Source organism: Elephas maximus, chromosome 11 (assembly GCF_024166365.1).
Source record: "Elephas maximus indicus isolate mEleMax1 chromosome 11, mEleMax1 primary haplotype, whole genome shotgun sequence".
In the NCBI taxonomy this organism is placed as follows: domain Eukaryota; kingdom Metazoa; phylum Chordata; class Mammalia; order Proboscidea; family Elephantidae; genus Elephas; species Elephas maximus.
In genome coordinates, this window is record NC_064829.1 from 88,062,798 (window position 1) to 88,134,886 (window position 72,089).

The window sequence follows — 72,089 nt, forward strand, 5'->3', positions numbered from 1 at the left end:
CCCCTACACCCTGCAGAAGAAGGGCCTGGCAATCTACTTCCTGTAGAGATTACAGCATGAAAATCCTATAGAGCTCAGCTGTACTCTGTAACACACAGAGTGCTATGAGCTGGAATCGACTTGACAGCAATATGTTTTTGGGCCAAAAGCTGTGGTAATACAGAAAAGACAAAATTTATCTAAATGGTATAGTTTTGGAAAAAATCTGACAAAAAGTTAAATATAGAGTTACTGCATAACCCAGTGATTCCCCTCATAGTTATACACCCAAGATAATTGAAACATGTACACGCAAGAACTTGGACATGAATATTCATAGCAGCATGTTCACAATAGTCAAAAAGTGGCAACAGTCCAAATGTCCATCAAACAAAATATGGTCTATCCGTAAAATACGATGTAATATTATTCAACAATAAAAAGGGATGAGATATTGATACACACTACTACATGGATGACTATTGAAAACATTATGTTAAATGAAAAAGCTAGACATGAAAGGTCAAATAGTATATGATTCCATCTATATTAGATGCCCAGAATAGGCAAATCCAGAGAGATAGAAAGTAGATTTGTGGTTCCAGGGACTCGGGAGAGGAGAGAAATGGAAGTGACTGCTAATGGGTAGGGGGCTTCTTTTTGGGGTAATAGTGTTGATAGTTGCACCCTCAGTGAATAGACTAAAAACCACTCTACTGTATACTTTAAAAGAGTGAATTTTGTAGTATGTGAATTATATCTCAATGAAGCTGTTAAAAAAAATAGTCTAAGTTGAAGATGAACTGCAGCCAGAACCCAGTTCTCCTGACCCTTGTTTTCAGTTTCCATCTTTCCTAAATTTAAAAATTAAGACAGACGGTGTAACAAGGGGAGAATGGGACTGTATGTTAGAAACTGGAACAGTCAAAGAAACTTCTAGCCAACAAAATAATCCTTCCCAGGTCGTGCAGTCAGGATGGAGTTACATGTGTGTTGGGGTCCCTGTGGCAATGCGGCAAAGTAGCAGCCAGGGAGCTGCAATGGCTCCAAGCTGCCAGAGACTAGCTGGTACTTTGGAGGCCTTCACTACAGTTCCATCCCCTCAGGCAAGAGCCATGCCCAGCCCCTCTGAGACAAAATCCTAATTCAGGGAGACACTGAAATGTAAGAGTACTTTGTTATGTCGATAGGTCATATCAGTGTAGAGTGTGTCTTAAATCAATCACTATTCATATGCCAGCATATGGTAGGCAGCATGGCAAAGCAAGTTTGAATATTTCTCGACAAGTGTTATGACTTCTGGATTACCTAGAATGGGCATAATGTGTTTGAGGAAGGTAGGTACCAACTCTAAGAAAATCTCCCTGCCTGTGCCATCTGATTGTGCCCCACAATGTAAAATTTTCCTGGGAACTGGGGGTACCATAAGAAGCAGGGGAAAATCTATTCCACCATTGATAATTCTCACAGTGATTATATCCCAGGGTTAGAAATCAGGTGAAGGCTTAGTATCTTAGTTTCTTAGAGCTGCTGTAACAGAAAGGAGCCCCGGTGGTACAGTGGTTAAGCCCTTGGCTGCTAACCCAAAGGTCAGCGGTTTGAACCCACCAGCCGCTCCACAGGAAAAAGATGTGGCATAAACATTATAGCCTTGGAAACCCTATAGGGCAGGTCATTATGAGTCAGAATCAGCTTGACAGCACACAACAGCAACAGTTGTAACAGAAATACAAGTGGGCTTTAGTGAACAGAAATTTATTTCAGGGCACTGATTCTAGGAGAAGGCTGTTTCTGTCTGCTCTGAGGGAAGGTCCTTGTCTCTTTTAGCTTCTCAATCTCCATTCCTTGGTGATGTCTATGTAGCATCAGCCTTTTTCCATTTGTGCTTTCTTGCTTCTGTGCCTAATTGGCTTCCTTTACATCTCCAAAGTGATTGATTTAAGACACACCCTACACTGATATTATCTATTAACATAACAGAAAACCCTGTTCTCAAATGGAATTATACCCACAGGTATAGGGGTTAGTTTTTTTTTTTATAATTTATTTTATGTTGTTGAGAATATATACAGCAGAATATACACTAATTCAATGTTTCTGCATGTATAATTCAGTGACACTGATTACATACTTTGAGTTGTGCAGCCATTCTTACTCTCCTTTTCTGAGTTGTTCCTCTCCCACTAACATAAACTCACTGCCCCCTAAGTTTCCTATATAATCCTTTGAGTTGCTGTTGTCAATTTGATCCCATATAGATAGTTCTTAAAAGAACACAATGCTCAAGGCAGACATTCTTCATGAGTTAAGCTAAACTATTGTTTGGTTTTAAGACTTCAAGAGACACTTTTCGTTTAAGATATAAGGTTTAAAGATTATCTCAAGGCATAGTTTTGGGGGGTTAGTATTTACAAACATATTTTTTGGGGTAACACAATTCAATTCATAACACCTAGAGAGTGGGGGAGTGAGGTTCCAGCACTCCTCCGTGCCTCTGGAATCCATTGAGGACTCTAGCGAGGCCCTCAGGTCGTTAGTAGCATGGTTCATACTCCAGTATTTGTTGATAATACACTACATACTGTATATGGATGCCCACGTGGAGAGGCTGGGCTGCTTCATATGGTGTATTAAGGGAAGGGAAGGGAATAGCATGGATCTTCAAGGGAAGATGTTTCTTAGCAAAACTAGTTACCCACTGTGGTAAGCAGAATTCCAAGATGGCCCCTAAGAGTCTCACCCCTGCTGGTGTACACACCCTGTATATAATTCCCTTTCCTTGAGTGTGGGCCTGCGAATATGATTGCGGTGAAGTGAGTACCTTTATGTCTTTTGCCTTGGTTCTTTGGAAAAATAGTTAGATTTTTCCCCTAAACCCTGAGGTGTTACCTTTGCCCTAGTTTCTACCCCAGAGGGTTTGTTACTTTTGTCCATGTTGATTGCCATTTCCTGGGTAAACTGTAAAAAAGTAGGTATTGATACTTTTTATATGGTCCTGGGCTGCAGCTTGCCCTGTGACTTGTATGCACTTTGTAGGGATTGGCCAATAAACTATGCAAATGAAGTGACTATGGACCATGCAAATGAAGTATCTGTGGCCTACCAATAGGGGATTGGTCAGTTCATGGCCTTGGTGGGAGGGCCATGCCTTGAAATTGATGAAGAGTTTGTAAATACAAGCAGCCAGGCCCACAGAGGTTTATCAGACAGAAAGAAGCAGGAAAAGAAGCAGAAAGAAGATAGAAGGGAAAAGAAGCAGAGAGGAGGCGAGTAACCTCCTAAAAGAGCTGTAACACTGAAAACAATGAGAGGCCCAGAAGGGGCCCAGTGGAAGAGTTGGTAGTGACAGATGGCAGGGCCAAGAGGAGCCTATCCTCAGAGGGCTGAGAGGAAGCCTGCATGGTCGAGAGAAGCTTAGAGTGCTGTCCTGCACTGAAGAAAGGAGACTGTGCCTACATGCTTCCTGATTCTGATTCTGAGTTGTAGTCTGTTGATCCTGAGCCTGAGTGGCACCCTGGTACTTCCTTAAGAAACCACTGAATTGTAAGTATGGTCTGTAACTTCTGTGTGGCCATTACAATGGAATATTGAAACCAGAAGAGGAGTAGAGAGCGCCATGGGAGGGACGGCTGGTGTCAGAATTGGTAAAAACTTTGGAGGGTGGAGGTATGTCTGACCTCCACCTCATGCAAATCAGCTTTGGGCTGATCTTGATTCATGTTATCCACCTTGAAGTTAGGTTCTGACACTGCTACTGCTACTAGTCCCATTTTACAATGATAGATGTCACTCTTGTGATTAAGCTACATTGTATGGTAAGGATGATAGTATACTTGCTCCCACAATTATGTTACATTGTATAAGACTCTGCCTCAGGCGACTAGAGAGGGATTCTCCTGCTGGCTTTGAAGAAGCTCAATGATTTGTTAAACATTCTAATTAATATTCTAGTTATTACTGACCTACACTCACTTTCAGAGTCTTATAAATAAGTAGCATAAATAGTATTTATAAATAAGTAGTATAAATAGTACTTATTATAAATGTCAGTATATAAGTAGTATTATAAATGCCAGTTGCCTTCTTAAAATCAGTCTGTCTGCATTTTCAGTCCAATCCACTCCCTGCTTCTATGACATATTCCCTCCATCTTTTAAAAATAAATGTTTTAAGAACATTTTTTATTACCTGTTTCCTTTTCCTTAATGTGTCTCAACTCATTAAAATCTTGAATTTGTGCTCAAAATTCCATAACTGTGTACTAACTCTTTAATCCTGTGGTGAATTACAAGGCTCTGCTTAATATTCCTCTCAGCAGCATTTGACATCTTTGGTGACTGTTCTTATTTTTAACTTTACTTTAAAGACCCCACTCTTCTCTCAAGAAGCCCTGGTGGTGCAATGGCTAAGTGCTCTGCTGCTAACTGAAAGGTCTGCAGTTTGAACCCACCAGCCACTCTGTGGGAGAAAAGAGCTGGCGATCTGCTCCCATAAAGATTTATAGCCTAGGAAACCCTATGGGACAGTTCTACTCTGTCCTATAGGGTTGCTATGAGTTGGAATCCTCCTCTCAACTTCTGGGTATTGGCAAGGCCAAGGACTCAATCCTTGGTCCCTTGCCTCTTCTCTGTCTACACACACACAGTTGGTGATGTCATCTACATCCCAGCTTTAAGTGGAACAGATAACCCCCACCTTGCATTCTGCATCTGTCTTCTAAACATTAGCCTCGTATATCTAACTGTCTGCTCAAGGCTCTCACTTGGATGCCTAATAGACATCTCAGCTGAACATTTTCAAAACTCTTGATTTTTCCCCAAATCTGCTTGGCCCATAGCCTTCCTTGTCGTGGTTTATGGAAACCCCATCCTTCTGGTACTCAAGCCAAGAAGAGGTGCCAATCTTGACTCCTCTCAATTTCCCAACCCCCATAACCAATCCAGAGTCCCTGGGTGGTGCAAAAGGTTAAGCATTCAACTACTAGTCGAAAGGTTGGCAGTTCAAACCCACCCAGAGGCACCTCTGAAGAAAGTCTTGGCAACCTGCTTCCGAAAGTTCACAGCCTTGAAAACCCTTTGGAGTGGTTCTACTCTGCACATATGGGGTCACCACGAGTCAGAATCAACTCATTGGCAACTAACAACAATAACGTATCCAATCCAACAAGAAGTCTCATTGCTCTGTTTTCAAAATTTATCACAAGTCTGACCACTATTTACTACAATACCTGCCACCACCCTGATCAGTGCCTCCATCATATCTCACCTTAATTTCAGCAATGGGCCACTAGCTAGGCTCCCTATTCTATGCTTCCACTCGATCAGCTATGTTCAAGACACCAGGACCCTGGTAAAACATATGACCAATCATGTCCATCTTCAAACTCTAATATGGCTCTCCACGTTACACGATTTGGTCCCATTGCCACCTCTGACCTCTGGTTACCTGCATTGGCCTCCTACTTCTCCAGAAACACTTCATGTATTCTGGCCTCAGATATTTTACAATGGTTGTTCCCTCTGCTTAGAACATATTCTCCAAAGCACCCACAAAGCTCATCCCCTCACCTCCCTCAAATCTGGACTCAAATGTCTTCTTGTCAATGAGGCTTTTTCATATTAGCATACATGATTTTGCAGCCCATCCCAACCCTGTACTGCTTGTTGTCTTTCCGCAGAAACTTTCGTCTTAGCTATCATTTAGTTTATTAATTTCTCTTCATCATTTATTGCCTGTATTCCTCAATTATAATGTAAACTAAATGAGGGAAGGCTCTTGATTTTGTTTTCTCATGTATCTTAAACCCATTGCTGTTGAGTTGATTCTGACTCAAAGTGACCCAATAGGAAAGAGTAGAACTGCCCCATAGGGTTTCCAAGGCTATAATCTTCATGGGAGAATACTGCCACATCTTTCTCCCATGGAGCAGATTAGTGGGTTTGAATCACTGACCTTTGATTAGCAGCTGAGTGCTTAACCAGCACACCACCAGAGTGCCTTATGTGGCACACAGTAGGGATTTAATAGATATCTTTGAAAAGCAACAAATGAAATGTTCTACTGATGACTCCCTGTTCATTTTTCCCCCTTTGGCAATGGTTTCATGCTGGCTTCTCTTTTTCCCCCTTCCAGGCTGCTATTGGAGAAGGATCATAGGAATTCAAAACAATAATATTGGGAGACGAAACCTTTGGGGATGATCTGACCCAGCCCAGCCACATGCCCAGATCAGTTCTTCAGTTCTTAGCTCTCAGTGTCCTCTGATGCATTTTCAGTGACACCAAATAGTTTTCAGGGATCACAGACATATTTTTGCCTAGCTACTCCTGCTTCTGTGTCTGCATAAATTAGTGAATCATTATCAATAACTACAGTAATTTGAACATAGCAGGCTTTCCTAGAAATCGTATCAGCTCCTTGTACAGGCCTGTCACTGTAATTGAGGGTGAAATGATAACCACTTCCCTTCAAGCAGATGATCTCACGGCTTCCCTAGTCTTTATCTCAGGCATAAGAGATCCCTTCATGCATGGGCTCAGACTGTAACCATGGCAGCCAGGTCCTGGCAGCAAATGACATTTGGTAAGTGAAATTTCCTTTTAGGTTAAGAGATTCTTAGAGAAATCTATGTTTTTAGAAAACTGAGTAAGAAATATGGTGTAAAATATAACTTATTATCCTGGGATTGGAACATGGACACAAATACATGCAGGAAATATATTTTCTGTGAGTTCTGGAGAAGTAGAGACTCATACAAGGAGCCCTCGTGATGCAGTGGTTAACCACTCAGCTGCTAACTGAAATGTCAGTAGTTTGAACCTACCAGATGCTACATGGGAGAAAGATGTGACAGTTTGCTTCCGTAAAGATTACAGCCTTGGAAATCCTTTGGGGCAGTTCTACTTTGTCCTATAGGGTCGCTATGAATCGGAATTGACTCCATGGCATTTTTTTTTTTTTTTTAAAGACTCCGTCATTCCTATTTCATGGCTGCCTGACATCTGTTTTCTGCCTTCTCCACAATGTTGTTGTTAATTGTTATGGAGGTGATTCTGACACATGGCGATCCCATGTGTGCAGAGAAGAACTGCTTCATGGGGTTTTCAAGGCTGTGACCTTCTGGAAGCAGATCACCAGGCCTGACTTCCGAGGTGCCTCTGGGTGGGTTTGAATTGCCAACTTTTCAGATAATCAAGCACTTAACCATTTGTACCACCAGGGGCTTCTTTCACTGCCATCCCACTGCCGTCAAGTCTATTCCGACTCATAGCGACCCTACAGGACAGAGTAGAACTGCCCCATAGGGTTTCTAAGGCTGTAATCTTTTTATTTCTTTTTTTTTATTGTGCTTTAAGTGAAAACTTACAGTTCAAGTTCCTCATACAAAAACTTATACACATTGTTATGTGACCCTAGTTGCTCTCCCTATAATGTGACAGCACACTCCTTTCCACCCCGATTTCCCATGTCCATTCAACCAGCTCCTATTCCTTTCTGCCTTCTTATCTTGCCTCTGGACAGCAGCTGCTAAGGCTGTAATCTTTATGGAGGCAGACCGTCACATCTTTCTCCCTTGGAGTGGCTCGTGGGTTTGAACCGCCAACCTTTCAGTTAGCAGCCCAGTGCTTAACCACTGAGCCACCAGGGCCTCTTTCTCCACTATAGCCCATGTGAAATCCTCTCCCAGAGTAAACCGCTTGTTTGGCTCTCAGCTACTGAGTGTGTCTATTGGCAACTGCTGGGAAATGATTTTTATTAGTCTCTTGGTAGGCATAAGGCCCTTGGGTGGCACAAAAGGTTTGCACTCATCTACTAAACTAAATGTTGGTGGTTCAAACCCACCCAATGGCACCAGGAAAGAAGGGACTGGCGATCTGCTTTCATAAAGATTACAGCCAAGAAAATTCTATGGATCAGTTCTACTCTGTAACACATGGGGCCAGAATTGACTGGAGGGCAATGGGTTTGTTTTAAAAAAAAATTTTTTTTTTTTTTTTTGGTAAGCACATTGTGCTTTGAGTGTTCATTCAAGCCTGTCTCTGAATACCTCCTGAGGTCAGTGCAAGACTGTAAGCATCAATCTCCTTTCTTATTGGCTCTAGGGAATAGTGTGTACTTTATTGCATTAGCAATTTTTTTAATCTATAGCAAATTTCTGTGACCAGCGCAGAAAAGATAAACTGGATCTCCCATTTAGAGAAATATAAGTCTAAGTATTTTTTTAAAGAGTCTAAACAAATCAGATTGCTGGGGTTAAAGAGCAAGAATAAGCAGACACTGTAATAGTTTTAAGGTCTAAATGTAACTTGCACTTATAATGAAATGGGAAGGTGTGTTGATAGTCCTCAAACCTCAGAAACTGCCCTGAATTTGTTAGAGTTCCTATTCCTCCTCTCAACCAGAAATAACTTGGTCTGTCCTGATTGTCAAGATTCTAGCCAGAAGACCTGTGGATGGGTTTTTCCTGTCACTGTCCCTGAAAGTCAGATTTACCTAATTTGTTCCCTAATTGTGCTTCCACTAGGAGACTAGCCCATGAATCATAATGAAGAGATAGCATAAAATAAATTCAAATAATAATCGGGTAAGTAAATCGAATGTGAGTGAATATTCTCTGCTTTTGGCCAAAATCCCACTGACAACAGCAATGACATTCCTCATCCAACATACTAATTTAATATTCATGTTATATTAGAATACTTGTCATGAGAACAAATACATTTTCTGGCTGTAATGATAGTAATTCATATGCTATTTTATTCTCCAGATTCTTCCAATTCCAATAAAATCAAACTCCATCATTCTCTCTAAATTAAAAAAAAAAAATGCTTTTTACTAACCTAAGTTTGGGCATTATCTTCCTCACTCAGACTGGAGCTGGGATCCTTGGAAATGCCTCTCTACTTTGTCTTTATAACTTTACTTGGACGACTGAACACATGTTGAGACACACAGACTTGATTATCAATCAGCTGGTCATAGCCAACTCCTTGGTGCTTTTCTCCAGAGGGATCCCTCAGACCATGGCAGCATTTGGATTGAAATATTTCCTGGATGACTTTGGATGTAAAGTTGTTTCCTATTTACACAGAGTGAGCAGAGGGGTTTCCCTCAGCTCTACCTGCCTCCTGAGTGGCTTCCAGGCCATTAAGCTTTGTTCCAGTACTTCTAGATGGATGGAGCTCAGTATGAGATCCTCAAAGTACACTGGCTTCTGTTGTTTCTTCTGCTGGATCCTGCATCTCTTAGTAAATGCTCTCATTCTTATGACAGTGACTAGCCCTCTGAAAAGCAGAAACTTGAGTATGGACATTACTTACACATATTGTTCCTGGGTTATTCCAGAGAGATCTATAGCTTTAGTAAATGCAGCCACTATCTCCTCTATTGACATTATGTGTTTGGGCCTCATGGTCTGGGCCAGTGTCTTCATAGTCCTTGTCTTGCACAGACACAAGTATTGAGTCCAACACATTCACAGCAACGGCCTCACCCCAGACCTTCCCACAAGGCCAGAGCCACTTGTGCCATCCTTGTCCTGGTGAGCATGTTAGTCTGCTTTTACTTTCTCTCTTCCCTTTTGTCTGTCTGGACAGCCCTGGCTGTGTCTCCAAGCCACTAGCTGAAAAACATCTCTGCACTGGTGTCTTCAGGCTTCCCAACAATTAGCCCCTTTTTGCTCATTGACAGCAACACCCATATTTCTCAGTTGTGCTTTGCTTGGCTGGCAAGGAAATATTTTTTTCCAAGTGTGGGCTCTGGGTTTGTAAGTCTCTTCTAGGATATTGCTTCATTTATTTAGGCACTACTTACATTTAAAAAAAAAAAAAAATTTTTTTTTTTTTTTACATTTATAGGCTTATAGTCTATGGCAGATTGTGGTGCAGATAATTACTTAATATGACCCCTCTAGCCATAGTCTTTGTAACTCCCACACAATGATTGGATAGCACTATGCAAATAAGGTGCTTGTGGCCCACCAAGGGGTATGGACAGACTGCTAATAATGTAAGTATGGTGCAGGAAACACTTGCGGGGGTGGGACCATGCAAACAAGGTACATGGCACTCTAATGAGGAGATTGGTCAGTTTTGCCATCCCTCTAGGCTTAAAGGGAGCCAATTCCAGAGGTGGAGCAGAGGACCTCAGTATCATCAGAAGAGCTAGGAGCAGAGTGTGTCCTTTGGACCCAGGATCCCTGCACTGAGAATCTCCTAGACCCAGGAGACAAAGAGAGAGCTGTAACAATGGAGATGGTATGAGATGGGGAGAAACAGTGGCAAAGAAACAGTGGCAGCAGAACCAGGATACTGACGCTAGATGGCACAGTTGGCTTCCTGGCCCATGGAGTGAGGCGGCTACCATGGGACCATGGACTGAGAAAGCTGAGCACCCTTGGGCAGAGGCTTACTGTGGATGGGGATGTCTTCAGGCACTTGTCAGTGGAGCAAAAGAGCTTCGTAACACTTGTCCAAGCAGGGCAGGGGCTGAGGGGCTGAAAGGCTGAGAGGCCAGTGACCGAAGGTAACAGAGAGGCTGAAGGCTACAGAGAGGCCTGCCTGCAGGCACAGCTGAGAACTGCCTGATTTGGATTGAAGAACTGTATAATAAACAGGGGTGGATTACCCAGTAAACAAGATAAGCGTGGGCTAACTTGTGTTTACTTACCAATCTGTAGTGAACAATTTCACATGGGTTCAATGATGTGGTGTGACACTCACGTGAAATTGTTCACTACAGATTGGTAAGTAAGCACAAGTAAACCTGTGCTTTCTTACTAATCTGTAGTGATAAATACTTACTAGATGTCATGGATTGAACCCCAAAACTGTGTGTCAACGTGGCTAGCCCATGATTCCCAGGGCTGTGTGGTTGTCCTCCATTTTGTGATCTGATGTATTTATCCTATGTGTTGTAAATCCTAACCTCTATGATGTTAATAAGGCAGGATTAGAGGCAGTTATGTTAATGAGGCAGGACTAAATCTATAGGATTAGATTGTATCTTGAGTCAATCTCTTTTGAGACAATAAAGGAGTGAAATGAGCAGAGAGGAGAGGGACCTCATTATCACAAAGCAAGAAAAGCCAGGAGCAGAATGTGTCCTTTGGACTCAGGGTCCCTCCGCTGAAAAACTCCTAGAACCAAAGGAAGATTGATGACAAGGACCTTCCCCCAGAGCTGACAGAGAAAGGAAGCCTTCCCCTAGAGCTGGCACCCGAATACAGACTTCTAGCCTCTTAGACTGTGAGAGAATAAATTTCTGTTTGTTAAAGCTGTCCACTTGTGATATTTCTGTTATAGCAGCACTAGATAACTAAGACACTGGGTAATTTCTCCCTGCCAGGGATTGTAAATTTGAAGAGACTTTGATTCTGTAGGAAGGTTCTGTGGAGTTGGGACAGAAAGACAGATGCCAGCCATATCTTGAAGGAGAATCTTGGATGTGGTAAAAAAAAAAAAAAAAGTTTGAAATTGTTCACTACAGATGGTCTGGTAAGCAAGGTAAGCACGGCCTATTTGATAATCTGCCCAAATCCTGAGTCCTTTCTGATCCTGTTACTTCCGTAATAAACTCCATAATTATGAGTATTGTCTCTGAGTTCTGTGTGGCCATTGCAATGAATTATCGAACCCAGCAGAGGAGTAGGGACTGCCGTGGCGGGGATGGCTGGAGTCAGAAATGGTAAAAAGGTTAGAGACTGGAGGTATGTTTGACATCCACCTCATGAGAATCAGCTTTGGGCCAATGCTTATCTCAATTCTCCACCCACCTTGTGAAGTTAGAGGTCTGATGCCCTTTTTACACGCCATTTTTACACAGATCTTCCATGTACTTGAGATTTAGAACTCAGCAACAACAATAACCCTGCTCTGGTAGTACTCATGGAAACCCTGGTGGTGTAGTGGTTAAGTGCTACGGCTGCTAACCAAAGGGTCAGCAGTTCTAATCCACCAGCACTCCTTGGAAACTGTATGGGGCAGTTCTACTCTGTCCTATAGGGTCGCTATGAGTCGGAATCAATTCGACGACACTGGGTTGGGTTGGGTTGGGTTTGGTAGTACTCATAAGGAAGCCAAAAATAAGCTGTGTGTAAATAATTAAAGATGGTTTTAAAAAAAGTTGTACAATGTTATTCATTAGAGAAGTTGAGGGAATTTCATGATCATATAATGTAGGGTATTTACAGGGTTTGGGAGTTTGGGGGTGGAAACTCACTTTTGATTTGAATTTTAGGTTGGCAGAAAAGATATACAGTAAAATCTTTGAAAGTCAGAACCTGCATAAGGTGGAAACCTGTCAGAGGAGGAAAACTAAAATATTTTCCACTAATAGCAAGGGATAGAAAAAGTGAAAAGACAGCATCTATCAGATGCGGAAAACTCGCGAGACCCAGAAAAACAAGGCAGTCCTGTCGAGTTCCAGCTCTCACAGGTTTCACTGTATATTATTTTCTAAGCAAAGCAGTTGAAGGATGTTTAAAGTGGAGAGAAAACACCCTGTGATTTCCCTGGGTTGGAAAGGTATGTAAGGAATTGAAAGAACTGAATTTGGGGTTTAATGTGTTTGGAGTGGAGTATGTAGTAGGGCAAGAAATGAAGCAGGAAAAGTAGTGATGACTTCTGGAAGATATTGGGGGACAGGTCGATGATCAGAACTTTTCACAGAAGAGGTGACAAGTCTCTAAGGGCTGATGTAAGTGGGTGAAATAGCATTGCTTATGATTAAAAGACAATAATATTCAATTCAAACAAATTTTTTTTAAAACTTTACATTTTACCTCCCTTTTAGTTTAGTTTTTTTTTGTTTTAATTAGTGATAAAGCATTTTCAACATTTAGTAGTTAACTTTTGGGAATTATTTTTTCCTAAAATAAAAGTTTGTTTTTCTTGAAAAAAAAAAAAAAATTGTCAGCCATTGGTGCCTAAAGGAAATTTTCAAAAAAATGCAAGTTAAATTTCCCTTTATTTCCTGTCTTTAAAAAAAAAAACAGGGCCTTTTAGCACCACTAACTTAACATACCAGATTATTAAAAAAGAAAACTTATGTGTGGTTAAAGGTACAATCCTGCAATTCTGATGACTGTTTTAGGTAGAAATTTGAGTGTTTTATTTTAATATTCAATGACATAAAATACAGTTTACACAAATATAAAGCATGTGACTGAATTGTTTAAATAGAATTCTAATCTAATACATTTTGGCAACATGGGTGATATGAATAATAAATCATGCTTAAACATATTAAATTGGTGCAAATGGTTAAGCGCTTGGCTCCTAAACAACAGTTTGATGGTTCAAATCCAACCAGCAGCCCCACGGGAGAAAGATTTGGCAATTTGCTTCTGTAAAGATTATGGCCAAGAAAACCCTATGAAGTAATGTATTGACCTGGTCCCCTATATGTGGCCACCGAGGCTGTTTCCAATTCAGATTATTTAGTGACTAGTCCTTGCTTATGTGACCATGTATTTTTAATGACCAATTAAAGTGAGAAAACCTGTGCAAGTTAAAGCCACGGAACTTGCTGGGCAGGTGATGGTAATGCCTTTTGTCTGCTTTTCTACTTATTCCTCTGGTTTCAAATAAAATCAACATCATAAAGATATTGACATGATAGGTTCTACCAATACGGAAATGGGGATTATTTTCCTCACTCAAACGGGAGTTGGGATTCTGGGAAACTTCCCTCCTTTATCTTTACAACTTTACTTAGATCACTGGACATAGTATGAGATCTGCAGAGCTGATTCTCAACCAACTTGTCTTTGCCAACTCCTTGAGGATCCTCCCTAAAGGGATCCCCTTAGACAATGGTAGATTTCTGGATGGAAATATTTTCTGGATGATGTTGTATGTAAATTTGTCCTTTATTTTTACAGAGTGGCCAAGAGAGTTTGTCTCAGCACCATCTGCCTCTCATGTGGCTTCTAGGCCTGGCATGGATTGAATTATGTCCCCCCAAAGATGTGTGTATCAACTTGGTTAGGCCATGATTCCCAGTATTCTGTGGTTGTCCTCCATTTTGTGATTGTAATTTTATGTTAAAGAGGATTAGGGTGGGATTGGAACATGCTTACCATGTCACATCCCTGATCCAATGTAAAGGGAGTTTCCCTGGGATGTGGCCTACCCATCTTTTGTCACTCAAGAGATAGAGAGTTGGGGACCTCATACCACCAAGAAAGCAGCACCTGGAGCAGAGCGCATCCTTTGGACCTGAGGTGTCTGAGCTGTGATGCTCCCAGACAGAGGGAAGACTGATGACAAGGACCTTCCTCCAGAGCTGACAGAGGAAGCCTTCCGCTGGAGCCAGCACCCTGAATTCGGACTTCTAGCCTACTGGACTGTGAGAGATTTAACTTCTCTTTCTTAAAGGTATTCACTTGTGGTATTTCTGTTAAGGCAGCGCTAGATGACTAAGACAAGGCCCTTAACCTTTGCCCCAGTACCTCTATGTGGATGGAACTCAGAATGGAATCCCCAAAGTCCATTGGCTTCTGCTGTTTCTTCTGCTGGATCTTTCATCTCCTGTTATATTGTCATTAAGGTAACTGGCCCAAAGAAGAGCAAAAACATTTATAGAAAAAAATTATGATAATGTTCATCAGCCATTCCAGAAAAATTTATTGTCTCGCTTCATGCATTTATGTTGTCCTCCAATGACATTATATATTTTGGTTTCATGCTCTGGTTTAGTGGCTCCATGCTTCCTGCCCTGTAGAGATACAACTAGCAAGTCCAACACATGCATATCAACAGCATTTTCCCTAGACTTTCCCATGAAACCAAAGCCATATGCACCATTCTCATCCTGATAAACATGTCTGTTTCCTTTTACTGTCTCTTTTGTCTTTTTTGTTTACCCTGATTGTGAACCCATGCCATTGACCAATGAATACCTCTACACTTACGTGTTCAGGCTTCCCAACATTCAACCCTCTGTGCTCACTGGCAGTGATGCCCTGGTGTCCCAGGTCTGCTTTGCTTGTTAGAAAAGGAAAACAAATATTCCAAGTGTAGTTTCTGAACTGTAAGTTCCACCTAGGACATCTCACCATTTAATTAATTTTATATATTTCTGGGCTCACATTTTAGGCTGATTAATTTCCCAGGATGTTTTGATTCAAAATCGAATACAGTGGTAATAACTCTACCTTCATATTCCCACATATTGCATATAGTGTACAAAATATGAACATGACTCATAATTATTAAAAAATTTTTTCTAAAATTGTGTAATATTATTCACTAGGGACATTCAGGGAATTTTGATAATATAACATAGGAAGCATTTGGGGTAGCAACCCGCTTCTGATTTCAGTTTTATGCTGACACTCAAAAGGTTTATCTTAATTTTCAAAGCATAGCGGGTAAAAGTTGTTTCAACTGATGAGAAAAAGACCTGCAAATATACTAAATTGAGAAGGCACATGTGGAATTCAAAGAACTGAAGGGAGTTTAACGTGTTTGTAGAGCATGCCATGTAAAGAGTGGTGGGAAAAAAAGCAAAGAAAGTAAGTGATGGCATCTTCAGGCAGGTGTTGGAAGACACTTCACGATCAGAATAATCAGCTTTTTATAGGCAAAAGTGATTCTTCCACCTGGAACTAATTCCAAAAATACCCACATGGTTTATCCCTTACTTCCTTCAGGTGTTTGCTCAATGGCCCTCTTATTAAGGGGACCTCCTTACTGTGCTGTGTAATAGTATACCCAGCTCTCCACTTCTCAGCACCCTCATCTTCTCTCCTTTTAATTGTATTTACCCACATTCTAACACAATATGATACATACATGTTCTTTCATGTCTTCTGTCTGTATTCCTTGAGTAGAATGTAAGCTGCATAAGGGCAGCAGTCTTGGTCTTGGGTACAGATGTCTCCCATGTACCTACAGTAATGCCTGGGAACAGTGTTTGCTTATTGAAAATTTGTTAGAGCAGTGAATAAACATGACACCTCAAATTTCCTGTTTTACTATTCTGGCTACTCTAAATGTCCCGTTTAAGTCTCTCTTCAAGTTGGTATTGTTCAATGTTTTAAAGAATGAGAAAGAATCACATTTTGGAGACAAAAATCCTCAGAGACCATTACAGTCACCTGCTCAGCTTAATTCTATCTCTTTGTAGACTTAAGTGCCTCTTGCTAAAAAGTCTCTAGTCTTAACTATTTTCACCCTCCACTGACACTTCCTTAGAGCTATTTCTGCCATTATTCTTTGAATAACTGCATAATTTTTATTAACAGCCTTCTGTACTTTGCATTTCACAAGTGTTTATCTGAGATAATTTTAATTCCTTATTCAGAACAACACCTGCAATCACACTTCCTGGCAAAAAGATAAGACCATGGGGTTTAGAGGCCCTTTTTATCTTGGGGTCCAGAGGCCCTTTGCATACGTTCTCCATCTGTGAACACTGCAGCCACTGTCCTCTACCAAAATATTGTTGGGTAAGTTGCCCTCCCTTTGAGATGTATGCCAATTTCTAAAAGGAACTGAAAATACCTCAGTATGAAAAAACCGAAACCTATTGCCCTCAAGTCAGTTTGGACTCATAGTGATCCTGTATCTCAGTACGTGGAGTAAGAGATATTAAATGAATAAAACAGTGTTGCTGCCTGAGAGGGATACAATTACTGACTATACAGACGGGAGAGTTGTCTTCTGTGGGAGCTGCAGGCAGGATCCACCCTTGTTCTGCTTCACATACCTCTTCTGCCTTGTCCCAGCCCTGTCCAGTATTTTTTTCTCTCGTCCCTGACTGAACATACTGATACTTACAAAACTGATTCTAATGTTTCAAAGCACATGCAACTGAACAAAAATGTTTATTAGGTTCCTGTTATATTTTATGTTTGAAAGACCGTGTGGATTTGGATCTGTAGCCTTTGGGAGCATCTGAAATCGTATTTTTAGTCTCTGGGAGAAAGCTGATTGATATTCATGAAGTCTGAAATATGTTTCCAAACATTTTGGTCATCAGTTGAGGACAACACCTCACAGAAATGTCCGAACGGTTCCTTTAAATAGGGGCAAAGGCTTTTCCTTGCCTTTGGAGACAGAGGATGCCTTGGGCCACGGTTCTTAAAGATGTCCTTAGGCCTCTGTGGAGACCTAGTTTCAAAGTGGTTAAGAGCTATGACTGCTACCCAAACGATCCCGGGTTCAAATCCAGGAGCCACTGCTTGGAAACCCTATGGGGCAGGTCTACTCTGTCCTACAGGGTCGCTATGAGTCGGAACCACGCCACCGCAAGGGGTTTGTTTTGATACGCCTCTTTACCTGCAGGCCAACCTGAGAGCGCTTAGCACTTTGCGGCGGCCTGCACAATTGTAGAAACTACATTTCCCAGAAAGCTCTGCGCAGAGCGGTTAGGGGCATTGAGCCAATGAAAACCCAGAAGAGAGGCATTACCTCTCGCGCGCATTACGCCAGGCCGGAACATCCGGCGTCTTCCTCGTCGCGGTCATTTTGGATGTTCTCAGATGTGATTGCCAGTTTAGACGCTACGGTACGCGGGAGGCGGGCCGAGGGAACGTGAGAGGAGGTGTTGTCATTAATGCACAGAGACGTTTGTGAGGCTCAACTGCGACGCGGCCTTCACCTGGTCCAGGCCCTTTCGTCCACTGCTTCGGGGCACGCTCCGCCCACAGGTTCCGATGGCGGCGGTAGCGCTGAAGGACCTGGCTCAGGTAAATGCTGCGTCCTCCAAGCCCTTCCTCACCCTTACACCACCTCCGAATCCTAAAGCTCTGAATAAGGGGTGCCTGCTCACGTCACTTCAGCCCAGGCCCCAGTGCCCTTTACAGTGAGGCGGTTGTAGGTGGGGTTCCCGTTCTGACACCTTGCGTGAATAGATGTGGGAGAGTATTACAGACCGGTACGTGTAAATGCTTGCAGGTGCGACTCAACCGGGAGCATTCAAGATACCTGGACACCCTCTTGTGTTTTCAGGAAACAGAATGGTAGGAATCAAGCCTGGAATAACAGGCTGAGGAGTTGTACGTTCATTTTCAGGACGCTGTTCGCTGTGGAGGGTTTTAAACAGAAGAGAAACATGGTCTGTATTATGCGTTTAAAAACTTTCTGAAAGGTGCTGATGGGAAGAACAGACTGTAAGGGTTAAGGCACAGGGAGGTTCAGTCCTTGTACAAGGCGCCACATCTGGTAAGAGTCAACACTGAGGAGTGAGGCACAGAGATGAGCCAGGCACCCTGAGGTGACCTAGCTCCAGGGATGGACAGTGGTACAGAGGATGCTGAGGCCCTAGAGTCCTGACTTGGTCACCTGCCACACATGGCCTCCATCTTTTCAGAGCTTCCGATGGGTGCAGAAGTGCTTTATGGATCCTAACTGGTAAGTGGAGTATGTCCCAGAGCCTCATTGTTTCTGACCCCACCCATATGGTGTCTGGGATTGTGGTGGTCTGGGACACTTTACCTGCCACTCATCTAGATCTCGGGCCAGGGGACGCTGAAGTAATCCCAAACTTAGGGTGCAAAGTTTAGAGCATAATTGTTGGCAACCAATAGAATGAGGTGTGGAAGGTTATCCAAGGCCTAGGTACCACTATGTGTGAATGCTTGGAGTTGAGACTGAGCTGGAAGTGTTCAGGGAACTGCAGGTTTCCATTTGTTCTCATGGGAAGAGAGAGCAGGGGCCAGTAGTTAGGCTTGGATGGTTTCCTGAGAAGCTGAGCATCTATTCCGGAGGTGGTAGGAGCAGTGGGAGTTTTGGAGCAGAAGAAGGAGGTGCTCTGACCCAGGTGTCGGACCAGAGTATGGGTGTGACTTGGGTGGCAGGAAGACTAGGGGGGAGGCTACTGCAGTAGTCCATATGCATGTTCAAGGTAACTAGACCAGTGTGGTGGCTGTGGTGGTGGAAGACATTTGTGGATTCTGTATCTTAATTTTTATCTAATCTAAGTAGGGCTGCCTGGATATTCTGATTTTGAGGGCAAGAGAGTAAGGTAGGAGTCAGGGATGACTCCAAGATTTTTTTTTTCTTTTAATGTAAATAGATTTTTTTGTATTGTGGTAAATATATAGGTAACAAAATATTTGTCATTTCTACGGTTTTCACACGTACAGTTCAGTGACATTGATTATGCTTATCATGTTGTTCAACCATCTCCATTAACCATTCTGATTTTTTTCTATAACCCTAAACAGATGCTCAGCGTCCCCTAAGCATTGTGTCTTCCTTTTCCCCTCCCTGATACCCACCCCGGCAATCACTAGTAATCTTCGATCTCTATACACTTGCCTTTTGTAGCTGTTTCGTATAAATGGAATCATACAATAACTCCAAGAATTTTAGTTTTCGCACCTGGAAGGATGGAAGCTCCATCAAGTGATACAGGGAAGTCAGTAAAAGGAGTAATTATCATTGGGAATATGAAGAGATTTGTTTCTGGTCATGTTGAAAGTACAAGATGTGTCTCTTCAATAAATGGTGTTGGGAAAATGGGATTTACACATGCAGAAAAATGAAGCAGGATCCGTGCCTTATACCATAAACAAAAACAAATTCAAAATGGGTTAAGGACCTTAGTGTGCAAACTAAAACTATGAAATTCTTAGAAAATGCCAGGGTAACACTGTTGGGCCTAGCTTTTTTTTTAATTAATTTTTATTGTGCTTTAAGTGAAAGTTTACAGATCAGGTTGGTCTCATATAAACATTTATACACACCTTGCTATACACTTCTAATTGCTCTCCCACTAATGAAACAGCACTCTCCTTAACTCTCCTCGTGTCCATTTGGTCAGCATCTGGCCCCCTCTGCCCTCTCATCTCCCCTCCAGACAGGAGATGCCAACACAGTCTCATGTGTCTACTTGATCCAAGAAGCCCGTTCTTCACCAGCATCATTTTCATCCCATATTCTAGTCCAGTCCCTGTCTGAAGAGTTGGCCCCAGGAATGGTTCCTGTCTTGGGCTAACAGAAAGTCTGGAGACCGTGACCTCCAGGGTCCTTCTAGTCCCTGTGTGACCATTAAGACTGGTCTTTTTACAAGAATTTGGGGTCTACATCCCACTGCTCTCCTGCTCCCTCAGGGGTTCTCTGTTGTGTTCCCTGTCAGGGCAGTCATCGGTTGTAGCTGGGCACCATCCAGTTCTTCTGGTCTCAGGCTGATGTAGTCTCTGGTTTATGTGGTCCTTTCTGCCTTTTAGGCTCATAGTTACCTTGTGTCTTTGGTGTTCCTCATTTGTCCTTGCTCCAGGTGAGTTGAGACCAATTGATGCATCTTAGATGGCCGCTTGTTAGCGTTTAAGGCCCCAGACTGGACCTAACTTTTAACAATGGATTATCTAATAACAAAAAGCACAAACAGCAAAAAGACAAAATAAATAAATAGGACCTGATAAAAATCAAAAACTTTTGTTCATCAAAAGACTTTACCAAAAAAGTGAAAAGACAAGCCACTGACTGGGAGGATACCTTCGGAAACCATATATCTGATGAGAATCTAATAACCAAAATATATACAAAACTTTGACAACAGAAAAAAGGCAAATAACCTAATCATAAAATGGGCAAAGGACTTGAATGGACATTTCACCAAAGAGGACATTCAAATGGCAACTAAACACATGAAAAGATGCTCTCGATGTCATTAGCCATCAAACCAAAAAAAAACCTGTTGCTGTTGAGATTATTTCAACTCATAGTGACTGTCATGGATTGAATTGTGTTCCCCCAAAATATGTGTCAACTTGGCTAGGCCATGATTCCCAGTGTTGTGTGATTGTCCACTATTTTGTCATCTGATGTGATTTTCCTATGTGTTATCAATCCTGCCTCTATGATGTTAATGAGGTGGGATTAGTGGCAATTATGTTAACGGGGCAGACTCAATCTACAAGATTAGGTTGTATCTTAAGTGAGCAGAGGGACAGGGGGACCTCATACCACCAAGAAACAAGAGCCAGGAGAATAGCATGTCCTTTGGACCCAGGGTCCCTGTGCTGAGAAGCTCCTCGACTGGGGAAGATTGACGGCAAAGATCTTCTCCCAGAGCTGACAGAGAAAGCCTTCCCCTGGAGCTGGTACCCTGGAATCAGACTTCTAGCCTTCTAGACTGTGCGAGAATAAATTCCTCTTTGTTAAAGCCATCCACTTGTGGTATTTCTGTTACAGCAGCATTATATAACTTAAGACAGCAACCCTATAGGACAGAATAGAACTGCCTCATAGAGTTTCCAAGAAGCGACTGGTGGCTTCGCACTGTGACCTTTTGGTTAGCAGACTAAGCTCTTAACCACTGCACCACCAGGGCTCTCATTAGCCATCAGAGGGATGCAAATCAAAACCACAGATGCCATCGGGATGGCTAAGATAAAATAATAATAATAATAAATGTTGGTGAGGAACTGGGAAAATTGGAAACTTAATCCATTGCTGGTCAGAATGCAAAATGGTCAGCTGTTGTGGAAAACATTGTGGCAATTCCTCAAAAAACTAAAAACAGAACTACCATATGACCTAGCAGTTCCACTCCTAGGTATATACCCAAAAGACTTGAAAGCAGAGACTTGTTCACCAATGTTCATTGCAGCACTTTTCACAATAGCCAAAAGGTGCAAACAACGTAAATGCCCATCAAGAGATGACTGGATAAACAGAATGTGGTGCTATATAACAATGGAGTACTACTTAGCCAGTAGGAAAAATAAAATCTTGATACTTGCAGTGATATGCATGGAGCTTAAAGATATGCTAAGTGAAGATCACAAAAGGACAAATACTCTGCGACCTCACTTATAAGAATACAAGAAAAGGCAAATGTGCAGAGAGCAAAGTTTATTAGTGGCTGCCAGGGGTAGGAGGGAGGGAGAAAGGGAAGTTTATTGCTTATGGAATACTAAGTTTCAGTTTATAGTGATGAAAAAATGACATTGATCAAGGGTAGGGTTGCACAGCTAATTGTAAATCTTGTCAATAAGTTGTAAACCTATAAAAAGTTGAATTGGCAAAAGTCTGATAGATATATTTACAGCAACAACAACAACAGAGTGGCTGCTGAGGCTGCATATGTACAACTAAATACCTTATGGGATTTGATTCCTTGGTTTTGGAGGTTTAGGGTCTTGGTTTCATAGGAATTCCAGTTAACTGGCCTAATAACTTGTTTAGTGCTTCTGTTCTATCTCCTAGTTCATTGCGTAGTTCCTGGGTTTGTAAAAACTTGCTGTGGTCTCTGCACCTGGCGCAGCAGAGGAAGATGAAGAGTCAGGAATAGATGGAGGAAATAGAATGTTTGGCTAATTGTCCCATGAACAACTGCCTCCTCTGGCATGAGACCAGAAGAACTGAATGGTGCCCAGCTACCATTACTGAAAATTTTGATCAAAGATTCTGTAGAAGAATCCTGATCAAAAGTGGGGAAATGTAGAACAGAATTTCAAATTCTCATGGAATCCATACTTTCTGGAGTCATGGAGACTGGTTGAACCCCCAAAACTATTGCCCTGAAAATACTCTTTAAACCTTAAACAAAAATATTTCCTGAAGTCTTCTTAAAACCAAACAATAGTTTAACTTAACTAGTAGAAAATGTCTGCCACGAGCATTATGCTCTTTTACAATCTATATGGGATCAAATGAACAACAGCAACTCAGAAGATTAGATAGGAACCTTAGGGGACAGTGAGTTTATGTTAATGGGGGAGGAACAACTCAGAAAAGGATAGTGAGAATGGTTGCACAACTCAAAGAGTGCAATCTGTCACTGAATTGTATATGTAGGAACGGTTGAATTGGTGTATGTTTTGCTATGTATATGTTCAACAACAACAACGAAATAAAATTTTTTTTTTAAAGTATGAGATGTTCAGTGAACAAGTGAGTAGCGGTATTAGGTGGGCAGCTGGATGACAGATCTATAACTCTGCAGAGGCTCAGGATGGAGACATCTCCTAAGGTAGTGGCCAGGGTATGGACCAGGGTGGAGTTGTGGGCTCTGTTCGGTAGGAGGAGTCCGGTCATGGTTGTGTTGCTAATAGCATGCCAGGAAGGGGAGGGTGGGGCCGGAGGACTGGAACTCTTGCTAGGACCCATGGCTAGGCATGGTCACAGACACAGGCAAGGGAGAGAAGTGGCCATGGGAAGGTTGTAGAAGAGAGCACAATCTGGCAGGTGGCCAAGGCTTACACGGGGTGAATGTACATGAGATGGATATGGAGGCACAGAAGCAGTTGAAGCAAAATGACAGTGAGGCCAGAATTGATCCTTATTTACTGTGTGATGGACATACCAGAATTTTGTTGTGACCCTTAGTGTGGTCTGAGGTGTTTCACCCTGGGATGTGGATTAGCTATGGGCCACAAGTGGTCATTTGGGAGTCGCTGGGCCACCGATGACTAGCTTTGAATGATGTTAGGTGGAGAGAGGAAGGCTGTAATTGGTGTCAGTTCAGAAGGCGCAGCATAAATTGAAGAGAGCCAAGGGTATCTGACATCGGCATGTGGTTGTGGGTGGCTGAGGTTAAGACAAGGAGCAAAGTCAGGTAGGGAGGCCTTCTTAGCTGTCAGTGGGGACCACCAGAGGTCTGGGGCAGAACTGGATCCTGTTTGAATTTTCCAAGTACTCCCTGGTGCCATGTACTGAGTACCACATGGGGAGGCCAGGGGGTGCCTGTGGTGTGGGGCAGGGAAGGGGAGGAGGCTGTGGAAGTGTACCTGTGGGAGAGAGTGAGACAGAGTAGAGTAGTGTACATGTGGCGATGAGTGTGAACTGATGGTTCCAGGGCCCTGGTATTGGGGACCTAAGGCTGAAGGAAGTCCATGTTTGGTTGTATCAGGGAGATGTGTTCTTTGAAACCCAGGAGAATTGCCTGACAAAAGGGGCTGCAGCCCTATATGCCCAACCCAGAGCTTAGGTGGTGTCTGACAACGTGCATGTTGATGCTGGTGGCTTACAGACCGATCAGTGGGGCCAAAGGGAGAGAGAGCATCAGTGGCACCAGGGCCTGGTATCTCCTCTGAGCTGGGAAGGGTGGTGAGCAGATGAGTATGAGGAGGGATGAAGTTGGGGTCCCGAGGAAAGAAGCTAATCGTGGAATGAACTGTTGTCCCCATCATGGCAGGGCAGTGTGACCTTTGAGGACGTGGCCATTGACTTCTCCCAGGAAGAGTGGGGGCTCCTTGATGAGGCGCAGAGGCTGCTGTTCTGCGATGTGATGCTGGAGAACTTTGCGATCATAGCCTCCCTGGGTAAGACCCTCACACCCACACACTTGTCCCACTCTAGTCTCTGTTTCCTCTTTTCCCCAGAGACAGCTCTGTCCTTCCACAGCCAGACTGTGGCACTGCTACCTTTCTCATGTTCTTGGCATGTGTGCTGTGGGGCTAGGGTTGAGCCCCTGTTCTGAGCAATGCACTCCCTGAGCATTGCCACCACCTGCTGCCCACACCCTGCAGGGAAGGTTCTGGGATACAGTCAGCCTAATGGAGCTCAACTTTCTTACCTTCTTCCTGGCAGCATGACTGTGTCTGGGTTCATGGCACCTCTGTGTTCTGCCCCCTTCCCCTAGCTGACATTTCCTCATACTTGCCTGGAATTACAGGCAGTGTCATGGCCGCTAGTTACGTGGACCATGGGCTGTTCTTGCTTTAACCTCCTTCAAAGGTTTTTGTGTTTATAATGCTAATTCTCTCTCCTGTGGTCTGTTGTTGCTGACTTATTGTAGACCACCGCTGGCCACTCTCCTGTCCTGTGTGTCCCTTGGGACTTGCCTCATGTAGGTCTCACGTAGTTGCACAACTGGGACTGAGGATATACCCTGGTTTTTTCTGAGGGTAGACATGAGAAGATGGTCTCAGGTGGCTTGGCCCTGCTGAGTGGCAACTGGGAAGGGTGTTTTAATTATATTGCCTTGGGTGAGGTATGGTAAGGTCAGATGCAGATCAAGAGACAGAGACAATGAAAGTGTTAAAGGTTTTATTATAGTCACAGTTCCCCAGAGAGAATGCTGCATGTCACACCAGCCCACTCAGAATATTGTGTCTGAGGACAGGGTAACAACAAGCAGGAATTGTTGGAGATGCTATGTATGGTAAGCAGGGCAGGGTTATCTAGGTTTTACGGATATCCGGGGGGTTGGGCATTTTGAATAATTCCACAGGCTCCAGGGCATGTGGCCTCTCCCTGCTTCTTTGAGACCTGGCCCGTGGTGATTGTGGTGGGTGCGTAGTGACTCAAGAGCATGTGAATCTGATAAGGGGAGTGGCTGGTGAATACACTTAATCTGCTGCTTAAGAAGGGGAACTGACCAGCCTCTAACCAGGGCCTCAAAACTGAGTCAGGAGAACATTTTTGAGATATACCAGGAACCTGCTCTGTGTCTACCAGTGTTCTGATGTAAATTCCAATGGCCACACCTCTTTTCTACCTTTTCTTCCCCATTCTTGACAGTTTGCTGACTTGTTATTTCAACTGTGCATCTAGCCCCATCCACCTCCCTGGCCTCCCCCATCACCCATTCTTCTCTACTGCTCCCTCTGCAGTGTTCTCCAACATTGGCCCACACATAGTATGTCGTGAGGTATGTGTATACCCTTACAGTTCTTAAATACCAGCTTCCCAGTTCCAATTGGGTTTTCCTGGGCCTGAGCACAACCAACTTCTGTATAGAAGGCATGTGTTAAGTTCCTCCTGAAGGTTGTTGGCAGAAGAGTGTGTTGGAGACCCTGCCTCTTTTTCTTGTGCTGCACGCCATCTTAGTGTCCTTGTAATCTCAGAGTCCCAGTACTGCAAAGCAGCCCATTCTTCAACTTGCCCCCAGCTCCTTGTTCTCAGAACAATTCCATGAACTCACTCCTTGTTCTGGCTGATGCACAGTTTTGATGGGGCTTCTGCCTCCCAGCAAAGTCAACATGCATTTCATCAGCATTTTTGTGCTTTCAGGTTCTTGGCATGGAACAGAGGATGAGGAGGCATCATCTGAGCAAAGTGTTTCTGTGGAAGTAGTATCACAGATCAGGACTTCAAAGGCAGGTTTATCCAGCCAGAATACTCACCTCTGGGAGATGGATGTCCCAGTCTTGAAAGACATTTTGCATCTGACTGAGCAAGTGACACACCCTGGGCAGAATACATGCTTGGGTGGGGCATGTGTGAGATGCTTCTGGATGAGACCAAACTTTTACCAGCAACTGAAGCGTCCCTATGGAGAGAAACTCTTCAAAAAAGACACAGACAGGGCCTCATTTATGAAGAGCTGCAGATTCCATGTGTCAGGACAACCCTTTACCTGTGAGGAAATTGGTAAGGACTTCCCAGCAACCTCAAGTCTTCTGCAGCACCAAGCCTCTCCTGAGCGTGAGAAACGACCCGGCAGCCTTGAGTGTGGGGAGACCTTTCATAGTAGAAAAAAACTTGTCAAGTGGGGTAAATGTGGGAATTCTTCCAGTCACAAACACACATTTGTTCACCATGAGAGTATCTGCACTGGAGAGGGGCTTTATGAGGGTAGCAAATGTGAGAAAGACTTCAGCTGCAAATACAGACTTGTTCAGCGCCAGGGAATTCACACTGGAGAAAAGCCATATGAGTGTGGTGAATGTGGAAAATCCTTTAGATTCAAATGTTTATTCAATTACCATCAGCGAGTTCACACTGGAGAAAGGCCTTACGAGTGTGAGGAATGTGGCAAATCCTTTAGAGTGCCCTCATCCCTCATTCGACATCAGAAAATTCACACTGGAGAAAAGCCTTATGAGTGTAGTGAATGTGGAAAATCCTTTAGCCGCAAATCTTTGCTCAGTTACCATCAGAGAGTACATACTGGAGAAAGGCCTTACAAATGCAGCGAATGTGGCAAATTATTTAGCCGTAAATCTGATCTTAATAAACACCAGAGAATTCACACTGGAGAAAGGCCTTATGAGTGTGAGGAATGTGGAAAATCCTTTAGAGATGCCTCATCCCTCATTCAACATCGGAAAATTCACACTGGAGAAAAGCCTTTTGAGTGTAGTGAATGTGGAAAATTCTTTACCCAGAGATCGAATCTTAAGAAACACCAGAGAAGTCACACTGGAGGAAGGCCTTACGAGTGTAGAGAATGTGGGAAATTCTTTAGCTATTGTTCCTACCTGAATAAACACAAGAGGATTCACACAGGAACAGTGCTATATGAGTGTTGTGAATGTGGAAAATCTTTTAGCCGAGGTTCCAGCCTCCTTAAACATCAGAGAATTCACACTAGAGCTAGTGTATATGAGTGTGGCGAATGTGGAAAATCCTTTAGGTACAAATGTTTACTCGTTTACCACCAGAGCTCACACTGGAGAAAAGCCTTATCAGTGTGTGGAATGTGAGAAATAATTTCATGATCACTTAGTCCTCATTAAACACTGGACAGTTAACACTGGAAAAAGGTGTTACGAGTGTGGGCAGTGTGGGAAATCATTTAGCCACCATAAATCCTTCATTAGTCACCAGAGAGATCACATTGGAGAAAGGCTTTAGATGTGCAGGGAATGTGGTATTTCCTTGTTCAGAATAACTTCACTTGAGGAAAGCGTTTGTGAGGAACTGATCACCTGAATTGATCTTTCTACCTTCTAACATGCACGGGAAATTCCGTATGGGTTGTAGATATGTGGAAAGCCTTCAGAAGTTGAATTGCATTTTATAACACTCCCAGGGCCCTTACCAAATTTTTGTCACTGCCAGTGTCTATGGCATAAACCATCGTACCACCTAGCAGGCCCCACAGTGTGCATCAGTCACCAACCAACAGTGCTCAGGGAGGCAGTCCTCAGTGCTCACCTATTCACTGGAAGAAATCTTGAGTAACCTGTACCCCTAAGGGCTCCTCATTCCCTTCTCTCCGACAAGTTAAGGCCTGGACCTTGCCCAGTTTTGGCTTAGAGGATCTGATCGTAGTTACAGCATCTTGCCAAAAAACCTACCTTTTTCAGGGATAGCTTTTGTCTCACATGATGCTTGAAACAAGCATCCCCTTCCAAGTCACCAACCCAGGAAACTCCTGCTCACATTGCTCTGGTTTGTGCAATCAGAAAGGTTTTTGTGTCTAAGCACCTTTAATTGTGGGGGTTCCATTCATTATTATTTGGTGATTTGAGAACAGTATCAGGATCAGTATTAGCATAAAGGGGTGAACAACTTGTGGGGACCCCAAACTTTGTGAGCCTCAGAGAGGACAGTGTTATGGCAGGAGATAGCCCTTTCTTCAGCCTGGGCCGAATTTGCACTGCTGCCCGAAGCTTCCTAGGAAAGACTGCACGACTTTGTGGTCCAGACTGTGGCTTGGATGCCAGTGTGTATGTACATGCACACATGCGCTTAGAGGTCACCTTGAGGAGGGCACAGTTGTGAAGAACCTCCCTGCTTCTGAGAATAACATGAGATGGATATCACATAATGTCCTGCGCTATGGAGGGCTCAGGGAGACCTGTAAAAGGTACAGAAATACTGGATTAATAGAGTTGAGGAGACTGAAACAAGTTAGAATGCATGTGCTGCTTCTAAAAGCGTCTCTACACGTTCCAGTGGCTCTAGGTGTGTGGATTTAGTGTGTGCAGAAACTCAGGACCTCCTGAGTGAGGTGAAGAATTAACTTTACCCAAAGAGTTTGGTCTTTGTCCCTAGATCCTGGGAGATAACTTCTAAACCCATGGGATCTCCTGAGTGACTGGAATGTCTGTTGTGTATGAGGTAATTCAACTTTACCTGATGGTTTATGCTAAGGAGGTGACTCATTGGGGCTGGCCATGCTAGGAAACCCACCACACGGTATCAGCCTGGTGGTTGGGGCTGGTGAAGGAGCTGGGGATTGAGTTCAGTCACACGGGCAATGATTCAGCCAGTGATAACCTATAAAATGAAACTCAAACTGGGCACAGCTTCCCTGACAACACGTTGATGTGTTGGGAGAGTGATCCACCCTGACTTACGGGGAAAGGATATGGAAGCTCATATTTGGATCCTCCCAGACCTTGCTCTATGTAATCCTTTTGTATTTTCTTGATATAATAAAACTGTAACCATTAAGTATAGTGCTTTTCTGATTTCTGTGAGTCATTCCAGCAAATTGTCAAACCTGAGGGGTAGTAGGAACCCCCGAGTTTGTAACTAGTTGGTCAGAAGTTCAGGTGGCCTAGAAATGAGGGCAATTTTATGCAGGACTGTGCCTGTAATCTGTGGAAATCAGACCTAACTCAGGGTAGTTACTGTCAGGAGAATTACATTGCATGTGTGCAGTGGTGGTCATTGTCGGTGCAAGTAATTTTTGTGGATTCTCGTACCCTCTTTGTTTACCTCAAGGCCACGGCCGCACAGGCAGGAAAGCAAGGATAAAGCTAAAGGAAATCTGTAGTCCAGGGATGTGGCTTTTATGACCCTGCCAGCATCCTTGTTGACTGAGGTGGCAACAGTTTTCATTGCTCACCAACATTTGCTGCCTCTCCTAGGGCACAAGGATAGAGTAATGGGGGAGTCAATATAGGGTTGCTGAACCTGATTTCCAAAAAACGCGTGGAAGATCTATAATTTCTTGAACCATTTTTTAAAGCTTTATTTGGGTATAATTGACATGCAATAAACGTCATATTTTAACTGTACAATTTGAAGTTTTGACACATATAAACCCATGAATCTGACATTGTAATCATGATCAAGAATATATCTGTACCCGTATATTTACCTCATTCCCTTTCAGAATCTCTCTCTGCCCTCCACACCCCTAGGCAGGCATTGATCTTCTATGTTTACAGTAAATTAGTTTGCATTTTCTACGATTTCATGTGATTGAAATCTAAAGTGTTTTCCTCTTTTTTTCCTGTTTCCGTGATTGACTCGGTGACAATGGGTTTCATGCTGCGTAGTTATTTTGTGATTTACTAGTGACGCTTTTTATGAATAATTTGTTCTTTTTATTACTGGATATTATCCTGCTGTGTGAATATACCACTGTTTGTTTATCCATTCTTCTGTTTGTGGACATTGGGTTTATTTCCAGTTTTTGGCTCTTGCAAATAAAGCTGCTATGAACATTTGCGTGCAATCCTTTATATGGAGATGTGTTGCTTTTCTCTTGTGTTAGTAAGTCAGTTTGCAATGCTGTCACAGGGTAGGTGAATGTTTAACTTCTTGAGAAACAGTAGGTCATTTTACTTAAACTTCCAGTTATGTGGTTTAATGCAAAACCTCTTCAGCATAGATTTCAGAAATGGAAGGCTCTATCATAATTCCAGTAAGTTTATCATGCAAAATAATATTTTAAAATATGATCATGTTATCAGTGCCAAATTTTATCAGTTGTTTCAAAAACCTTTTTTTTTTTTTAAAGGCAGATCAGTTACAGTCAGGATCCAACATATATCCTTATGGCTTTTAGTAGGTACGTTTTGTGAGTCAATTATAAGGTACCACTTAAACCTTTTTTTTTTTTTTTTTAATTTTGCTTTAGGTGAAAGTTTACAGCTCAAGTTAATTTCTCATACCAAAATTTATACATACATTGTTTTTGTGACATTAGGTGCAGTCCCCACAATGTGATAGCACACTCACCTTTCCACCCTTGGTTCCCTGTGTCCATTCAACCAGTTCATGTCCCTTTCTGCCTTCTCATCCTGCCTCCAAATAGGAGCTGCCCGCTTGGTCTTGTGTATCTGATTGAACTAAGAAGCACACTTGTCATGTGTATTTTATGTTTTATAATCCTGTCTAATCTTTGTCTGAAGAGTGAGCTTTAACAAGGTTTTAGTTCTGGGTTAACAGAGTGTCCGGGAGCCATGGTTTCGGGGGTTCTTCCAGTCTCTGTCAGACCGTTAAGTCTGGTCTTTTTACGTGATTTTGAGTTCTGCTCCACACTTTTCTCCTGTTCCATCTGGGATTCTCTGTTGTGATCCCTGTCAGTGCTGTCATTGATGGAAGCTGGGCACCATTTAGTAAATAGTAAGATTTGTTGAACTAGAATGATTATTAAGGACGACAATTTGAAATGTAGAATTTATGATGATTCAGCAGTTTTTAGCTGATCTGTGAAAAGGTGAATCTTGCAATGACTTTATCCATTTGTAATGTCTGTGTATACTGATGATTCTGTAACATTTCTCAGACTTGGACAGATATAGCTCTGACAACATGCTTGTCCATTTCCCATTTTTGCCTCTTGGAACATAGGCTGAATAAAGTCTTTCTTCTTGCTTTGCTATAACTTCATGGTGATCTTACCCTAGGGCAATTAAATGGTATAGTCCCAGCAGCATTTTCTGAAGCAGTGAATCCAGTCAACCATGAGGAGACCTGGACTGCATAGCAGAATCTGGCAAAGAGAGGTCCTGTTTTCTGGACCCCAAGCATTTGCACCCCACGTTCTTTCGACACTGGTTGGGTAGGTGCTCTCAGAAAATGAATCTTTGCTTATTCTTTTTTATTCTCTTTCTCATGATTCGTTAAGTTTTGTTTGGCATATCATTTGAAAACTGCTTGTTTTGATTAAGAACAATCTTTCTTAGATTTTTGCGTGATCATTTGGTTAAGAGTGATGTCTAGTGACTCTTTTGGTGAACTTTTGCAGTTTGGTCTCCAGATTCAGGTGTCTGAAACATTAAGGAGGTAATTACATTTTTAAAGAGCTCTGGATCGCTATAAGCTGCAAAATTCGGGCACAGGTCGACCAGTAAAAGCCATTAGGGTGGTTGCCAGTGCTCATGACACGCATTAAAGACTCCTGTAACAGAATAAGGTGACCGTGAGACAGGCTAGAGCTTTAGGCTCCCCACCACCCTCAAGCAAATTCTCCTGCAATGAAGGCCAAGCAAAACACTGTCCAAACCTTTTGGTCTTCATTGTTGGGTTTCTTTTTGTGACTCAGAGAAAATCTGGAAAATAGTACTATGTTTTGAAACCTCTTTCTTTTCCCCTTTCCAAACTTAAAATGGTAAATAACCAAGAGATAAGTAAAACTGACAGCATACCATCTGAACACCCACTGCCTGTGTGGTAAAGAATTTGGGGCCTAATTCCGCTCAGTATTTAGAAAAATGGCATGAGTTAACAAAGGAAAAGCATTTGTTTTAATGGCCTGAATGGGGAACTTTTGAATTGGGCAGATTAATCTTTTTATGATATAAGTTAGAAGCAAAGGAATCTAAAATAAAATCAGTGGGAAGTATTTTTAAATTGGTATTTTGAATCCTCCAGAAGACAGCAAATAAGTATTTTTGCTTTGGTTCAGGGAAACATTCCTAAGCCATCAAAACAAATCTTGGCATTGCAGAAAGGTCAGGTGGTGTTATTTGATGAATAGAACTCCTATGACTGTTAAAGAGGATGGAAAAAACTCAGAGGAAGAAAAAGGAAAAACCTGCTTTATGTTCTGATTTGACTTTTAGTTCTCTTTTAGCTGAATTACCTTTTCATGCCGGTCATTCTCTGGAAACTGAGTCTCTGCCTCTGTTAACCCCTTTGGTAGTTGTCATTAGGTGCTGTCGAGTTGATTCCAACTCATAGTCACGCTGTGTGCAAGAGAACCAAACACTGCCAGGTCCTGTGCCATCCTCACAGTCGTTGTTATGCTTGAGCCTATTGTTGCAGCCACCGTGTCAGTCCATCTCATTGAGGGTCTTCCTCTTGTTCCCTGACCCTCTACCAAACCCGATGTCCTTCTCCAGGGAGTGATCCTTCCTGGTAATATGTCCAAAGTATGTGAGATGTACTCTTACCATCTTTGCTTCTAAGGAGCATTCTGGTTTTATTTCTTCCAAGACAGATTTGTTCATTGTTTTGGCAGTCCATGGTATATTTAATATTCTTCGCCAATACCACAATTCAAAGGTGGTAGTTTTTCTCCAGTCTTCCTTATTCATCGTCCAGCTTTTGTGTGCGTATGAGGTGCCTGAAAACACCGTGGCTTGTGTCAGGTGCACCTTAATCTTCAAGGTGACACCTTTGGTTTCAAACACTTCAAAGACGTCTTTTGCAGCAGATTTGCCCAATGCAATGGATCTTTTGACTTCTTGACTGCGGTTTCCATGAGCGTTGATTGTGGATCCAAGTAGAATGAAATCCTTGACAACTTCAATCTTTTCTCTGTTATTGGTCCAATTTGGAAGATTTTTGTTTTCTTTATGTTAAGAAGTAATCCATATTGAAGGCTGTGGTCTTTGATCTTCATCAGTAAGGGCTTCAAGTCCTCTTCATTTTCAGCAAGCAAAGTTGTGTCATCTGCGTATCGCGGGTTGTTAATGAGTCTTCCTCCAATCCTGATGCCGCGTTCTTCATCATATAGTCCAGCTTCTTAGATTATTTGCTGAGCATACAGACTGAATGGCAAATGGATTTTATACAGCTTCCACCAGTTCAAAATGATAAACATTGAGTAGAAACATTTCCGTATTGGAATGCTACTGCAGCCTTCCTTGCTAAAGAATTGTTAGGAGATATTCTTCTTACGTGGGGTTTTCCTCATACCCTGTGTAGTGATAGTGGTTCTCACTTTACTGGCCAAATTTTGGCAGCAGTTTGTAACATTTTTCCTATCTTGGGTCGATTGCATTGTCCATATCATCTACAATCTTTGGGATTAGTTGAAAGAACAAATGGAATATTACAAGTTCGGTTAGCTAAGCTTACTGCATCTTCAAAATTAACATGGCCTCAAGTGCTTCCAATTGTATTGATGAACCTGCAGTCTACTCATTTTGGTCCTCACAAGTTAATCCCATTTGAAATAGTCACTGGACATATTATGTCTCTTCCTTATAATTTATAATTCCTGATTCACAGTTGTTTCCTAATAGTTTGTTAAAGTATTGTCAAAGCTTAATATAGTATGCTAAAGCCAATGGTAAAGTGATTAAACATGCTTATGCTCAAACTTCTTCTAGTTAAGTAGGTTTTCATGCCCCAGAACCTGGTGACTGTGTATATTGGAAATGGCACCAGACAAAGAGCTCTTTAGAACGTAAATGGAAAGGCCCCTATTTATTTTACTAACAAATGAATTCGCTGTAAAATTACAGGGTGTAAAATTCTGGGTACATCTTTCTCAATTAAAGAAGACCAAGGTTCCTAATTGGGTAATCAAACTAGCAGGAAGACTGAAGTTGAAATTCAGATATTCTGCCAAAACAACCGCCAACTGACCTCCCTTGGATGAGTGACTCAAAAATACAATTTGGATATTTTGTTGTTATATCCTTTATCGTTTTGCTAATCTATGTTAATTAACTTTGATTTAAAACTATTTTGATAATTTACTTAGCTATTCTTATTTGTTAGAGGAATAGACACTTGGTATGAAAATGCTTTTGTTCAATTATCACACTGTGTAGGGAGTGCTGGTAATTTGACACAACATTGGATTTGTCATCAAAATCCTTGTTCTGTTAAAGAAAGCCCTGACTCTTTGGCATCCCCTGTGTTAAATTATGACATAATTCCAACTCCTACTCTAAAACTCTAGCAAGGTTTTGCCCCCCGCGATTAGAATTAGGTTATGGACTCCTCCATCTGTAACCCAAACATCTTCAATACCATCCTTAAATATCACTCAGATCCAGTTATATGATTACTTGCATGATACCCAGTTACTTTGCAGATATCCTCATTTGTCTTGTAATAAGAATGGATATTTTATAGAATTATATCAACATCCTCCTAGAGATTTAGGAGACTGTATGAAGAGTGCTATAACAAGCTAGTTGAAATTGTAACCCATAATCAGTTACCACGTCCTCATGATTATAATAATGAATGTTGGAAAAATCTTACCTGTAGAGAATTACAACTATAAAGACTATATATCTGTGATAATTATCTAATGGAAACTTGGTTGTCACGTGTAAATTTTTCTGTACCTTCTGCTTCCTCTGGATGAACTTTGCATGCTCCTTATGGATATATGTTTTTGTGTGGTGGATCCGACTGTACTAGTTTAGAAGATCCATCCCTTTCCAACTGACAGTGAATTTACATGGGCAATTGCTTGTTTAGATTCTTGGTGAATGCATGAACAATGCACTTTGGGAACTTTAGGATTACCTTTAGATATTCATAGTAATTATGCTAGTAAATCAGCCAAGTTCTTAACTACTACACCACCAGTGCTCCAAATATTGGAAAGGTAATATTAAATTGTTACACACTGTAAAATGAGAATCAGAAGAAAATCTATTAATCCAACACTCAGGGTGGGGTTGGCCATTTCTAAGAGTTTTAATTCCTATTTTTGGTGTAGTTGAATTGGAGAAATCTTTAAGAAATTTACCAATAGCTATGGGATAAATAGCAGACAAAGTTGCTAATGGAATGGAAACACAACAGCAACCTCTGACCTCTTTAGTCAAGGTGACCTTAGATAACAGAATAGCCTGAGATTTTTTATTAACCCAGGAAGATGGAGTCTGTGCTGTAGCAAATATTTCTTATTGTATTTGGATAAAAAACACAGAAGAAGTAGAACAAGATATGCATAGAATTAGACAGCAAGCTACACTATAGTACCCCTACGAACACCAGATTTATTTGGTTGGTTACCACCAGGAATAAGTACATGGGCTAGATCACTATTGCAAGGAATGGTAATATTCTTAGTCTGCATCCTGATAGTATTAGGCATAATAAAACTTATCTTTTATTGCCTTACAGACTTAAAAGGCCAAAGAAAGGCTTGGGCTATAATGTTGATGTGCATTGATTCTGCCCATTTCTGTAATGCAATTGATGGAAACACCACTCTTATTTAAGATCCTGGTAAAGAACCAGATGGTATCCAGTGGAAAACCAGCACCATGAGTTTAAAGGGCCTGCCGTGGCTGCTATCTAGGGGCCTAAGTCCAGGTTTTGATCACTGATGCATTATCTCCAATCTCGGATCAAAAAGAGGGAGTGACATAGGAGTTACAATTTGAACTATTATTTCCTGTTCTTGAGTAGTGTAAAGAATATGACCCAGCTGAAGTGATAAGAACTCACAAGGACACAGTGATTGGGCCCTGAGGTATAAAAACAATAGCTAGGACAAATACTTAGAGCACAAATGACCCGTGTATTACCCACTCTTATCTTTTTCTGCTAGCATTTAGTAAATAGATTTGTTGGACCAATGAAGACCTTTCTGACTGTCATTACTGAAACTTGTACCAATGATTATTAAAAAAGAATTCAAAATATAGAATAATGGTGATTTAGCAGTTTTTAGCCAATCTATGAGAAGGTGAAAGCTTTAATGATTGTTACCCATTTGTAATGTCATATATATATATATACACACACACACACACACACAAACCCCCTGCCATCAAGGCGATTCCAACTCATAGCAACCCTATAGGACAGAGTAGAACTGCCCCATAGAGTTTCCAAGGAGTGCCTGGCAGATTTGAACTGCTGACCTCTTGGTTAGCAGCCGTAGCACTTAACCACTACACCACCAGGGTTTCATATATATATATATATACACACACATACATGCACACACATACATATATACTGATGATACCCTAACATTTCTCAGACTCAGACAGACATAGCTCTGGGAGCATGATTGTCTGTTTCCCACTTTCATCTCTTGGAATATATGCCAGATAAAATCTTTCTTCTTGCTTCAATATAACTTTGTGGTGCTTTTACCCTAGGACAGGGCTTATAAAGAGAACAGAAGGAAGTAATAGAGAAAATCAGCCATTGGCTAATCTTAATGTGATTGATTGAACCCTGCCTTCCCCCTTTGGTGAGATCAACTGGTATCAGTTTACTTCTGGCCTGGCTGATAATAATTTGGCCCTCCACGCACCTATAAAGAGCCTTGGTTATGCAATGGTTAAAGCACTTGGCTGCTAACTGAGAGATCAGTGGTTTGAACCCACCAGCTGCTCTACAGAATAAAGATGTGGCAATCTGCTTCTGTAAAGATTTAAAAAAAAAATACAGCCTTGGAAACCCTATGGGAGCAGTTCTACCCTGACCTATATGGGTGCTATGAGTAGGAATAGACACCACTGCAAAGGGTTTGGGTTTTTTTTTTTTTTTTTTCACCTACCTGCAGCCATGATGCTTTTGCGATTTGAATTGGGAGGCAACAGTTTGATAACTATCCTTTTATAACAGAATAAGACAATTTTACTTTGCTATTTTTTTTTTTATATGGCAGTGGGTTTGGTTTTTTTTTTGGATAGAGCAGTTTCTGGCAGGCTTTTGCAGCTTGGATCAGGTTTTTTATTAATATTTGGTTTCATAAGTAATCTTAAAATCAAAGTAAAATGTTATTAATTTTCCTATTCAACAGTTGATTTAGACCAGTGTTTTTCAACCGTCTTTCAGACTTATGGAATCCTGGGAGGTGCAAATGGTAAAATGTTTAGCTGCTAAACTGAAGGTCGGTGGCTGACGTCCACCCAAAGGTGTCTTGAAAGAAAAATCTAGCAATCTACTGCTGAATAATCAGCCATGGAAAACCTTATGAAGTGCAGTTCTACTCTGACACACATGGGGTCGCCATGATTCAGAGCTGACTCCATGTAGCTACATCTAGGCCTTATAATTGTTTGGGGAGGTTTACGAAGTACTGAAGCCCATGTCTCACCACAGAGATTTTGTTTCATTTGGTTTAGTTTCTGGACCAGGCACCACCAGGTGGTTCTGATCCACAGGGTTGTTAAGACCTACTGATTTAATTAAAAATATTATCTCTGTTGGCAGGTGTCACCTACCCAGGGTACCATCAGTACTCCCCTCTACAGCCTCTGATGACCAGCGATGGTGTATATGCCCGTGCATTTCAGGTCAAATATCAGCATTTTGTTTCCATGGGTAGACATAGCCTTATTTCCAAATCTAGCCTGTATTGAAGTCCATGCTGGACTGAGATGTTTCCTATTATCCTTACCAAAATAACCATTTCTGTTTTTCCCCATGAATAGCACATTTTCTTCCAGTGGAGGTTGACCTACTTCCTGAAGAATGGGCAGGAGCTATGGTCTTCACGAAGCACTTGTCCAGGTAGGTAGCTGACAGCCAGCATGTAGGTGTCAGTGTGGCCTTTAGACTGCCAGGGGACCACTGCTTCTGCAAGTCAGTGGGGACTTTGTTGGGTGGCCATTGAGCCTGACCTGTGGTCCATCTGTCCTCCTGCCTCTTATCACCCTTCGCTTAGACCAGGGCAGCATGAGGTGGGGAGATAAGCAATGATCAAACACTGTATGTGTTTTGAAGGGAGAGTTGACTGTGATAACTGAATGTGAGTTATAAGAGATAGAGAGGAGTCAAGGATGACTGCAAGCACCTTTTGTCCTGAGTAAGTGAAAGGATAAATACACCATTACTGGAGACCACATGATCTAGCTTTGGCAAACATAAAGAAGGTAACCTAAAGTTCCAAACCTACGTGATGTAAATTTGAGTTGTAATAAATATTTTCTGGCAGGTCTCAAGGGTCTATAGAGGCTTCAAGTGGTAAACTAAGAAAACAGAAAAGAGGAGCATTTAGAGAAAAGAACACTACTTTGAAGCCCTCCTATGGCCCCTAACAAACCAGTTGCTATGGAGTCAACCTTGAGTCATGGTGACCCCATGTTTGTCACAGTAAATCTGTGATCCATAATTTTTTCAGTGGTTGATTTTTTGGAAGTAAATTACCAAGCCTTGCTTCTGAGATGCCTCTGAGTGAATTCGAATCACCAACTACAGTTAGCAGTCTAGTGTGTTGTACCTCCATCTCCCCTCTCCTGAGAGACTGCCACCTACTGCCAATGGAATTCTATCTCTGCCACTCCTTTAGAAGGACCGTTACTATGGTCAATACAAACATGACTGCCAACTGTAATGGTAACGACTTTCATGCCTTTATAAAAGGGTTCTCCCAGCCTCTTTTGATATTTCTAGGCTCTTTCTGCTTCTTGATATTTAATCTACCCTTCTCCATTCTTCATTTTCCCTTCCTCATCTGGCAGCTCATTTTCTGATTTTTTTTGTAGGGACCTCTTTCCCTGCCTGTACTTGAACAAGGATGTTCCTGTGAAGTCTGAGAAATCCTGGATTAATACATTTCAGTGGGGGCAGGGGCGAGGGGGACTAACTTCAACTGGATGCACTTTATCCACTTATAGCCATTTGCTCGGTGGTCAGTGGAATGTTCCATGACCCTGCTCTCACTGTTCTCTGCTCCCCACCAGATGAGGGAGACGGTCAGCTTCCACAGATCACAGAAAAGTTTCTTTTCCCATTGCTTCTCCCTGTACCTTGAGAGTGTCTTATTAATCACTAGTAATTGTTTCTGCTAATTGGTAGCAGAGACAAAAGTTTTTTCAGAGTTATTATCAACTCCCCAAGCGAGCACTGTCAATGTCCAAAGACAGTTAACAAAATGAAAGGGCTGACAGGGGGTCAGATAATCACAGCTCTGGAGGGAGGTAAAGTCAGAGCTGTTCAAACTATATCTTAGGGTCTTATGCCTCCCCACCACCCATCCTCTGATGGCCCTGACCCTGTCCACTGGTTCATCAACCTGGCAGAGTATAACATTTGGGCAACTCTCTTATTTTTTCTCTATTCAGCCTGAGAAGCAGAGGCACAGAAAGAAAGGACTTTGTGTCAGGAGAAGAAGTAAGTAGTACTGTCTGCAAAAGTGACTCTTCTTGACAAAGTTGGGACTGGCACATGGACAGCTTCCACACACAAAGGAGGGTGTTTTCTAAGGGATGAACTAGGCTTCCGAAGAGCCTGGAGGGGAGAAGTCCATGCCCATGTCTAATTCATGTATGTCAGTTGGTGTTCTTATCAATGATGCTGGTTGTTGCAGTACATCCTGAGTATAAGGGAATCTGGTTTTCTACCTAAATCAGATTATCATTCTATAAGGAGAATCTCAGGTTCTATTTGCATGGTCAGCATGAGACCCGCACTGTTAGCTTCATGTGTGTGTGAGGTAGAATAAGAAGAAATTTGCTAAGTTATCCAATCATGAGCAGACATTATATATTTGAATGATTCTTTTTTTTTATTGTGCTTTTTTAAGTGAAAGTTTACAAATCAAGTCAGTATCTCATACAAAAACTTATATATACCTTGCTATATTCTTCCTAGTTGCTCTCCCCCTAATGAGAGAGCACACTCCTTCCCTCCTGAATGTCTTTTTTAGTGAAGTGCCTGTTCATATCCTTTGCCCATTTTTTAATTGGGTTCTTTGTCTTTTTGTAGTTGAGTTTTTGCAGTATCATGTAGATTTTAGAGATCAGATGCTGATCAGAAATGTCATAGCTAAAAGCTTTTTCCAGTCTGTAGGTAATCTTTTCACCCTTCTGGTGAAGTCTTTGGATGAGCATAGGTGTTTGATTTTTAGGAGCTCCCAGTTATCTGCTTTCCCTTCTGCATTGTTATTAATGTTTTGTGTACTGTTTATGCCGTGTATTAGGGTTCCTAGCATTGTCCCTATTTTTTCTTCCATAATATTTATCATTTTAGATTTTATATTTAGGTCTTTGATCCACTTTGAGTTCTTTTTTGTGCATGGTGTGAGGTGTGGGTCTTGTTTCATTTTTTTTTGCAGATGGATATCCAGTTATGCCAGCACCATTTGTTAAAAAGACAGTCTTTTCCCCATTTAACTGACTTTGGGCCTTTGTCAAATATCAGCTGCTCATATGTGGATGGGTTTATGTCTGGATTCTCGATTCTGTTCCATTGGTCTATTTATCTGTTGTTGTATCAGTACCAGTTGAATGATTCTTGGAATGTAAACATTTATTGCTCTAACTCTGATACCCTGATGTGATAATGGAGGCAGTCATTGTTTCTCTATATGTATACCACACCTTAAAATATATATCTCCCTCTTGAATAAAGGGAAGCAATCTTAAAGGGAAAGGTGATGACATACAGAGAACAGGAACACTCGCTGTTTGCAGGAATTACAAAATTCTAATATTACATATGTGATACATTTCTCTAGTTTTCAGGGTTATTCTCCATTGTCATTATTCACTTTCTTTCAGTTTCCTCACCCACAGCTCTCCATGCCTTGCAGAATTCCTTTAGTAGTTGAGACATTATGGAGTTGAAATACTTTCTTGGTGTGTGAGAGAGAGAGAGAGACAGAAAGGGAAGGCTGATACTCTGGAGAGAGAACATATTTGAATTATATACAGGGAAAGGGAGAGATGTATGGTAGTGCATATAACAGTTAATGAAATGAAAAGCCTGGAAGAAAGTTTGATGGCCCAACCCTACTAATTGGCAAAAAACAAACAAAAAAGAACTTAATTGTGACTTCTAAACACTTCACTGAAATGTATGACTACAATATTCCATAGAAAATTGTGCCCAGCATTCATCAAATTGCCACATTTATTGGCTGATTGTAAACTCTTCTTTAGTAGCATGAGTGTTAGTTACTGTCATGGGTTGAATTGTGTCCACCAAAAATATGTGTATCAATTCAGCTAGACCATGATTCCCAGTATTTTGTGATTGTCCACCATTTTGTCATCTGATGTGATTTTCCTGTGTTGTAAATCCTACCTCTATGATGTTAATGAGGTGGGATAGGTGGCAGTTATGTTAATGAGGCAGGACTCAATCTACAAGATTGGATTATGTCTTGAGCCAATCTCTTTTGAGATACAAAAGAGAAATGAGCAGAGTGACAGGGGGACCTCGTACCATCAAGAAAGCAGCACTGGAGCAGAGTGTGTCCTTTGGACCCGGGGTTCTGGGGCAGAGAAGCTCCTAGTCCTGGGGAAGATTGATGACAAGGACCTTCCTCCAGAGCCAACAAAGAAAGCCTGTCCCTGGAGCTGATGCCCTGAATTTGAACTTCTAGCCTACTAGACTGTGAGAGAATAAACTTCTGTTTGTAAAGGCTAATGGTTTCGATAATAATAAGTATAGGAATAAGAAATGTAGGTGTTCCTTGTGGAAGAAGATGGGCTAATGAGATTTTAGTTTTATGCCAGAAACCCAAGGCAACTGTACCAACCCATAGAGGAATTGCTATGCTTAAGTTTATAGATAGTTGTGGGGGTGAATGAGTAGGGTAGTAGGCCTAGTAGGTTGGTTAAACCAATAAATAAAATTAGGGTAATTAGTATGAGAGATCATGATAGTCCTTTTGTGTTGTGAATAGCTAAAAGTTGTTTTATGATTAATTGGACTAGTCATTGTTGGATTGTAATCCAACGGTTAGTAATTAAGCGATTTGGGGCTAGAAGCAGAATTGCTGGAAATGCAATAATTAGAATTACTGTAGCTATGGGAACATCGAAGAGGGCAGATAGTTTTTCGCTCATTTCGTTTTTCAAGGGAAGATGCATGATTTCTTGGGGAGTTTTTTAGATATTGGAAAAAGAAAATAAAGAATCTTTAGGACTTTAATATGTAGGAAAACCAATAATGTGAGAAGCACAGTTACAGCCACTAATAGTCAAACGATCATATCCGCTTGTGTCATTCATTAAGGAGAATACTATGTTCCCATACTCTAACTTAAAAGGTTAGTGCTATTGTAGCTTCTTAATGATTACGTTAGCGATGCTGACCAGCTCTCAAAGTGTTTGAGTGGAACTAGTTCTAGGACAATTGGTATAAAGCTATGATTTGCTCCACAGATTTCGGAACATTGGCCGTAAAATAGACCAGGTCGTGTCGATGTTAGAGTTACTTGATTAAGTCGTCCTGGAATTGCATCTGTTTTTAGGCCCAGGGATGGGACGGCCCATGAGTGGAGAACGTCTTCCGATGAGACTAGTATTCGAATTGGCAGATCAGTGGGTAATACCGTCCAATTATCTGCCTCTAATAGTTGAAGTTCCCCAAATTTTAGACTATCAGTAGTAATTATATATGAGTTGAAGGCCACATCTTCATAATCAGTGTACTCATACCTTCAGAATCATTGGTGTCCTATAGTTTTAACTGTTAGTAGAGGATTATTAATTTCATCTATTATTATTATTTTTTTTTATTATGTATAGAGTATGTAAAGAGGGTAAAGCAATTAGGATAAGGATAACAGCTGGGAGAATCGTTCAGATTATTTCTGTTTCTCGGACATTTATTGTATTTGTATGGACTAATTTAGTAGTTAATATAAGTAGAATAATATATAGGACTAAGGAGCTAAGAAGAAACATAATTATCAGGGTGTGGTCATGGAAGTGAAGAAGTTCTTCTGTAACAGGGGATGTAGCATCTTGGAAGCCTAATTGTAATGGATAAGCCATAGAAATTTACAGGATTTAAACCTGTAATTTAACTTTGACAAAGTTATGTAATTGTTTTACTAAAATTTCATGCCTACTGGGGAAGGCGTAGAGGTTACAGAGTTGGCTTGAAACTAACTATTGGAGGTTCAATTCCTTCCTTTCTCGAATTGGATTTTACGTAGGCTGGCTCTTCAAATGTATGATGTGGAGGTGGACATCCATTAAGTCATTCTACATTTGTTGTTGTGAGTTCTACTGTAGAGACTTCACGCTTAGAAACAAATGCTTCTCAAATTATAAAGACCATTAGGATTACGACTACTAGAGAGATAAATGAGCCTATAGAAGAAACAGTATTTCATGCAGTGTAGGCATCTGGATAGTCAGAATATCGACGTGGCATACTGGATAATCCAAGAAAATGTTGAGGAAAGAATGTCAAGTTAACACCGATGAACATAACTAGAAATTGAATTTTAGCTTATGTATAATTTAATTTATATCCTGAAAATAGTGGAAATCAGTGGATGAATCCACCCATAATGGCGAAAACTGCACCTATAGATAAGACATAGTGAAAGTGGGCTACAACATAGTAGGTGTCGTGTAAGACAATATCTAGTGAAGAATTAGCAAGAACAATGCCAGTTAACCCTCCAATTGTAAACAAGAAGATAAATCCTAGGGCTCATATTATAGCGGGAGATCATTTAATGTTACCGCCGTGAAGGGTGGCTAATCAGCTGAAGACTTTTACGCCAGTTGGAATAGCAATAATTATAGTAGCTGATGTAAAGTAAGCTCGGGTATCAACGTCCATACCTACGGTGAATATATGGTGGATTCATACGATAAACCCTAGGAAGCCAATTGATATCATAGCTCATACTATTCCTATATAGCCAAAGGGCTCCTTTTTTCCTGAGTAATATGTAACGATATGAGAGACTATTCCAAATCCTGGGAGAATTAGAATATAAACTTCGGGGTGCCCAAAAAATCAGAACAGATGTTGATATAGAATTGGATCTCCTCCTCCCGCAGGGTCAAAGAAAGTAGTATTAAGGTTGCGATCCGTTAATAGCATAGTAATACCTGCTGCTAGAACTGGAAGGGATAGGAGAAGGAGAACAGCTGTTACTAAAACGGATCATACAAATAAAGGTATGTGGTATTGAGATATGGCCGGGGGTTTCATGTTGATAATAGTAGTAATAAAATTAATTGCACTTAGAATAGAGGATACCCCTGCAAGGTGGAGTGAAAAGATGAAAAGATTGTTAAATCTACGGAAGCTCCTGCATGGGCTAGGTTTCCTGCCAGGGGAGGATATACAGTTCAGCCAGTGCCTGCTCCAGCTTCTACTGTAGAAGATGCTAAAAGTAGTAGAAAGGATGGAGGTAGTAGTCAAAAACTCATATTGTTTATTCGAGGAAAAGCTATATCAGGTGCCCCAATTATAAGTGGAACTAGCCAGTTTCCGAAGCCCCCAATTATAATTGGCATAACCATGAAGAAGATTATTACGAAAGCGTGTGCTGTAACAACGACATTATAAATCTGGTCAAATCTGGTCATCTCCAAGAAGAGAGCCCGGTTGACCTAGTTCTGCCCGAATTAGGGTACTAAGAGCAGTTCCTACTATGCCAGCTCAAGCACCAAATAGTAGATACAGTGGTCCAATATCTGTGTGGTTTGTTGAATATAGTCAGCGATTAGCAAACATAGGTAAAATGACTGAGTAAGCATTAGACTGTAAATCTAAACACAGAGGGTAATCTCTTTTTGCCAGGTCTTGAAGTGTAAACATATCGAACTGCAAATTCGAAGCAGCAGCTTCAATTCTGCCGGGGCTTCTCCCGCCTTTTTCCCGCCTCCCAAGGCGGGAGAAGTAGATTGAAGCCAGTTGATTAGAGCGTTTAGTTGTTAACTAAGGTTTTCGTGGGATTGAAGCCCTCCAATCTAAAAGGGCTTAGTTTAGTTAAAGCGTCTGATTTGCATTCAGTTGATGTAAGGTGATTATCTTGCAGTCCTTATTTCAGGAGTTAAGTATAATATACTTGCTTAGAGCTTTGAAGGCTCTTGGTCTATTTTAACCTAAATTCCTATTCTAGCACCGAAATAATTGGGGTTAGGGGAAGTAGTATGTTAGAGAGGATAATTAGGGTAGGTAATATTGTTGTGTGTTTGGTATTGGTAAATTGTCAGGTTATTTTTATGTTATTTGTGGATGGTAGAATTGTAAGTGATGAGGAATAGATTAGTCGTATGTAGAAGTACATATTTAGTAGTGCTATGATAGCTATAGTTAGTGGTATAACAATACTGTCGTTTTTGGTTAGTTCGTGGATGATGAGTCATTTGGGTATGAATCCTGATAGTGGGGGTAGTCCTCCTAAGGATAGTAGGGTAGTTATAAGCATAATGGTTATTGCAGGTGTTTTATTTCATAGGAGGGTTAGAGATGATATTGAGGTTGTGAAGGTGTTTGCTAGGATTATAAAGATAGATAGTGTTAGTAAAATGTAAATGGTTAGGTTTAGAAGGGTGAGGGTGGGGTTGAAGGTTAAGATGATGAGTATTCAGCCTATGTGGGAGATTGATGAGTAGGCTAAGATTTTTCGTAGTTGTGTTTGATTTAGGCCTCCTCACCCTCCAATTAGAATTGAGAGTAAGCCAGAGAGGCAGATTAAGTTGGTACTGGTGTGGGTAGCTATTTGATATAGTAGTGATAGTGGTGCTAGTTTTTGTCAGGTTAGTAAGATTCCTGATGTAAATTCAACTCCTTGTGTTACTTCTGGAACTTAGACGTGAAATGGAGCTGAACCTACGTTAATTATTAGGGCTATTAATGCTATATTTGATGCTGTAGGGTTGGTTATTTTTGTAATTGACCATTGTCCTGAGTATATTAATTGTTAAAGCTATTATGAGCATTATGGATGCTGTGGCTTGGGTTATAAAATATTTTGTAGCGGCTTCTGTGGATCGTGGATTAGCTGTTTTTGTTAGAATAGGAATTATAGTAAGTATATTTATTTCTAGTCCTATTCAGGCTGTTAATCAATGGGAGCTCAGTATGGTAATTAGTGTTCCTGGGAGTAGTGTTGTTAGGATTAGGCTGAGAGTTAGTGGGTTTATTAGCACGGGAAGGGTGTGAGCCAACATTTTCGGGGTGTGGGCCCGATAGCTTAATTTAGCTGACCTTACTAGTAGGATGTAGTGTAATTGGTAGCACTGAGATTTTTGAATTCTCGAGTTTAGGTTCAATTCCTGTAGTTCTAGAAATAAGAGGGTTAAAAAAAAAGAAAGAGGGTTAGACCTCTATAATTTACTCTATCAAAGTAATTCTTTTGTCAGACGTATTTCTATATTTGTGGTGGAATGCATGCTAGTGAGATCAGGATTGAAATATGTCACATGCATAGGGCTAGGGTCAGTGGAAGGAAATTTTTTCAGAGGAGATGTATTAATTGGTCATATCGAAATCGTGGATAGGATGCTCGTACTCATAGAAAGCAAATAGTTAGAATAATAGTTTTTATGACGAAGTTGATAGTATTAATTTCTGGTATTTGAGGGTTATGAGAGGTTCCTAGGAATAGAATTACAGTAAGGGCGTTTATTATAATAATGTTAGCATATTCAGCTATGAAAAATAAGGCAAATGGGCCGGCAGAATATTCAACGTTAAAGCCGGAAACTAATTCTGAGTCTCCTTCAGTTAGGTCGAATGGAGCTCGGTTAGTTTCTGCTAAGGTTGATGTGAATCATATCATTGCTAGGGGTCACATAGGAAAGATTAGTCATAGATGTTCTTGTGTTGTGGCGAAAGCAGTTAATGTAAAGGATCCATTTATTAGCACCATTGATAAGATAATGGTTGTTATGGAGATTTCATAGGAAATGGTTTGGGCTACTGCCCGTAAAGCTCCTATGAGAGCATATTTTGAATTTGATGCTCAACCTGATCATAGGATAGAATAGACTATTAGACTTGATATTGCGAGAATAAACAGTAGGCTTAGATTTAAGCTGATCAGAGGATATGGTATTGGGAAGAGGGAATCATACAGTTAGGGCTAAGGTTAAGGCTAGGATTGGGGCAACGGTAAATAGGAATTTTGAGGAGGTTTGTGGGTAGATAGGCTCTTTGGTAAATAGTTTGATTGCGTCTGCAACAGGTTGAAGAAGGCCATAGGGTCCTACTACATTGGGGCCTTTACGAAGTTGTATGTAGCCTAAGGCCTTTCGTTCAACCAGAGTAAGGAAGGCTACCGCTAGGAGAATGGGTAGAGTTACTGTTAGGATGTTAATTAAGAACATTGTTAAGAAGAGGAGTTGAACCTCTGTAAGTAAAGACTTAAGTTTTATGCAGTGACCAATCTTTGCTATCTTAACAAATCCTGTTCTTGGATTGGGTAGTTTAGCTTATCTAAATTGAGATTTATTCATAAATTTGGCTGAAGGCGTCTTGGTAAGATTGGCCTCATTTCTTCTGTCCTTTCGTACTGGAGGAAATAAACTATAGATAGAAACCGACCTGGATTGCTCCGTTTTGAACTCAGATCACATAGGACTTTAATCGTTGAACAAACGAACCCTTGATAGCGGCTGCACCATTAGGATGTCCTGATCCAACATCGAGGTCGTAAACCCTGCTGTCGATAGGGACTCTAGAGTAGGATTGCGCTGTTATCCCTAGGGTAACTTGTTCGGTTGATCAAGTATTGGGTCAATAAGTGATTAGTAAATTTTGACTTGTAGAGTCTAAATTAGAATATCATTCGGAGGTTTTTTTCTTCTCCGAGGTCACCCCAACCAAAATTGTTAATTTATTATACCACTTAGTTGTATCTTGTAGATTTATAGGGTAGCAATTAAATTAATTTAAGCTCCATAGGGTCTACTCGTCTTATATATTTATTCTCGCCTCTTCACGAGAAGGTCAATTTCATTGATTAGAAGAAAGAGACAGTTAAACCCTCGTGTGGCCATTCATACAAGTCCCCAACTAAGGAACAAATGATTATGCTACCTTTGCATGGTCAGAGTACCGCGGCCGTTTAACACTTGGTCACTGGGCAGGCAGTGCCTCAAATACTAGTAATGCTCGAGGTGATGTTTTTGGTAAACAGGCGGGGTTAATGTTTGCCGAGTTCCTTTTACTTCTTTTAATCTTTCCCTTAAGCACACCTGTGTCGGATTAACAGTCAGTGTAATAAAAGTTTTATTTTTATATTTAATTATTTGATTGTTAACTATCAGTGGGCATCCGATCTGATATAAGCTTGTGCAGGGAGAAATATTTCTTATTACTTATACTAACATTATTTCTTCTATTTATATAGATTAGTCCAGTATTATGTCTAAAAAAAAAAGGTCATTAATTAATTTAGGGACTTTTTAGTTTGATTGGTTGTTGAGCTTTAACGCTTCCTTAATTGATGGCTGCTTCCAAGCCAACTATGGGATTAATGATAAATTTACTCGCTAGTTAAGGTTGTATCCTTGATCAAAAGAGCTGTACCCCTTTTGAATAGCTCTAAAATTTACATTGGAATTGCTTTGTTTTTGTGGTAAATTTTAGGTAGAACTGAAATTCTATTTCTGGACAACCAGCTATCATCAGGCTCGATTGGCATTTCACCTCTATCTGTAAGTTTTTTCACTATTTTGCCACATAGATGAATTGATCCTAAGGATTACTATCAGATAGCTCGTCTGGTTTCGGGGTTTCTGGCTACAGTTCTCTATGTCAGATTTTTTCTAGTTAATTCATTATGCAAAAGGTAAAGGGGTTAATCCTTGCTGTTTTGTACTATTAAGTTATCTTTCATCATTCCCTTGCGGTACTATCTCTATTGCGCCTTAGTAAAATTTCTATCTCCTATACTTTTTGGTAAGTAAATGTTTTAATTTAATATAGTGTGAGAGTTGTATGTAAAATTGATAGGGCTAGATTTAGTTCAAAGTGATCATTATGAATGAGGTCTTCTAGGTGTAAGCCAGATGCTTTCTGTTAAGCTACACTTTGAGTTACCCAAGCACACTTTCCAGTATGCTTACCTTGTTACGACTTGTCTCCTCTCGTATTTGTTTTAATCCGTAATATGGTTGTCTGATATAGAAATACTTGAGGAGAGTGACAGGCGGTGTGTATGCGCTTCACGGCCTAGTTCAGTTAAGCTCTCTATTCTTAGTTTACTACTAAATTCTCCTTCAATCACTTGTTTCAGGGTGATATTCGTTTGTCTGTTCTATAATAGAAAATGTAGCCCATCTTTGACCCTCACGTAGGCGACACCTCGACCTAACTTTTTTATGGGTTATGATTGAGCTCACTTTGGTGCCCTATAGGGGTTTGCTGAAGATGGTGGTATATGGACTGAATTGGCAAGTGACGGTAAGGTATATCGGGGTTCATCGGTTACGAGACAGGCTCCCCTAGGTGGATATAAAGCACCGCCAAGTCCTTTAAGTTTTAAGCTCTGGCTAGGAGTTCTCTGGCGGATAGCTTTGTAAAGGTAGCTATCAAAGTTTAGGGCTAGGCATAGTGAGGTATCTAATCTCAGTTTGTACCCTAGCTATCGTATGTTTAGGATTATTAAAGTCACTTTCGTAGGTTATTTATGTCTTATCTTGAGCTTTTAACAGCCTGCATAAGATTTAACTTTATTTTTTTGTTTCTTTTAATACGCTTTACGCCGGATGCTTATTAATTTGGACTAATCGTATGGCCACGGTTGCTGGCACGAAATTGACCAGTCCTTTGTTAGGATAACTTAGTCTAACTTTTGTTAATTGCTAAATATTTACTACTGCTGTTTCCCGTGGGGGCGTGGCTAGGCGAGACGTCATGAGCTACACTTGGAGTGTGTGCTTGATGCCAGCTCTCTTTGATCAGTAATGATGTAGAAGGCGTATTCCCTGGCGGGCGGATACTTGCATGTATAAGTTTCCTAATAACCAATAAGAAGGCCGGGACCAAACCTTTGCTGTTCATGGAGTTGGATTAACTCGTCTAGGTATTTTCAGTACCTTGCTTTTGTTTTAAGCTACATTAACGAGGTGGGGTAAGATTTTCCAAGAAATGCGTCTCCGGGTTTTTTTTTTTTTTTTTCAGATCTAGGAAAATGGATGTTGAAAAGAAAATAATTTTTTTTAAGTAATACGTTGGTATTGAAGGCGGGAGAATTTGCCTTCGCTCATATGTAACTAGTTATGCCTACCTATTTATGCTCTTAGTTTCATCTGTAGTATAGTCTTGCTTTTGGGGTTTGACAGGACAAAAAAATATACTTATAGAAATTGAGTTAAGAGTAATTAAGGGGGGTAAGGGGGGTTTGTAATAGATAGTTACATAGTGGTTATGCGTATGCATATGCGTGCGCGTACGCTGGGAATTTGGGTTAAAAAATTTTTATGTCCTCCGAGCATTGACTGAATAGTACCTCATATATTACCATGCCAGATCTTAATACTCAATTCAAGCTCAGCTACAAGTTGATTGACTGTGTTAAGGCCTCAGACGGCCGTAGCTGAGTCACAGCATCCCCAAAATTAAAAGATACCAAATGCATGACACCACAGTTATGTTATGATCATGGGCTGATTAGTCATTAATCCATCGAGATGTCTTATTTAAGAGGAAAGAATGGGTGATATTAGGTGAAATGGTCCTGAAGAAAGAACCAGATGCCAGGTATAGATCCAGTATAGAAACCCCCACAATTAATGGGCCCGGAGCGAGAAGAGAGACACGAAGATGGGCGGGTTGATGGTTTCTCGGAGGTAGGTAGTTAAGGTATTACCATTGGAGGTGATATGCATGGTGACTAGAGATTTCTCAGTAATGTACTATGTACGACCAAGGACTTTAATGTGCTATGTAAGACTATGGTTTATCATAGGTAAATAATATCCATGGGTTAGAACATGACTCGGGAATTGTGCATGAGATGACTTGATACATTGACTAAACAGTGCTTGCTTATAAGCATGGGGTAAATAGTGTAATGCACGATTATACATAGTATGGTCTGTGTAAGATTAAACATACTTAGTATTATATATCATTATATATGGGGACGAGCCTTTAATGCACGATGTACATAGCAGATTGATTTGTTTGCAGGGAATAGTTTAAGAAGAATTTCAGTTTTGGGTATTGATGGCGAGGTAAGTAGGCCTCTTCCCTGAATATCCTTAGAAGGTGGTTTTCATTTATGGTTTACAAGACCATTGTAATGTCTTAAACTATAAGGACTATTTAATAAGGTAGTTTTCGATTATTCCCGTGATTGGTAAGAAGATTAGAATAATGGAGAAGTATAGGATTGAGGCCATTTGGCCAATAGTGATGTAGGGATGTTCTACTGGTTGGCTGCCAATTCATGTAAGTATTAGTAGATCTATTGTTAGGGCTCAGAATAGGACTTGGCTGAGAGGTCGGAGTATTACACTTCGATATTTGGATGTGTGGAGTAGCGGCATTAATCCTAGGATTAGGATAGATAGGAATAAGGCTAGGACGCCTCCTAATTTGTTTGGGATAGATCGTAAAATGGCATAAGCAAAAAAGAAAATATCACTCTGGTTTGATATGTGGAGGAGTATTTAGTGGATCGGCCGGTACATAGTTATCAGGGTCTCCTAGTATGTCTGGAGAAAGTAGGGTTAGAAGTAGAAGAAATAGGATTAGGATAAGTAGTCCTAGGAAATCTTTGATAGTATCGTATGGATGGAAGGAGATTTTATCCGAGTCTGAGGTGAGGCCTAGTGGGTTGTTTGAGCCTGTTTCGTGAAGGAAAATTAAGTGTACTCCTGCTAGTGCAACTGCGGCAAATGGAAGGATAAAGTGGAGGGCAAAAAATCGGTTTAGGGTTGCCTTGTCTACTGAAAAGCCTCCTCAGATTCACTCTACTAGGTCTGTGCCGATATGAGGAATTGCTGAGAAGTGGTTAGTGATTACAGTTGCTCCTCAAAATGATATTTGTCCTCACGGAAGGACGTATCCTATGAAAGCAGTAGCTATGGTAATAATATTAATGCCAGTATTTCAGGTTTCTGAGTAGAGGTAAGATACATAGCAGATGTTTCGCCCAATGTGTATATACAGGCAGAGGAAGAAGATGGATGCTCCGTTGGAGTGTAGTTGTCGAATAATTCAGCCATAGTTGACGTCTTGGCAGATGTGAGAGATAGATGAAAATGCAGTACTTGTGGCATTTTTGTTACAGCAGCACTAGATGACTAAGACAGATACCTATGATGTGGAGGGCTTCAATGCAATTACTTTGAATAATTTCTGAGATTTATGCTTCTTTCAGTATTTCTATGTCTTTAGCTTGGTTGGTTCAGAGTTCCAAACGTATCTTTATTATACCCTCCTGTTTTCTTTATAAGCTCCATTGTACTTCTTTGATCCATTTACTTTTTCTGGAATCCAAATTGTCCCCCTATATGCATATAGAATAACTGCTCAGAATAAATCTTATGTTCAAATTTTGGTGAATTTTGATTATTTTTAACACTATGAAAGTCCCCTAAATAGGAGTATACTTAAATATATTAATATTAATAATATGTTATTAATATATTTTAAATACAATAGCCCTGTCAGTTTGTCATACTGTGGTGGCTTGTGTGTTGTTGTGATGCTGGAAGCTATGCCAGTGGTATTTCAAATACCAGCAGGGTCACCCATGGTAGACAGATTTCAAAAGTGCTTCCAGACTAAGACTAGGAAGAAAGGCCTGACGATCTACTTCTGAAAATTAGCCAGCAAAAACCTTATAGTCTATAAGTTATAGATTACAATGGAACATTGACCAGCTCCCTGTATTTGGACATGTCATTAGGAGGGATTCATACTGGTGTTCCTCAGAGTTATGAGTCTTCCAGGGAATTAGGTGTTGGGGAGAGGCCGTGGTTAGCCCAAATCCAGACAGAGCCATGTTAATGGCTTCCACTCTTTTAGTCATCACACCTCCATGCCTTCTGTTCCTCTCCCTTGGAGATCCTGTTTACTGCAAGGACTCAGAGAAAAACTTCTCTCCCAATTACTCCTAATTGCATCTTTGGATATGCTCATGTCTAGTTGGTTTTATGGACTGTTAATTGAGTTAAGTTACTCATGCATCTGGAGCTGACTTGAAAGTCACTGGTCTGGTGGGGAAGAAGACCAGGAGAATGAAACCTATAACTCAGGGATCCGGGGCTTGTATTGACCACACGACAGACTCAACCTGTCACCAGAGGCCACTGTTACGGTAACAAGAGTGCATGCAGGTGAGTGTTTCCTCCTTTCCTACCAAGAGACAGAGTAATCAGGAACCCCAAAGAATCAGTGGGATGGGGAAAAGTGACTCTTTTGCCAGTTTTGGATCGGAGACCCTAAAAAGCCTTTCACAGGAATTTTGGACTGCTTCCTATTAGGTGCAAACTGTGTTGTTGTCTCCAGCCCATCTGCCCGTGTAAACCTCATTATTCCCAGGTTGCCAGAGATTTCTCCTTGATATCATCCCTTTTGAAGTCTGAATTCTGCTTTTTCTTTCTTTCTTCCTTATCCTATTTTCTTCAACTTTCTCTTGATTAAAATTTGCCTTAGAATCATATGCACATAAATGGATAATTAGATACCTACTTTTTAGAATGTTTGAACTCCTGAAATGAGATAAAGCCATCCATCATAAAACTGGGATTCACACACTTTAATTTTTTTTTATTGTGCTTTATGTGAAAGTTTACAAATCAAGTCAGTCTCTCATACAAAAATTTATATACACTTTGCTATATACTTCTAATTGCTCTCCCCCTAATGAGACAGCACACCCCTTCCCTCCACTGTTTCTTTTAGTGTCCATTCGGCTAGCTTCTGATCCCCTCTGCCCTCTTATCTCCCCTCCAGACACTAACATAGTCTCATGTGTCTACTTGATCCAAGAAGCTCATTCTTCACCAGTATCATTTTCTATCCCATTGTCCAGTCCAATCCCCGCCTGAAGGTTTGGCTTTGGGAATGGTTCCTGTCTAGGGCTAACAGAAGATCTGGGGACCATGACCACCGGGGTGCTTCTAGTCTCAGTCAGACCATTAAGTCTGGTCCTTTTATGAGAATCTGGGGTCTGCATCCCACTGCTCTCCTGCTCCCTCAGGGGTTCTCTGTTGTGTTCCCTGTCAGGGCAGTCATCGGTTGTAGACAGGCACCATCTTGTTCTTCTGGTCTCAGGCTGATGTAGTCTCTGATTTATGTGGCCCTTTCTGTTTCTTGGGTTCATAATTACCTTGTGTCTTTGGTGTTCTTCATTCTGCTTTTATCCAGGTAGGTTGATACCAACTGATGCATCTTAGATGGCTGCTTGCCAGCATTTAAGACCCCAGACGCCACTCTCCAAAGTGGGATGCAGAATGTATTCTTAATAGATTTTATTATGCCAATCGACTTAGATGTCCCATAAAACTATGGTCCTCAAGCCCCTGCCCCTGCTACACTGGCCTTCGAAGCATTCAGTTTATTCAGGAAACTTCTTTGCTTTTGGATTAGTCCAGTTGTGCTGATCTCTCCTGTACTGTGTGTTGTCTTTCCCTTCACCTAAAATATTTCTTATCTACATCTAATTAGTGAATATGCCTCTCTGTTCCTCCCTCCTTCCCTCCCCCCTCTCATAACCATCAAAGAATATTTTCTTCTCAGCTTAAACTATTTCTCGAGTTCTTATGATAGTGGTCTTATACAATATTTGTCCTTTTGCAACTGACTAATTTCACTCAGCTTAATGTCTTCCAGTTTCCTCCATGTTATGAAATGTTTTACAGATTCATCACTGTTCTTTATCAATGCGTAGTATTCCATTGTGTGACTATACCATAATTTATCCATTCATCCATTGATGGGCACCGTGGTTGCTTCCGTCTTTTTGCAATTGTAAACAGTGCAGCAGTGAACATGGGTGTGCATATATCTGTTCGTGTAAAGGCTCTTATTTTTCTAGGATATATTCCAAGGGGTGGGATTTCTGGATCGTATGGTAGTTCTATTTCTAGCTTTTTAAGGAAGCGCCAAATCGATTTCCAAAGTGGTTGTACCATTTTACATTCCCACCAGCTGTGTGTAAGTGTTCTAGTCTCTCCACAACCTCTCTAACATTTATTATTTTGTGTTTTTTGGATTAATGGGAGTGGCACACTTTTGATCAAAGTCTTTTACATAATTAAATGGGAAAATGTACATGCTTGGGACATGGCATGCATATACTGAGTGTGTGTGGCTCTTTTTTCTTGTTGTACTCGGTTTGGGTGAGAGTGGATATGAAAAATAGGTTTATAATGAACGGCTCCTTCAGTTATGTGAGAAAAGGTCTTAGGCACAACCCACATCCTCCTTCGTTAGATTATGGAGTACCGCGGGAAAAACTTTTGCTTATTCTTAGAAGAAGTTGCCATCGAATCAACTCCAACTCATGGGCACCCCACTGGGTCAGAGTAGAACTGTGCACCATAGGGTTTTCAATGGCTGGTTTTTCAGAAATAGATCACCAGACCTTTCTTCTGAGGTACCTCTGGGTAAACTGCAACCTCTAGTCTTTCAGTTAACAGCCAAACATGTTAACTGTTTATACCACCCAGGGACTCTTGCTTATTATTGTTGTTTTGTGCCATTCAGTTGATTCCGACTCATAGCCACCCTGTAGGAAGGTGGAACTGCCCCATACGGTTTCCTAGGTTGTAATCTTTGTGGGAGCAGATCACCAGGTCTTTTCTCCCATGGAGTGGCTGGTGGATTTGAACCACAGACCTTTCAGTTAGCAGCCCAGTGCTTAACCATTGTGCTACCGGGGCTCCTTTACTTATTCTCAGCTCCCCACAATTAGTTTAAGGCTTTGAAATATTTCTGGATTCAAATCCATATAAAAGAAAGTTAGTCACTGACTGCATATGATCCCTGGTATATCCTGAATCTAAGTAGAACATTGTGACATAAGCCCGGGATTCTAGAAGGTAGGTGAGGAAGGGCCCTAATTCCAAACATTCAGACCTCAAGTGCATAGTCCTACCACCTGTTCTGTCAGCAGTGGGACTTGGAGTTGTCCTGAAGGGAAAGTGACATGGGAAGGGTTGTTCCAGGCTTAGGACCTAACACAGACTGTGATTCAGAGCTCGTATCTGGAAAAACTATTAAATCTTTAATTCTAACTGTAACTCAGCTCATTGAATTTAACAGGCAAATTGATTAACCAGATTTGGGAAATCATGATAATTTATTACTTGTAAACATTTGGCTTTATTTTAAATTTACCGTAAGTAATGAATGTGTAATAAAAGTTGTGAACAATTGCCATTTTGATGACCACTGTCACCTTGTTTCTGGAGATGTCTCCTGATTCACCATCTTGAGATGGGACAGTTCTTGCAGTCTGTAAAAAAAAAAAATTTAATAATATTTTATTGTGTTTTTGGTGAAGGTTTACACAGCAGGTTAGGTTCCCATCCAACAATTTCTACACAAATTATTCAGTGACACTGGTTGCATTCTTCACGATGTATGAACATTCTCATTATTTCTGTTCCGGTTGTTCCGTTTCCATTAATCTAGTTCCCTGCCCCCTTACCTTCTCATCTTTGTTTTAAAGCAATCATCAACCATTTAGTGATAGAGGAATTCTTAAAAAATGTTGTGATCATTTTGTTCATATCACATTAATGATATTTGCATCTTATTTTATTCTTAAGTAAAATCAGACTGTAACAGTAATTCTTTCCCAAAAAATGAAAGTATGAAATAACCACAATAATCAATGAGGCTTTAAACATCTAGTAGAAATATTTGGATTTATGGGTAGAATTAAAAAAAAATTGAGAATACTTAAATATCTCAATTATGAAACTTCATTTAATGTATATGGTACGTACCGCAGAAGTCAGCATGTCTGTTAATGTAAGGAACAAATTTTAGAAGACATTTATCAACGGGAAAATTCCGTAAATATGATAAAGAGATGAACATTTGGTTTAAGCTGCCTTAATAAGAGTAATACATACTTCTATTTTTCTTTCCAGGGTCTTTTGAACCCTAATAAATTCAACTTCCTTTAGAAGGAGACAGAATGACTCCCAGGGACTTAGCGATGGGGATTATCTTCTTGTCCCAGACTGGAATGGGAATCCTAGGCAATTCCTCACTTCTCTTTCATCATATCTTCTTGGTATTCATGAGACAGACTCTGAGGCCCAAAGACCTGATTTTAAAGCATCTGACTTTGGCTAACTCCTTGGCTATTATCTAAAGAGGAATTCCTCAGACAATGGCAGGTTTGGGGTTGAAATGTTTCCTATATGACACTGGATGTAAACTTGTCTTTTACCTTTATTGGGTAGCCTGGGGGATCTCCCTGTACACCACTTGCCTCCTGAGTTGCTTCCAGGCCCTCACGATCATCCCCAGCAGGACCAGGTGGATGGAGCTTAAGTACAGAGCCACAGAATACATTGGGCCCTCCTGTTTACTCAGTTGGCTTGTACAACTGCTTGTAAACATCGTGATTCTCATGAGAGTGGCTGGCCCTAGTAACTGCAAAAATATCACTGAGATGATGAACTTTAGGTACTGCTCAGGATTTGTTTCTGGCATGATTACAACTCCACTGTATGTATTCATGCTCTGTTTAACTGATGTGCTGTGTTTGGGCCTTATGGCCTGGGCCAGTGCCTTCATGGTAAGCATCCTTTACAGGCACCAGAGGCAAGTCCAATACATTCACAGCACCCAGCTCTCCCCCAGACTCTCCCCTGAGACCCGAGCCACCCAAACCATCCTGTTCCTGGTATGTACCTTTATCACCTTCTACTCACTATCTTCCATCCTGGTACTTTATATAGCACTGTTTGATGACCCAAGCCTATGGCTGATAAACACCATTGCTCTTATAGAAACCTGTTTCCCCAATTTTAGCCCCTTTGTGCTCATCAGTAAAAATAACTTTGTCTCCAGGCTGTATTTTCCCTGCTGGAGGAAAAGGTGCTGTTGTTGTCATTAGGTGCCGTCTAGTTGGTTCTGACTCATAGCGCCCCAGTGTACAACAGAATGAAACACTGCCTCATCCTGTGCTATCCTCACAATCATTGCTATGTTTGAGCCCATTGTTGCAGCCACTGTGTCAATCCATCTCATTGAGGGTCTTTCTCTTTTTTGCCATGATTCTCAGTGTTTTGGCAGTTGTATAATGTTGTGATCATTTCCCTGTTGAATTTTGATATGTGATCGCCCCATGATGGAATCTGCTGAGTGGTAGCGGTGAGAGTGGGGCCTGTGGTGGCTCACTGCCACCTCAGCCTTTATCTCTCCGCCCTCTGTCTTCTACTTCCTTCCTGCTCACCATGCCAAGGCTTTTGGCTAATTCTGGATCCAGCAGCTGTCTCTTGTTGTCTGACTTCTGGTTCTTGGGACTTAGCTAGCAGCATACCTGTCGATCTTGGGATTTATCGATCTTCACGGCCTGCGAGCAAGAGTCCTCCTTCCTGACCTGCCGATCTTGGGTTTGCCAGCCCCTGCAGCTATGTGAATCAGGAGAAACCTTGCAATCTTGCCTGCCTATCTTGGGATTTGTCGACCTTCACAGCTTGTGAGTGGGAGCCCTGCTGTCCAATCTGCCAATCTTAGGTCTGCCAGCTTCTGCAGCTGCATAAATTGGAAGAGACCTCTATCCTGATCCCTGGCCTTGGGGCGCCCCAACCTCTACAATTGTGTGAGCTGTTTTCTTGATATAAATCTCTCTCTATATATATTTACATGTTTTTCTGATTTTGCTTCTCTAGAGAACCCATCCTAAGACACCAAGCGTGAAGTCCCTCCTGGAAAAGGTAGTTTTCTCTAAATCTGTCACAAGTTTTGGAGGTTTGTGTTCTGTGCAGAATATTCACCTGTTCATTATGTAAGGCTAAGCTCCTATTATAACGAGGCCTTGTGGTACGGTGGTTAAGAGCTGGGATGCTCCTGAAAGGTCAGCAGTTCAAACCCACTAGCCATTCTACAGGAGGAAGATGTGGCAGTCTGCTTCCATAAAGATGACAGCCTTGGAAACCCTATGGGAAAGCTCTACTTTGTCCTATAGGGTTGCTATAGGGTCGTTATGAGTCAGAATCAACTTCATGGCAGAGGGTTTGGTTATGGTCTTGGTTTATGCTCCTGCTATGGGCTGAGTATTATTAGATAATTTGATGGTATGATAAATTAGACAGCCTAGCAGTCCCAGTTGTGACATATTTCAATGATCTTTTTTATTTTCATTTTATTGGGGCACAAACATACCTAACAAAACATATGCCTTCGCAACAATTTCTATGTGTACAAGTCAGTAACATTGATTACATTCTTCAAGTTGTGCAACCATTCTCGTTACCCTTTTCCAAATCATTCCACCACCATTAACATAATCTCAAATCCCTCTAAGCAAAAACTCCCCCTTTCTCTTCCCTCCCACCCCTTATAAACATTAGTGAGTGTTGGTTTCTATATATTTGCTTATTTCATATACATGAGATCACACATTTGTCCTTTTATGACTGACTTATTTCATTCAGCATGATGTTTTCAAGGTTTATATATGTGTGGTATGCATCAGAACTTCATTTCTCTTTATGGCTGAGTAATATTCCATTTATTGTATATACCACATTTTGTTTATCATTTGTTGATGGACGTTTTGGTTGTTTCCACCTTTTGGCTATTGTGAAAACTGCTGCAGTGAACATCAGTGAACAGATTTCTGTTTGCATTCCTGATGTCACTTCTTCTGGGTATATACCTAGGGTTGGGATTGCTGGGTCATGTGGCAGTTCTATGTTCAACTTTTTGAGGAACCACCAAATTGTTTTCCACAGTGGTTGTACCATTTTTTCAGTGATCTTAAGACACACATTTTCCTTCTTTCTAGTAACTCAGAAATTGAAAGTCATCATATACAGGATAGTATACAACACTTGCAGCTGGTCAGATGGCATTTGTAATATAGATTTCACTGCTTGTGCAAGCTTGACAATAGCCCTAGTACTTCAGTAGAGTGAGACAAATGAAGGCAGGAGAAATTGGCAAATGCCTAGGAATATAAGAAATTTGTAAGTACCAAAAGGCTGTGTAATGGACTCTGGCATCATTAAACCACCCTATCACAGCACTTTCCTTTCTGAATTTCCTATAAAATAATGGTGTGTTTTTTTTTCTAATTGGTAGTATCTTAGCCTTGGTAAAAAAGATAGTCTAGCCAGTACACAGTTTTAAACCATACTTATATACATGTACCATATATACTGCATCAATTAGGTGAATAAATATCTTCATATACCCATTGCCTGAAAAGTGTTCCTATGTAACAGAACTCTTGTGTTGAGTAAAATTGCAAGCTACTGCTATAAGAAATGCATATTCATTTAAATGCTGTTTCCTCTCTTGTAGAATTCTCTGATTTTATTAATAGCTTTATTGCAAAGATAGGTCTACACATAATTCCTACATCGCTCAGGTTCTTCTGGCATGAATCTTCTAAAGACTGACAGGAACTACATTTCTTACATGTGTTAAGATTTCTCACCAGTGTGAGTTCTTTGATGTGGAATAAGGGTTGGCCTAGAGGATTTTCCACACTCGTGTTTATAGCATCTTTCTCCAGTATGGATTCTGTGATGGACATTTAGGTTTGAACCTTTGATGAAAACTTTGTCACCTTCATTACATTTTTTTTATGGTCTGTATCTAATGTGGATTGTCTGATATACATGAAGTTTTGAAAGACAACTGAAGGTCTTCCCACATTCAACACATTCATCAGGTTTCCATCTTGTATAAATCCTGTGATGATGGAGGGATAACTGAAGGTTTTCTCATATATGCCACATTCACGTTATCTCAATATAGTGTGATTTTTATGTAGATTCAGTGATTCACGCTGGCTGAAGGGTTTTTTTTTTTTTTTTTTTTTTGCCTTTTTTACATTGAGAAGATTTTTCTTCAGAATGTATATGCTGATGTGGAATAGGAAATGAGAGGCTACTAAAGACTTTCAGACATTAATTGCATTCATATTTTTTTCTACAATGTGAATTCGATATTGAATAAGGTGTGAGCTACAGCTAACAGCTTTCTCACGTTCATTACATTAATAAAGTTTCTCTCCAGAATAAATTTGTGATGGTGACTGCGGTGTAATAGATTTCTTGATCATATGGCCTTTCTGGACTTGGGTTTGTAATTCTGCCAGAAATAATTGGATGGGCCACAGCCTGCTCTGTGATTAGCCTATTTAATGTACCTTACAGGGACTGGGCAGTTTACTATATAAATAAGGTGCGTAAAACCCTTGCAGGGAATAGTCAGTCTACTATGCAAATAGCGTGCGTAAAACCACCCAGTAGGATTGAATGACTTGCTTATGTAAGTAGCCAACCTGACAGAAGTTTTGAGAGAAGAAGGAGGTGCAGCACTGAAGACTGCAACAGACAGTGAGAAGTGGCTGAGGACATAAAGCCTGGCAGTAGTAGGCCTGAGCAAAAGGCCTGCCTGCGGGTATGGCTGAGGAGGATCTGAGAGCTGATGTGTTTGCAAGCTGTCCTACTGAAGAACTGCATCCTGTCTCCTGAGTTGTATCCTGTTACTTATAGATTTGATCCTGATCCCAAGTTGTAACCTGTTACTTCTCTAATAAACCTCATAATCATGAGTTATGGTCTGTGAGTTCTGTGTGGCCATTACAATGAATTATTGGACCCAGCAGAGAAGTAAAGAGTACTGTGGGAAGAATGATTTAGTGTTAGAAATGTTGAAAAGATTGGAGACTAGAGGTATGTTTGACCTCCACTGCATAGGAATCAGCTTTGTGCTGATCTTGATTCTTAACCCTCCTCTTTAAGTTAGACAAAGGAGTCCTGGTGGCATACTGGTTAAAGCATTTGACCGCTAACCAAAAGGTCAGCAGTTCGAACCCACCAGTGACTCTGTGGGAGAAAGATGTGGCGGGCTGCTTCCATAGAGATTTACAGCTTTGGAAACCCCGTGGGGCAGTTCTCTTCTGTCCTATAGGGCCGCTAGGAGTTGGGATTAACTCAGTGGCAGTGGGTTTGGTTTTTAAGTTAAATGAGTTCAGATGCTACTACATAATAGTAATTCAAAGATGACTTATGAAGGGAGGATTTCCCACATACACCGCACTCTAGAGTTTTTCTTGATTATGAATTCTCAGATGTTCTGTGCAATATGAAACATGACTAAATGACTGTCCATATTCCAGACAGTAGTATGGTTTCTCTTTGGTAGGATTACTGTGTAAGTGCTGAGACATGACTAAAGGCCTTCCTACATTCAATACATATGTGAGGTTTCTCTCCATTATGACTTATCTGATGTCAAGTAAAGGATGAGCTATGACTAGAAGTATTCCCACATTCACAACATTCATATTGTTTCTGCCAGTATACATTCTCTAGTGGTGATTAAGGATTGATTGTTTCCCAGAGACATGTCTACCTTCAGTACATGTATAGATCTTCTATTATGATCAGTTTGGTGATGGTTAAGAGATTTACTCTAGGCAAAGGATTCCACACTTTCACTAAAATTAAAACTTTTTTTTTCCACCACTGATTTCCTCATTTTTTATAACTGACTTTATGGTCAGCTCTTCTTAAATATAACCCATTGATGTGATTTATCTTCAGTAGAAGTTCCCATGGTTCAGAAAAAACTGAGTTTAAGTAGAGGCTGCTTCCAAATATATTTTATTCATAACAGTTTCCTCAGTAAGGCTTTCTCTTAACGTGAGAGTGTAAAAATGGCATTGTGAAGTCAGACCTCTTCTTCTGATGCCAGGAGGAGGAGAGAGAGTCAAGATTATCAGCCCAAGACGGATTCCTATGAGGTGGAAGTCAAACATACCTCTGCACTCCAACCTTTCTACCAATTCTGACACCACTCTCTACTTCTCTGCTGGGTTCGATAATTTGTTGTAGTGGCCACACAGAACTCACAGACCATATTTACAGTTATGGGGCTTGTTAGGGAAGTAACAGGTTACAACTCAGGATCAGGATCAGGAAGCAGGTAGGTAAAGTCTCCCTTCTTCAGTGCAGGGCAGCTCTCTCAGCTCCCCTTGGCCATGCAGTGCTTCTCTCAGCCCCCTGAGGATGGCCTCTTCTCGGCCCCCTCAGGACAGGCCTCCTCTCTCAGTTGTTGGTCCTTAGCTGTGCTTGGGCCTGGCCTCTGCCCTGCTTGGGCAAGTGTTACAAAGTTCTTTAGCTCCGCCGATAAATGCACAGAGGCACCCCACTCCACCAGTAAGCCGTGACCTGAAGGTGCTCAGCTCTCTCATTCCTTGGGTTGGCATGCCTACCATAGCTGCCTTGCTCTATGGGCTGGAAACCCACAGCACCATCCTGCACCAGTCTCCTGGTTCTGCTGCTGCCATTTCTCTGCCCCTGCTTCACACTGTTTCCCGTGTTTTAACTCTGCCTCCTGGGTCTAGGAGGTTCTCAGCATAGGGACCCTGGGTCCAAAGAATGCACTCTGCTCCCAGCTTTTGATGGGCTATAAGCAACTTATTTGCATAGCCCTACCCAATCATTTTGTGGGAGTCACAAGACCATGCGTGGCTAGAAGGGCCATGTTAAGTAATTCACTGCACTGCAGAAATGTTCTACTTGATTTTTTCCCTTTAAAAAAATTTATTATGCTTTAGGTGAAAGTTTACAGTGCAAATTATTTTCTTATTCAAAAATTTATACACGAATTGTTTCATGACATTGGTTACAATCCCCACAATGTGTCAGCACTCTTCCCCTTTCTACCCCAGGTTCCCCATTTCCATTCATCCAGTTTTCCTGTCCTATTGTCTTTGCTTTTGGGCAGGTGTTGCCCATTTGGTCTTGTATATTTGATTGATCTAAGAAGCACATTCCTTACGTGTGTTATTGTTAATTTTATAGGCCCGTCTAATTGTTGGCTGAAAGGTAAACTTTGGGAGTGATTTCAGTTCTGAGTTAGAAGGGTGTCTGGGATCTACTTGATTTTTATGCTACCCATTCATCTGCCCTGTATATTCCCAGTCCTTGTCAAACTTTGAGCATTTAAAACGCTGCTGCTAAGGAAGTTACCTGAGAGCTTAGCAAGGTGTCAGGTGTCTGAGTAGTCAATTAAGACAACCAATCAAAATTAAAGTAACAGTCAACCCTGTAATCACTTACTGTGATACAATAAGTTGAATAGGTGGAAGGCATTCTAGATTCAAAGCCATCATTTTGTACCATTTGTCAAATGAAAGGCCATACTTTGTTTCACAGTCTCGGGTCACCTGAGTAAAATTAATCTGAATTTACTATCAGATTAATCTGCTTAAATTTGCAGAATTTATAATACTGCATTAAACACCACAACAGGCAATGCAAAAAAAAAAAAAAAAAAAAAAACTAAACGCTCTTTAGGGCTCACAGAGATAGGCTTTCTAAGATTATGTCAGGAAACCCTGGTGGTGTAGTGGTTAAGAGCTACATCTGCTAACCAAAAGGTCAGCAGTTTGAATCCACCAGGTGCTCCTTGGAAGCTCTATGGGGCAGTTCTACTCTGTCCTATAGGGTCGCTATGAGTCAGAATCAACTCGATGGCAACGGTTTTTTTTTTTTTTTTTTAATGTGAAATCATATTGATCCTACATAAACTCAGAAAGCCAAAATCTTTGTAAGCCCTAAAAAGCATTTAGATTATTATTATTTTGCATTGCAAATTATGGTGTTTAATACAGTATCATAAATTCTGCAGTTTATTATAAATTCTGCGGTGAAATCATACCCCACGTGTTATAGTATAGTGGCTTGCGTGTTACTGTGATACTGGAAGCTATGCCACCAGTATTTCCAATACCAGCAGGGTCATCGATGTTGGACAGGTTTCAGCTGAGCTTCCAGACTAAGACTAGCAGTCTACTTCTGAAAAAATTAGCTAGTGAAAACCTTATGAATAGCAGCAGAATATTAGTTTGATATAGTGCTGGAAGATGAACTACTTAGGTTGGAAGGTACTCAAAAGATGACTGGGGAAGAGCTGCCCCCTCAAAGTAGAGTTGACCTTAATGACGTGGGTGGCTTTCAGGACCTTCATTTGCTTATGTGGTGTCTTAGTCATCTAGTGCTGCTGTAACAGAAATACCACAAGCAGATGGCTTTAACAAAGGGAAGTTTATTTTCTCACAGTAAAGTAGGCTGAAAGTCCAAATTCAGGGTGTCGGGTCCAGGGGAAGGCTTTCTCGCTCTGTTAGCCTTCTCATCAATCTTCCCCTGGACCAGGAGCTTCTCCACACAGGGACCCTGAGTCCAAAGGATGTGCTTTGCTCCTGGCACTGCTTTCTTGGTGGTATGAGGTCCCCCTGTCTCTCCGCTCGCTTCTCTCTTTTATATCTCAAGAGATTGCCTCAAGACACAATCCAGTCTCATAGATTGAGTCCTGCCTCACTAAAACAACTGCTGCCCATGCTCCCTCATTAACATCATAGAGGCAGAATTTATAACATATAGGAAAATCACACACTACTGGGAATCATGGCCCAGCCAAACTGATACACACAATTTTGGGGGGACATAATTCAGTCCATGACATGTGGCATGACTCAAAATGAGAAGAAACAGCTGCAAAGATCCATTAGTAATCAGAATGTGGAATGTGCGAAATATGAATCTAGGAAAAAGAATCATCAAAAATGAAATGGAATGCATAAACATAAGTGGACTGGTATGGGCCATTCTGAATCAGACAATCATATGGTCTACTATGCCAGGAATGACAAATTGAAGAGGAATGGTGTCACATTCATTGCCAAAAAGAACGTTTCAAGATCTATCCTAAAGTCAGTGCTGTCAGTGATAGGATAATATCCATACCTCTACAAGGAAGACCAGTTAATACCACTATTATTCAAATTTATGCACCAATCACTAAGGCTAAAGATCAAGAAATTGAAGATTTTTACCAACTTCTGCAGTCTGAAATTGATTGAACATACAATCAGGATGTATTGATAATTACTGGTGATTAGAATGTAAGAGTTGGAAACAAACAAGAATGAACAGTAATTAGAAAATATGGCCTTGGTAGGAGAAATGACACTGGAGATCGCATGATAGAATTTTGTAAGACCAATGACTTCTGCATTGCAAATACCTTTTTTCAGCAACTGTACATGTGGACCACACGAGATGGAACACACAGGAATCAAATCGACTACATCTGTGGAAAGAGACAATGGAAAAGCTCAACATCAGCAGTCAGAACAAGGCCAGGAGCCAACTGCAGAAAAGACCATCAATTGCTCATATGCAAGTTCAAGGTGAAGCTGAAGGAAATTAGAACAAGTCCATGAAAGCCAAAGTATGACCTTGAGTATATTCTACCTGAATTTAGAGACCATCTAAAGCATAGACTTGACACATTGAATGCTAATGACTGAAGACCAGACAAGTTGTGGAATGACATCAAGGACATCATACATGAAGAAATCAAAAGGTCATTAAAAAATAGTGTCATGGATTGAATTGTGTCCCCCCAAAATATGTGTCGACTTGGTTAGGCCATGATTCTTAGTATTGTGTGGTTGTCCTCCATTCTGTGATTATAATTTTATGTTAAAGAGGATTAGGGTGGGATTGTAACACCACCCTTACCCAGGTCACATCCCTGATCCAATGTAAAGGGAGTATCCCCAGGGTGTGGCCCACACCACCTTTTATCTCTCAAGAGATGAAAAGGAAGGAAGCAGAGACGGCGACTGCATACGACCAAGAAAGAAGCACCGGCAGCAAAGAATGTCCTTTGGACCTGGGGTTCCTGTGCAGAGAAGCTCCTACTCCAGGGGAAGATTGATGAGAAGCCCAACAGAGGGAGAAAGCCTTACCCTGGAGCTGACACCCTGAATTTGGACTTTTAGCCTATTTTACTGTGAAGAAATAAATTTCTCTTTGTTAAAGCCATCCATAGCACTAGATGACTAAGACAGACAGGAAAAAAAGACCAAAATGGGTGTCAGAAGGGACTCTAAAACTTGCCCTTGAATGTAGAGCAGCTAAGGCAAAAGGACGAGTTGAGTAGAAGATTTCAAAGCGTGGCTCAAGAAGACAAAGTAAAGTATTACGATGAAATGTGCAAAGACCTGGAGTTAGAGAACCAGAAGGGAAGAACATGCTTGTCATTTCTCAAGCTGAAAGAACTGAAGAAAAAACTCAAACCTTGAATTGCAATTTTGAAAGATTTTACGGGGAAAACATTATTTGATGCAGGAAGCATTGAAAGAAGACGGAAGGAATACATAGAGTCACTATACCAAAAAGAATTGGTCGATGTTCAACCATTTCAGGAGGTAGCATATGATCAAGAACTGATGGTACTGAAGGAAGAAGTCCAAGATACACTGAAGGCATTGGCCAAAATCAAGGCTCCAGGAAATGACGGAATATCAATTGAGGTGTTTCAACAAACGGATGCGGTGCTGGAAGTGCTCACGGGTCTATGCCAAGAAATTTGGAGGACAGCTGCCTGGCCAACCGACTGGAAGAGATCCATATTTGTGCCCATTCCAGAGAAAGGTGATCCAACAGAATGTGGAAATTATCGAACAATATCATTAATATCACATGCAAGTAAACTTTTGCTGAAGATCATTCAAAAGTAGTTACAACATCAATGGGAACTGCCAGAAATTCAAACCAGATTCAAAAAAGGACATAAAATGAGGGATATCATTGCCAATGTCAGATGGATCTTGGCTGAAAGCAGCGAATACCAGAAAGATGTTTACCTGTGTTTTTTTGACTATGCAAAATCATTCGACTGTGTGGATCATAACAAATTGTAGATACTATTGCGAAGAATGAGAATTCCAGAACACTTAATCATGCTCACGAGGAACCTGTACATGATCCAAGAGGCAGTCTGTTAGAACAAACAAGGGGATGCTGCATGGTTTAAAGTCAGGAAAGATGTGTGTCAGGGTTGTATCCTTTCACAGTACTTATTCAATCTGTATGCTGAGCAAATAATCGGAGAAGTTGGGCTGCATGAAGAAGAAAGGCATCAGGATTGGAGGAAGTCTCATTAACACCCTACAATATGCAGACGACCAACACAACCTTGCTTGCTGAAAGTGAAGTGGAAGGCTGTAGCCTTCAGTATGGATTACACCTCAACATAAGGAAAAAGAAAAAATCTCTTAACTGGACCAGTAAGCAACATCATGATAAACGGAGAAAATACTGAAATTTTTAAGGATTTCATTTTACTTGCATCCATAATCAATGCCCATGGAAGCAGCAGTCAAGAAATCAAATGGTGCATTGGGCAAATCTGTGGCAAAACATCTCTTTTAACACTTTAGTTAAAAAGTAAAAATGTCACTTTAAGAATGAAGGTGCGCCTGACCCAAGCCATGGTGTTTTCAATCACCTCATATGCATGTGAAAGCTGGACAATGACTAAGGAAGACGGAAGAAGAATTGATGCCTTTGAATTAAGGTGTTGGCAAAGAATATCCAACATAACAGGACTGTAAGAATGAACAAATCTGTCTTAGAAGAAGTTCAGCCATAATGCTCCCTAGAAGCAAGGGTGGTGAGACTTCGTCTCACATAGTTTGGTCCCTTCTTCAGGAGGGACCTGTCCCAGGAGAAGGACATCATGCTTGGTAAAATAGAGGGTCAGTGTAAAAGAGGAAGACTCTCAACCAGATGGATTGACTCAGTCATTCCAAGAGTGGGCTCAAGCATAACAATCGTGAGGATACTGCCAGACCTGACAGTGTTTTGTTCTGTTGTACATATGGGTCGCTATGAGTTAGAATTGACTTGACAGCACCTAACAACAACATGTGAAATCATATGTTCATTTATTGGACTTTAGAAAATGTTGTCCCTGGAAACGATTTCATACGTTCTTCGCTTCCTGTAACACTTTTGTTCAATTAGAGGAGTTAGAGGCAAAGTGATTTTCCAACTAATTGAAAGCTTTTCTTAGCCTAAAGTGCACTTTAAAAAGAGGAATTTACCTATTTTTTGTTTTCATTAAATTTACACTTTGACTTACGATGGCAAATAACATCACCCTTGATTAGATCACATGAGGGATACAGATAATAACTGGGAACGAGGAAATGGTTCTTTTAGACTCTAAGCTGAAAATATGTAACTTTGAGCCCTGGTGGCATAGTGGTTAAGAGTTCGGCTTGTAACCAAAAGGTAGGCAGTTAGAATACACGAGTTGCTCCTTGGAAACCCTATGGGGTGGTTCTACTCTGTCCTATAGGGTCGCTATGAGTCGGAATGGACTCTAAGGCAATGGGTTTGGTTTTTCCAGCTGGGATCTTAGAAGACAGTATTCCTCCAAGACCCTAAAAAAGCCTCCACACCTTCTGCAAGGATCTTTTCTGCAAAGACTTCTTTTGCCCAATTCACTTGGAAACGTACAATTTCACGATGTTTTCTCCACCACCAAGGGCTCTTTCCAGGAAATCGGCGAACGGCTCCTTTAAGCAGCGGCGAAGCCCCTCCCCTGCATTGGAGGCCCAGGACGCCAGTCCCAGAGTACGTTGCGGTGCCCTTAGACCTCTGGCCCTGCAGGTGGATCCGCATCCTTCTTCTTGTTCTGTAGAGAAGTGCGAACTACAATAACCAGAAAAGCCGTAACACAGTTGAGCCTATGAAGGCCCAAAAAAATGGGTATTTCCATTCGTGCGCAATACGTCAGGGTGGAACTTCCGGCGTCTTCCTCATGGCGGCCCTTTTGATTCCGTTCAGAGGCGCTCACTATGTTAGAGGCTACGGAAAGTCGGGTGTACAGCAAAGTGATGGGACCAAGGATACACGAGAGGAGGCGTTGTCACCACTGCATAAGGAGTTTCAGAGACTCGGCGCCGGCACCGCACTAGTTGACCCGAGCCACGCCGGACTAGAGGCAGCAGAAACGAGCGCCCCGTTTGCCTGCCGCTCCTGGCCCGGCTCAGCCCACAGGCTCCGATGGCGGCGGCTAAGCTGAAGGACCCGCCTCAGGTAAATGATTCCGGGCTGCTTCTGTCAGTGGGACAACCAGACGACTTTGATAGTACTGGGTCATATTTGAATTTGTCAAATACTCTGTATGCCAAGTACGCGGTCCCACGTGGGGAGGCCAGGGAGGTGCTATAGTGTGGGGCAGGGAGGGAGATGAGGCTGTGGGAGTGCTGCTCTTGGAGAGAGTGTGGGACAAAGAGTGGTGTGTAATTGGAAACAGTGTTAAAACCAAGGTCCTAGTACTGGGGACTACGGGAAAAGGTAAGCCCATATTTGGTTGTGTCAGGGAGATACATTCATGGGGACTTTAGGAGAATTGCCTGACAAGAGGGGGTGCAGCCCTGTATGCCAGGCCCAGAACTTAGATGGTGTCTGTGAGTTGACACATTGATCAATGGGACCACGGGGGAAGAGCAGGCATCAATGACACTAAGGCCTGGCATCTCCTCTGAGGTGGAGAGCTCAGAAAGACAGTGAGCAGAAGATGGGAATGTGGAGGGAAAAACTTGGGGTCCCGAGGAGAGGTGCTAATCAAGGAGCGGACTGTTGTCCCATCCTAGAGGGTGGTCTGACCTTTGGGTACGTGACTGTGTACTTCTTATATGGTACTAAGTTCAGGCCAGGGATTAAGTAGAGCAGTACATATTGTTGCAGTCGATGGAAGAATGTGGGGAAGGTTGTCCCAGGCTAAGGTAACTGCATATGCAAATGCTTAGAGGTTTTTAACTTAACCCAAAGGAGGTCTGTGGATGCCGTAGATGGTCTGTCAGGTGCTGCAAGAAGAAGTGAGACTAACATAGGAAGGCTGGTAAGCAAACAAACAATCTCTGTTGCTGTTTAGTCGATTCTGACTCATAGCGATCCAGTAGGACAGAGTAGAACTGCCCCATAGGATTTCCAAGGAGTGGCTGGTGGATTCAAACTGCAGACCTTTTGGTTAGCAGCCATAGCTCTTAATCACTGCACCACCTGAGCTCCAGGAAGACCAGTAAACAAGTAGAATTTAGGACTCACAGGTCCCACAGAACAAACTACAGAACACCTCGACACAGGACCACACAGGGTATTACACCCAGGGGCCAGGTAACAACAAGCTGGAACTGCAGGAGAGGGCAAGGAGGGTGGGGTCTCCAAGTTAGTGAACACTTAAGTCTTATTGGTCAGTTTAAAAGTTTCTGGTGCATTAGTGCAGGAATATGGAGAAATTTTTTTCAAAGAGAGTCATATGGGACATAGCTAGGAGGAGCACGGAGTAACTACAGTAGGTGATTGAGAGACTGGGTTATAGGATATCAACAAGGTCTTTATCCTGAGAAGCCGTATGGTACACAGCTAGGAGGGCTAGTAAGATTCTACAACTGTTGAGATACTGTATGACAAGACTTAGAAGGAATTAAGGGATGCCAAGGCAACAAATTATGTAGGCCACACATTGGCCTCATGACAGAAGGTGAGGCTGAGCTGCAGTCTTTAGGAAACTGAAGGTTTCCCTTTTTTTCTCATGGGAATAGAGAGCAAGGGGCAGGAATCAGGCTTGAAATATCTTCCTGAGAAGTTGAGCGTCTATTCTGGAGGTGATGGGGAGCAGTGGGAGTTTTGAAGCAAAGGAGGGAGGTGATCTGACCCGGGTGTCGTCAACTCCCTGTGGCTGCAGCTTGGAGACCAGACTGTGGATATGAGGGGCCTGGTAGGGAAACCAGGGAGGGGGCTACTGCAGTAGTCCAGGTGCATGTTGACGGTGGCTGGACCAGTGTGGTGGCTGTGAAGGTAGGAGGAATGGTTGGATTCTAGATTTGATTTTTAAGTTGGGATGCTTGGATTTTCTGATTTTTTGAGTAAGAGAGTAGGGTAGGAGTCAGGGATG

General features: G+C 41.4%; 2 protein-coding genes and 1 pseudogene across 2 annotated transcripts in view; all 3 read left to right on the forward strand.

Moving 5' to 3' along the window:
* Positions 1–8,918: 8,918 nt before the first annotated feature.
* LOC126086155 (vomeronasal type-1 receptor 1-like) lies at positions 8,919–9,601 on the forward strand (annotated as a pseudogene).
* A 7,840-nt stretch (positions 9,602–17,441) lies between these two features.
* Positions 17,442–30,010, forward strand: LOC126085244 (zinc finger protein interacting with ribonucleoprotein K-like). The gene is made up of 3 exons (XM_049900426.1): positions 17,442–17,493; positions 24,073–24,199; positions 25,893–30,010. Exons 1-3 carry the CDS (start codon positions 17,458–17,460, stop codon positions 27,305–27,307), a joined length of 1,578 nt encoding a protein of 525 aa, XP_049756383.1. The 5' UTR covers positions 17,442–17,457; the 3' UTR covers positions 27,308–30,010.
* A 39,771-nt stretch (positions 30,011–69,781) lies between these two features.
* LOC126085258 (zinc finger protein 154-like) overlaps positions 69,782–72,089 on the forward strand; it is a 9,924-nt gene continuing 7,616 nt past the window's right edge. Inside the window, exon 1 of the mRNA XM_049900462.1 lies at positions 69,782–70,225. Within this exon, the coding sequence (XP_049756419.1) occupies positions 70,193–70,225 (33 nt within the window). The 5' untranslated portion in view covers positions 69,782–70,192. The remainder of the gene's footprint in view (positions 70,226–72,089) is intronic.

Excerpts from the sequence above, each read along its gene's own strand:
- LOC126085244 (XM_049900426.1), top strand. The coding sequence starts at position 17,458 with ATGTTCTCAGATGTGATTGCCAGTTTAGACGCTACG. Across the intron at positions 17,494-24,072 it reads TTGCCAGTTTAGACGCTACG|GGCAGTGTGACCTTTGAGGA; the intron begins GTACGCGGGAGG and ends CCATCATGGCAG. Across the intron at positions 24,200-25,892 it reads TGCGATCATAGCCTCCCTGG|GTTCTTGGCATGGAACAGAG; the intron begins GTAAGACCCTCA and ends TTGTGCTTTCAG.